This window comes from Lolium perenne, chromosome 5, assembly GCF_019359855.2.
Source record: "Lolium perenne isolate Kyuss_39 chromosome 5, Kyuss_2.0, whole genome shotgun sequence".
NCBI lineage: Eukaryota > Viridiplantae > Streptophyta > Magnoliopsida > Poales > Poaceae > Lolium > Lolium perenne.
This window is the reverse complement of record NC_067248.2, coordinates 11,495,642-11,567,730: the sequence shown is the minus strand read 5'-3', so window position 1 is coordinate 11,567,730 and position 72,089 is coordinate 11,495,642. Positions and strand designations below refer to the sequence as shown.

At 45.8% G+C, this 72,089-nt stretch overlaps 1 protein-coding gene, 1 long non-coding RNA gene and 1 other non-coding gene across 3 annotated transcripts; all 3 read right to left on the bottom strand.

Annotated features, from left to right (window-relative positions):
• Positions 1 to 1,388: 1,388 nt before the first annotated feature.
• Positions 1,389 to 5,004, bottom strand: LOC127298970 (uncharacterized). The gene is given in 3 exon segments (XM_051328835.2): positions 1,389 to 1,705; positions 1,707 to 2,077; positions 2,170 to 5,004. Coding segments are annotated over 3 exon segments (3,231 nt in total). The 5' UTR covers positions 4,952 to 5,004; the 3' UTR covers positions 1,389 to 1,627.
• A 5,504-nt stretch (positions 5,005 to 10,508) lies between these two features.
• On the bottom strand, positions 10,509 to 10,656 carry LOC127304933 (small nucleolar RNA Z247). Its single transcript, XR_007853596.1, has one exon. It is a non-coding gene; the product is annotated as a small nucleolar RNA Z247 (small nucleolar RNA).
• Positions 10,657 to 41,018: 30,362 nt separating this feature from the next.
• LOC127298971 (uncharacterized) lies at positions 41,019 to 42,613 on the bottom strand. The gene is made up of 3 exons (XR_007850231.2): positions 42,124 to 42,613; positions 41,819 to 42,005; positions 41,019 to 41,556 (listed from the first exon to the last, which is right to left on the bottom strand). It is a non-coding gene; the product is annotated as an uncharacterized lncRNA (long non-coding RNA).
• Between the last annotated feature and the right edge of the window lie 29,476 nt (positions 42,614 to 72,089).

Below are 72,089 nucleotides of genomic sequence, written 5' to 3'. Positions count from 1 at the left end.
ACCATGTGAGGTGTGACACCATCGCGGGTTTCTCCTTAATAGTAAAGATAGCTAACGAAACTCGAAACCGATTGTCGGAATGGACTCGTATCATCTACATGCATCTTTTTCATGTACAACTTATGTTGAATCGAAGCATGATTGTGTTGATTAGAAAAGAATGGGTGGAGGAGGTTAAGGGAGAGTGAGCAGAAGCAAAGCACGTGCAAACCTTGCATAGCTAGAGCTGAGAACGGGGCAAACCCTAGGGAAACGACCGATTCGAGTGTACCTCGAGGACCTGACCCAAGGGTGTTTTTGAGTGCTTTAAGAACCGCACTGGCCACAACGCGGAGCCCTACCACACAACCAATCAACCCGTTTTCTTCTCCACCCAGCCTATCCCAAAAGCATGCGACCTACCAAAGGCGTCCTAAATATCGACGTATAACACTAAAGAGACAAACCCTATGCTCCTGCATGCCCGCAGGTTTTCGCGAGGTGGTCGGCCCAGTAGCGCATGGTAACAACGGCGGTTTTTATGGTTTCCACTAGTTTTTTCCTTTGGCGTTTTTTTCTAAGCGGTTTTTATGCGGTTTTTCACGGTTGTTCGCGGGTTACACATTTTTTTATTTTAAAATGTACAAATTTTAAAATTGTTCAGATTCAAAATTTGTTCATTTTTAAATTTGTTCAAATTCGAAATTTGGTAGTTTTTGAAAACTGTTTAATTTTGAAATTTGTTCAAATTTGAAATTTGTTCAGTTTTAGAAAATGTTCAGAAAAGAGGAAACGCGGCCTGGGCAAGCAAACAAATAAATGAGCCAGCCCACCCGGGATCAACTTCAGGCGATGCGTTGCTGGCGCACGCTATGAGGGCGCTATAGAGGCTCTGGAAGAGGGCCACGGAGCAAAGGGCTCCCAACTACGCAGGTACCATCTGATATCTTGTTCGCGCCACCTTGATAGCACATTATCAACTTGATTGATGTTGAACTGCTCATTAACTTGTTCAACAGCATAAGTATTATACTAACATGCTCTGCAACTTACAAAATTTATACTCTGCAATGTCAGTCGGAGAGACACCTCAAGAATTAGTTTTTATAAAACTGGAAGATCAGCCGTTTTGTCATTTAGTTACTCAACTCAAAGAATCTTACTCCCTCCGGTTCAAATAATATATCTATTATTTTTGGGCAATTATTTTGAACCAGAGGGAGTATTCACTTTATGAACACCTATTTTCGGTTAACCCCAAAATGACCTTAAATCAACAGCTCAGTTTTTCACACCGTCTTTAATTCTATAGACAAAGGTGACGCACGCAATACAGTATCTTCTTTGGTAGATAAAACTCGGGATTGTATTTCATTGTGCTAGTGCGCACACTCATCAAAGAGTCTATATATAGTTGCCTATATCATACTTGTACGGCAGTATGGCTTTCCTCTGAGGGGTTAACAAGTCTATGCCATACAGATTGTAATCCTTGATATCTTTGAGTAATACAAATCCATTCGCAAACAAAAAAAAAGAACTGAAACAAACAATATCTAGTGCTACAAGAAGGGTTTTTAGTATCATAGTATGGGCATATTGACAGATTCAGTTATTCGTGTTAACTGATATCTACAGCCTATACTATTCATGCCAGTTCTTCAACTCTAATTGCTAATTGTCGGTGCAGATCGCTGCAGCGTGTTGACTTCTCTTTCTCCATGTCCCACAGCAAGAGAACCGATAAACCTCAGGTTTGCATCTCTTATTGCGTGCATCTCCGCGACTACATCCCGTATCAGCATTCGCTCTCTAGGTTGCTGCTTTGAGCAGGATAAGCCGACCCTAATGACACAGATCAAACATTCCTGAATCCTTCTTCTTGTAGTGTTATCATTGATGTCATTGTGCAGCCATATTGTTGGATCAGCTATCTCCAGGATTCTGTCAGGGAGAGCAGCCTCTGTAAACTTGTGAAGATCTTTTGAATCTCTGAACATATCATCCGTTGGGCTTCTACCTGTTACCATCTCAAGCAGCAATATCCCAAGGCTATAAACATCACCAAGAGTTGAGATTGGAGAACCTTCGCCGTACTCTACAGTTGTGAAAAGTAATATTGATCACCATATAATATTTATGGAACTAGGGCAATGGTATATAAATGAAAAGCACAATAATTTCAGTTACCTGGAGCAACATAGCCAATGGAGCCTCTTATCCCAATTGTGCTATTTGAATTTTGCCAGGTTGTGCTTCCAATTACAGGGAGGATCCTTGATATACCAAAGTCTCCAACTCGGGCACTCATGTCTTCTCCAAGAAGGATGTTGCCTGGCTTGACATCGCAATGAACAATTGGCTGCTGGGAGTGATTATGAAGATATTCCAAAGCATCTACAACTTGGACAGCAATATCTAGCCTTTGAGCTAGGCTCAGAGTATTGTTGAGAGTGCAAATGTTGTCTTTTGGATGAAGCCAACCATCCAAGCTACCGTTGGGCATGAGGTCCAGAACCAATGCCTTGAAGTCTTGGCCTTGGGGATCGATGCTTGAGCAGCACGTGATAATCTTTATGAGATGACGGTGACGTACCCTTCTCAGCGACTCACATTCAGCTTCGAAACTCTTAGAAGATCCTGACTGCTGAAGGTTAAATACTTTTACAGCCACGGGTGTATCGTTATCATGTAAAATGCATTTGTAAACTTCACCATATCTTCCTTTGCCAAGCAAGTTAGATTCTGAAAACCCATCAGTTCCTCTGAACAATGCCTGATAAGAAACTCTTGGAAATTGTTCTTCAGTACTTGTTGGTGGAGCTTGAATCTTTCGCCTTTGTTTGAGATTCCAAATAATAACAGTGACCAAAACAAGGAACAAAATTGCTCCTATTCCTGGTAGAGAAATCAGCAGAGAGTTCGACTTATGTTTTTCGCTACCTTTTAAAGTATGTGTGGAGCAAGGAACCAAGTGAATCTGGGGTACTCCTCCACACAATTGTGTATTTCCAGTAACTGATGCAGCATGCAGGTATTTGAAAACACCCCCTTTTGGCACTTCACCTTGCAAATCATTATAGGATAGATCCAAATCCCACAAAAATGTCAAATTCTGTAACGCGGTGGGGATCCGCCCTGACAAGTTGTTATGTGCTAGATACAGTTGCTGCAGGTGGCCAATACTACCAAGGGCATCAGGAATGTTACCAGAGAACTTGTTCATGGTCAGATTCAGTAACTGGAGCCCTTTCATATTCTTCAGTGATTTAGGTATACTTCCCTCAAACGAGTTATTGTCTAACAAGAGCACATCCAACACTACGCAATTCTGTATACTGTCGGGTACCTTGCCCGACAACTGATTTCCTGATAGAATCAGGTGGTTAAGGTTTGACAAGCTACCAACTTCAGTAGGAAGGGGTCCAGAGAGGGAATTGTATGATAAGTCCAAATACCATGAAAGGGAAGGCAACTCTAAAATCTCCCTCGGAATGGAGCCATTAAGTCGGTGGTTACTTGACAAATCAAGTGCAAAAAGTGTTCCCAACTTGCCTAAGCTTGCTGGAATTGGCCCCTCCAAGTTGTTATAGTATGCATAAAACCTATTCAACTGTGAAAGGTTTCCTAGAGACGACGGTATGACACCAGACAAGCTATTATTGTATATGTATAGCTCAACCAAGTTTTCCAGCTTGCCAATGCTTTCCGGAATTAGCCCAGATATGCTATTGTTTGCTATGTAAAGCATGCTAAGACCTACCAAATTACCAATTACTTCAGGGATACTCCCAGAGATCCTATTTGTATCCAAGATTAACTTCTGGAGAGTTGTTGAGAGGTTCACAACTGAACCTGGTAGCTGTCCACTGAACAAGTTTTCGGAGAGAATCAAGACCGACAACTGGGTGCAGTTTGCCAAAGAAGTGATGAATTCCCATCCCTGTTTGTCATTCGCTTCAAAGCTATTTTCAGCGAGATGTAGACCCTGGAGAGCTTTCAGCCTCCCCAAAGTGGACGGCACATATCCGCCAAGTCTATTGCCAGACAACTCCAGATACTTGACAGATTGCAGCGTCCCCAAAGTGGGAGGGACATACCCGTTAAATCTATTGACACCGAGAAGAACTTCTGTTAACTGAGATAGATTGGATAGCGATGAAGGGATGGTTCCAGTGAACTGGTTAAAACCCAAGCTAAGAACTTGCATAATGGGGAACTTGCTGCCGATGTCATCTGGAATACTTCCATACAACATGTTTGCGCTCAAGTCAATGTACGCCAGCGACGACAAGTTGTAGAGGGAGGGTGGGAGCATACCAGAAAGGTTGTTATAGGGGAGAGAGAAGTACCGTATGCTCTGCATACTGCCGAGCCGTGGTGGGATTGAGCCAACAAGTTGGTTCGTGGAGAACTCGAGGTATCGTAGATCGGATAGGTTGGCCAGTGATGCCGGGATGAGTCCTGTGAATCTGTTGTTCATTAGCGAGATCGCCTTGAGGGACGTCAGCCTTTCGCCGAGCTCGGCTGGGATTTCCCCACCAAGGTTGTTGTTGTCCAGATAAAGGACGGTCATGTTGATGCAGAAGCTCAGGTTTACCGGTAAAGTGCCGGAGAAAGAGTTGTTGGTTAGCTCGAGTATCCGCAGGCGGCGTAGGCGTCCCACGCTCGCCGGAATCTCACCGTGGAGCCTGTTGGTGCTGAGGTTCAACGTCCGCAGGAACGTGAGGTTCCCGATGGCCGGGGAAAGCGCTCCGGTGAGCGCGCTGCCGTACAGGCTCAGCGCCACCACTCGCGCTGGATGCCGGTGGCTGCACGTCACGCCCTCCCAGCTGCAGAAGTGGGCGCTGCTGTTCCAGGAGGCCACCGCATCGTGGTTGAGCTGGGCTTTGAAAGCAAGCAGCGCCGCATCGTCGCCAGCGCTCACCGTGGAGATGACGAGGGCGGCGACAAGCGACAATAGCAAGCTCATGATCCCCGTTGCTATGCGTATTTTTTCGACAAAGAGTATCTTACTGTTTCTTGGGTTAGTTGCGCAGAAGCAATGGCTTGCTTGATGCTTGGCCATGCACGTTGCTCGATAGTGAGGTCTTATAGCTAGCGCCTAGCGGTACGCCGGTACTAGTTTAGCCAGCCAACACACCTATCTATGTCTACACGCGAAAATACGCAGGAATCAGGAGTACCTGATAACTTGCCGGGCCTAAAAACCGTATTTCCAGACCTCCAAAAATTGCAAATAAATTTTTTGTACGTAGAGGATGTCTTTTTTTCATACCCAAATTCAAAAGTATGTAGCTTAGATAAAAATGATAAGTTTCGAATGAACAGTCTTCCTGTAACTTAGATGTTGGACAACTATATGTAACTTAAGGCTAGAGTAAATTATATCGGGTTCAGGAGTACTCATGTCCAGAAAATTCCCTTTACTCCTACACGATCTATTTTCTTAAATCGTCAATATTTTAGTGGACCACTTGTGCGTAAAGCTATCAATGGAATGGAGTGTGACGTCGCCCGTCCAGGCAAGAAATGTCGGGTGACTGCTCGGTAGGCCGGCCGGTTGACTTGACCGGTCACAATGCGGTCCGCTCACGTTTGGAAACACCTTAGTGGTGCGGAAATACATCTGAACTATCAGTGCTTCTTCAGTCCCTCGTTTGCACCTGATACGTTCATGGTGCCTTCTTTTCTGAAAGGTCTCCTTTTCGTTTTAGTGGAACATCATGTTTGTTTGTTGCGAGGAATTCTACGATGCTTGGGAGGTACCATCAGGTACCGGTACCTTCTGGTACCACTTCAAAGATCCACCGTTGATTGCTACGAGATGGTGTGTCGCAAGGGATTGCAATGACAAAAGTGAAAACTTCACGGAAGAGTGCTATTGCTGTGTCTCACTGCCAGACATGCCGTGTTTTTTTTTTTTTTTTTTTTTTTTTGAGAACAGTACAACGCAGACATGCCGTGTTGGCGTACCAAGAATCCCAAGAAAGACTGCCAGGAACATTGCCCAATCTGCAACCCTAACTGCCCGTCTGAATCAGCATCAGCAGTGGAATCACATGAATAAGAGAATGCTTAATAATCATGTTTGTTGCTACAATATAAAGTTAGTTCAGTGATATTCGAATGAAATAAGATGCTGATGCACACAATATCTTTTCCACTAGCTTATCTCTATGTAAGTTCCAATAAAAATAACACGAGTTTGGCCCAAAATATTTGTTGGTATGAAGTTAAATTGATCGTATGTTTCGATGGTAGCCAAATTTATCCTACTGATTTATTTTTATTGTTGTTAATTCCAATGTCTTCTTTTTGCAGACTCAACTTTCTTTTATCAATAAATATATTACACTGCTGCATATTATTCGCATGTGCACCGGCCGCTATCTGCAAGCATAAACCCCAATTTTCCTGGGATCTGGCTCGATTAGCAGTGGACGCACCGCCAGTTCTAGCAGAATAGTATAATAAAACTATGGAATCGTCGATACCCCAATAGGGGCGACCGGTGTGACTTTATATAGAAGGAAACATACAATACAGGACATTACCGTGTACCTCTCGTACACCAGCCGTATTCCTCATAGACACGGAATAGGTAGCTAGAGATTGTATACAATACGTTTAACACTCCCCCTCAATCATAACTTATCTAAGTTAAGATTGCGTCTAAATATCTCTAGCTTTCTAGTAGAAAGTGATTTAGTAAATCCATCTGCTAGCTGATCTCCTGAAGGTATAAACCTAATGTCCAAAAGTTTCTTAGCTACTCTCGCACGAAAAAAGTGATAGTCCACCTCTATATGTTTAGTCCTTGCATGAAAGACTGGATTAGCAGAGAGATATGTAGCTCCAATATTGTCACACCATAAACACGCAGCTCTTGGCTGTGGTACTCCCAATTCTTGCAATAAAGTTTGCACCCAAATTACTTCTGCAGTGGCATTTTCTAGTGCTTTATATTCAGCTTCAGTACTAGAGAGAGAGAGACAGTTGCTTGCTTTCGCGCACACCATGAGATTAGATTTGATCCCAAAAACACAGCAAAGCCACCTGCAGACCTTCTATCATCAGGGCATCCTGCCCAATCAGCATCAGAGAATGCATTGACAAGAATAGAATCAGATTTACTAATACGCAGACCAAGTGAGATAGTTCCTCTCAAATATCTTAGAATTCTCTTGACCGCTGTCCAATGAACTATAGTGGGAGCATGTAAGAACTGGCAGACCTTATTAACAGAAAAAGCTATGTCAGGTCTAGTCAAGGTAATATACTGCAGGGCACCCACAATACTCTGTATCGAGTAGAATCTTCCATACTCAAAGCATCTCCATCAGAATAGACAACTTCTCCGAAATTGACAGAGGAGTATCAACTTATTTGCATAACTTCATATTAACACGGCCAAGTAAATCATGTGCATATTTTTCCTGAGACAAGATAATACCATCTGAGACCTTTCTCACCTCAATTCCCAAGAAATAGTGCAATTCTCCAAGATCCTTCAAAGCAAAGGACAAACCAAGATCATGTAACAGAGCATCCACAGCTTGATCAGATGAGCTGACTACAACAATATCATCAACATATATAAGCATAAAGATAGATACTCCCCCTTTGTTGTAGAAGAACAACGAGGTATCAGCCTTGGATGCCCGAAATCCAAGAGCATTAAGCTTGGAACTTAAGCGCGCATACCAGGCACGAGGAGCCTGTTTCAAACCATAAAGCGCTTTATCAAGCTTACATACATGATCCAGACATGTGTGATCCTCATAACCAGGAGGTTGTCGCATATAGACCTCTTCTTCCAGAACACCATGTAAGAACGCGTTCTTCACGTCAAGTTGTCGGAGCTTCCAAATATGAGAGATAGCCAAGGCAAGAACCAAACGAATCGTAGCCACCTTGACGACAGGACTAAAGGTATCCTCATAATCAATACCGTACCTTTGCTTAAATCCTTTAGCAACCAAACGTGCCTTGTATCGATCAATAGTGCCATCAGCTTTCCGTTTCACCTTGTAGACCCTCTTACAATCAATAACATTGCGTCCACGAGTAGCAGGAACAAGATGCCAAGTATTATTGTGCATAAGAGCAGAAAATTCATCATCCATTGCCATTTTCCAATTAGGATCAGCAAGAGCTTCTTGAAGATTATCAGTTCCCCAGTAGCACAAAAATTAGCAAAACGAATTTTGTCATACCGAATACGCCCATCCGTAATGATCTTTGGTTGAACAATACCATGTTGCAGCCTTGTACGTGGCCCTTCAGCAGAAGCTACAGGAGGTGGCTGCACAAGAAATCCCGGACCTGTACCAGCAGAGGCAGCACCGTCAGCAGTATCAGAAAAATCAGCCACAGATGATCCGGGCGACTCTATGTGCGAGGAACTAGCCGCAGAAGATCCATCGGACGGGTCGCTTTCTGGGTGCGAAGCAGGAGTGCGCTGCCCAGGCGCCGGGCCCAGCGAATCTGCGGAGGGCGCGGACGAAACAGGCGTCGCCACGCCACCAGATAGCGACGAAGACGTGTTCCGCACAGCAGCCGAGGGAGCCCGATCCGAAGATGACGCAGCAGGCGATCCCGAGGCAGATTCACCAGATCCCGAAGAGGATTGTGTCGCTGTCTAGGAAACATCTCCAGAATTAGCACTATTTTCAATAAAATCAGCAGATTCCTGCACATCATGCTCAGCAAAATTGTCATCAGTAGGATTAGCATCAACATCAGTTCATAATTTGTGACCCCCAAGCATAGGTAGGTAAAGGTTTGGTGACAAAAGAGAGATTTCATCACGTAGTTGCTCACCGGCATTAGGATGAAGGTGTGCAAATGGGACAGACTCATCAAACACAACATCCCGAGAAATATACACACGTCCAGTGGAGATATCAAGACACTTGTAACCCTTGTGACGGTCACTATACCCAAGAAAGACACATTGTTTTGAGCGAAACTCGAGCTTACGAGAATTGTACGGACGAAGATTAGGCCAAACCTCACAACCAAAAATGCGAAGGAAAGAGTAGTCAGGTTTGGAGTGGAAAAACGCTCAAAAGGAGACTGGGAGTTGATAACCTTACTAGGAAGGCGATTAATCAAATAAACCGCCGTAGAGAAAGTCTCATCCCAATATTTGAGAGGCATGGAAGCGTAGGCAAGAAGAGACAACCCAACCTCAACAATGTGCCTATGTATACGTTCCGCGGATCCATTTTGTTGATGAGCATGAGGACAAGAAACATGATGAGAGATCCCCACTTTTTTGAAAAAAAGAGTTAAGTTTGTGATATTCTCCACCCCAATCAGTTTGAAGAGCAAGAATTTTCTTATCAAAGAGTCGTTCGACATGATGCTGAAAGTCATGAAACTTCTGAAACACATCAGATTTATTTTTCAACAGATATATCCATGTAAATTTGCTATAATCATCAATAAAACTGACATAATATTTATAACGACCAACGGACGCAAGGGTAGGTCCCCATACATCAGAAAAGACAAGTTGTAAAGGAACAGTGGAAACACTGAAAGACTTAGGATAAGGTAACTGATGACTTTTAGCTTTTTGACAAGCATCACAAACAGACTCTTTACTAGACTCCCTAAACTGAATATTATTATCACGAAGAATTTGTTGCACTACTACTGGCGAAGGATATCCTAGACGCCGGTGCCAATGCAAAGAGGACTGCACACCAAAAGCTTGTTTCTCGGATGGAGAGGATGACGATGAAGAAGGGAGCGGATATAGACCACCAACACATCTACCTTGAAGAAGGATTTCACTCGTGTCCTGATCCTTAAGAAAAAATGATTAGGCCAATATTCAGCAAAAGCATGGTTATCTTTGGTAAGATGGTGAGTAGAAAGGAGGCTTTTGGTGGCTTGAGGAACATGCAAAATATTATTGAGGCGAAGATTATGATTGGGGGTACGAAATAATGAATGACCAATGTGATGTATATCCATACCTTGACCATTTGCATTGTGAATTTGGTCTGAACCTTGATAGCGATCTCTCACAGTTAGCTTATCCAGTTCTCCTGTAATATGATCCGTAGCCCCCGTGTCGCTGTACCAATTGGTATCTACGCCATAAGAATTCACCACCACTCCAGCAGACCATTATGGTCCTTGAAAGTTTTTGTTGAAGCGTTTCCAACATCGGAACACCGGATGTCCATCTCTGCCACATATCTGGCAGACAACATCTGATCCTGCACCGCGACGTCCACCCCCTCCTTGGCGTTGTTGATGCTGCTGATAGTTCCCGCTGCTGCCTTGAGAGTAGTAGTTTCCGCCGCCGCCATTGTTGTGTTGTGGGGCATTGCCTCGGCCACCACCATTGTAGCCTCCATGTCCGCCGCTTTGCTGGTAGTTGCCACCACCACGACCACCTCGATATCCACCACGATTCCCGTAGCTATCACCACGTTGAGCAGCATTGACAGAAGAGTCTTGACCAAACACTCCATGGTCACTGTCGGAGTTCCGACCTTCAATACGAGATTCGTAAGAAACAAACTGGGCATAGAGATCACTGATGCTAACATGCTTTTCTGCCTTAATCATCGCTGTAATTGCTGCCACAAAACCGTCATAGCTATCATCAAGACCTGCCAGAATATAGGAGATGATGTCTTCATCATCGAGTTTCTTCCCTGCATTAGCCATCTCATCTGCAAGGGATTTGATTCGGCCGAAGTAGGCCTGCCATGTTCTGTACTCCTTCCGGGTTTGATTCAGCTGGTACGGAGATGAACAATATAGGCTTTGGACACGGAGGAGAACATCTCTGTGACTGTCATCCTGATGTGGACATAAATACCTCAGATACGAACAATTACACTACACGCGGATATATTTATCAGGAGATTTCTAGTAGTAACTTTAAAATATATTATTTAATTATTACAAACAGCGCTACTACATATCGGTGTTTAATATGCAGAATAACTACTGATCTCTACAAACCAAGGGTAAAGCTGCGTCACGAGTATGTATATATTACATCCATCGAAGATGTTGCTACCATGCATGCCCGCTCAAGGAGTTGGATCTCAGCCATGCATGCAAATATGTTCAGGCCACGTCCATGCCAATATACCCATGCGAGAGTTTCTTGTACATACATCCAGCTGAAGTCAACCGTACAAGTTAGTTCCAAATTGGATATGGCCAGGGACACCAGGCGGCCCAACGATACAAGGCCGAACCAGGCGCACATACAAGACTTGCAACGCAGAGATTTCCAAAGCAGTGTCGCCTCGTCTACTCCGTTGTCTGCCATCAATAAATAGATAATCTCATCTAGGGTTTTACTTGGATTTTGATTAGACTTAAAAATAGCCATTGCTGCAACTCTCGTGTACTTCTTTTGAGGCCAACGTCCAGAACAAGACCGACTATTCAGAATCCTACCTTTTCAATAAAGGTTTCATCTATATCCGCAATATTCTGATTGCAATATTAGTTCTTACTTGTTCTCGATTTCAGGTAGGAATTAAGACCCTCGCTGGTCAGGCTGATCGTGCTTCCGCAAGATCAGTAACACCCGGAGATTGTCCTAGCGTTTGCATTGGCGCACGAACTTTGCACGTGTAGTCGGATCGTCAAGCACGAACTCCACCAACAAATCGATTTATCCACATCTCATCGAAAGATCGGCCACCTTTGCCCTATCACATCCAGACCTCCCTTGCGCTGCGCAGGCCCGCCACCTGCACCAGGACCTCCCTGGTCATGTTCCTGAGCAGATACCCGAGGACAGATTGATCTTGCGCGATCCACCGGGTGTACTCTGGATTTCTGATTTTCACCTCCTTCCCATCGTTGTCCTTGGTAGCGATGTCCTTTTCTGGTTCCTCCTCTGAACCATCAAGATAACCGGCGAGTTGAGCACCCCTGATCGCCGGCATGAACTGAGCTTTCCAGATCATGAAGTTCTCCGTCGTCAATTTTTCTGAGACAGACTCGCCGAGAGATCCTCCAGCGGGCGCCATTGAAGACAACGAAGACGGAGCGAAGCTCATAGCAATCTCAATGTGATCTACGGAAGAAGTCGCTCTAATACCATATAATAAAACTATGGAATCGTCGATACCCCAATAGGGCCGACCGGTGTGACTTTATAAAGAAGAAAACATACAATACAGGAGATTACCGTGTACCTCTCGTACACCAGCCGTATTCCTCATAGACACGGAATAGGTAGCTAGAGATTGTGTACAATACGTTTAACAGATAGGGGATCCGGCTAAACCCACGAATGAACCCTTTGCTCCGGCGGTGCAAGAAACCCATCCGTTTTACTCCATGTGAAAGTAGTAATAACTCGCGCCTTAAGAAAGGGAACAGATGATCCAATCGATCGTTAGCACTGGGTTAAGTAAGACTAGTAAAAATGCCCGTGCGTTGCACCAGGATAGAAAAACATCAACTTTTGGGATATGATTCAAAACTAACTAACTGTTCTTAGTCTTATTACTTTGTATATCTCGTGTTACACAAGATACTGTGTAGTGTTCTAAATAATTGTACCAATATAAACAAGGTCGGAAAGTAGTACATCTAATTATAAAACAACATGTAATTTAGTTTTCCAATAAATAAAATATGCATTTCCATCAAAAGTATATAAGCTCATTTATCATACCAAAATGTTAGATATTGGTAGTGGTTGAACCGGAAAAATTACAAATAGTATAACAAATCATTCATCTCGTACTTTAGTACCAAAGATACAAAATAAAAGGACCATATGAGTGCAATGGGTACAACTCCAGAATTAACGATTAGCTTAACATTTTAATTCAATTCATAGACAGGGAACTTCTGGTACTTCAAAGGTCTTTTGCTTCAATCTCGTCAACATCCTGGATTCGAGCATATGATGAGCAGCTTAATAAACAATATTGGTTCTTCCTGCAAATTATTGGCGCGAGATTTTGTGATAGTTGAGCTCGCTACGCGCAGCCCATCGTCCACATCTTCCCGGTCGTCTTCCCGCTCGTTCGTTGTAATAGGTTAAATCATCTGAATAATATAGCATAAATCAGGATTTTCTTCTATCTTTCTCCCTTTGCATATCATCTCGCTCCACCAAGACACATGGTCTGTTCGCATTTTTTATCCTCTCCAAATTTATACCATCGCAAGCAATTCAGTGGAACAAAAACGAATAAGAAACTAAATATCCTTACCTAGAGTATTTCGATGATGGATGGAAACATGTCGTCTTCGTCGGATATGTTGGTAGTGGAATAGTCGCGGGCCACTGGACAACCCCTCGTTGTTGTAATGATTTTTCTTCATCGGATATGTCGGTGGTGGAACAGTTGCAGGCCACTGGACAACCCCTCCTTGCTGTAATAATTATCATAGGTACATAGCTAGCACTCTTTGTGCTGACAACTTGACATCATGTATACTTCATGCTAAAAAAATTATAAGACTAAATTTCTTAGCAGATGGTGAAATTGACAAATTATCAAATTACCTGCATCTATCGTAAAGGTTATTCATTTCTGCTAGTTAAAAGATACAACAATGACACAATGTTAATTTATTCAAGTATGAGCAGTAGGCATTATACTCACAACTACAATCTGTAGTATCTATGATAGTGGCATAGACAGTGCCTGCATATGCATTTTTGCTGATCTAAAGAGGAGTATCGGCACCTAATTGGTTGATCTCTGCAATTACATGAAGAAACTTGTGCGCGTGCTTGTATAGTTGCGATGCTTGGAAACTGACCCACAAGATAATCACGTGGCGTGGCGTGTTGATTGCTTCGTGTTTGCTCTCATATAATGTGAAAAAGCACAGCTAGAATTATCCAGTTTTCACTTTTCAGACTTAATAAATAAATTTCAAAGAACATATCGAAACAATGGTGCTCTGGGTTCGTGTGTGCGGTTTGTCTACTGGGATGTCGCGTCAGTTTTCGCTACAGACAGCTAGAGCTGATCATTAATTCATGCACTCTGCCAACATGTTTTCTCGAGAGGACATTATTTAGAAGCTATCTGGCTGCTGACCTGTGCATCAACAACATGTAGAAGCGGTAGTAGAACTCGTGTCCTCTGAAACTCAAGGAGGCGTCCCGTAGGAACACCCAGCTTTTGACGGAGAAGCAAACTACAGTACTTTCTTTTGATCCCCTATCCCTGATGCACTCCTGAAACCTGATGTAATTGATCATGTTGGTCACCACGACCATCCTCGGTCGCTCCCTCGGCAGTCATGCGAGGCGCAGAGCACCTCCTCTTCTTCTGAAGTAGCCGCCTCCTCTTGCCCCTCTATGACGGAGCCGGCCACCGGCTTCCGGTATTGTAGACTCTCACGCCGACGCCATGGGCGGCGAGAGCATCATCACGTGTAGTTTTGCAGGGAATTCGGACCGATCCATTGAGCTCCTTGATCGATTGAGCTGTTCAATAGACTGCTTCTTGCGATTGTAGATTGTTCCCCCCAAAGAGTTCGTAAATACCCGAGCGGGCGCGCGCGGTAACGCCGCTCCCAGGCTGCTGCGGGCTATCGTGCTCGCCGTGGATCGATCGGCCTATGTTGATCTGGGTGCAGTGGTGGCCTCCCGATGTGTGTATATAGGGAATCAGGGGTAGCACCAATTGGTATCCTTCACGAACACGAGTGGATTGGGTGAACGGGCACGGTCGGGAGACGAAGGAGCTCTAGCGTACGTACGAAAGCAAAAAAAAATTAACGAAGCGTACGGTGGCAGCTCCTGTAATATGATGCTCGGTGGGAGGGTAAAAAGGTAAAATTCCGGACGGACCAACAAGAAACCTTAGCTCCTTTATTATTAGGTATAGATATGTTTCAGACACAGTAAGGTGCCTTGGTCCATTTGTTGCTCGTGAGCTGCTAAGTACCAGTCTGGCTGGACAAATGATATTGACGCAGAATCCTATTAATAAGCTTCATGTAGTGTTGGGAGGTCGAGGTCAGGTATTACGGGACCTTTCTAGCGAGGATAAAAAAGATACAACCTGCTGGAGGATGTGTGCAGTCAATTTATCAAATGAATTTTGTGTTGGAGCTGTTGCTTAGCAATGAAATGTTTGAACACTTGCAAGGTAAATATGCAAGATAAAGCAGAGAAGGCTGCTAATACAAGTTTTCAAAACAAGTTAACAAGCGCACAAACAAACGGGTGTTACATTCCATGTTTCACATTTCAAATCGTGTCATCAACACTGGACCCTACGTAGAAATCTAAAATTAACACAATGAGACCACCACATTTTCATTCCAAATCTATGGTCTCTTCTGCTGCACTATGCAGAGGAGAGGCCAGTAGTCCGACGGAAAAAATGACCGTTACGCTGGGCACGGGCGACGCGGTGGGCGACGCGGGCGGTGCCCCAGTAACGCCGCTGCCGGCGATCGTCCAGGCACACAGCAAGGGTGGAGTGTCACCGGAGCGTCCTCTCGGCGGACGTTTCTGGCTGCTGGAGTCGGAGGATGAAGACGGTGAAGAGAGGGAGGAGATATCGCCGCTCGGTGACATCGGGTCATTGCGGTATCTCTGGCGATCACCGGAAGCGGAGAAGGACAGAGATCTAAGGGAATCTCCTCAGGAGCTGGCGAGGAGAGCAACCAAGCGTATCAACCAACAACAACAACAGCGAAGAGCCGCCATGGAGTTCATGGTGGCCGAAGGTGAGTCGGTCTCTCCGATCAAGACGCCATTGGACATGTCTATCTTCAAGAGTAAACCGCTGATTTGTCCCGTTCTTGAGCCGTTTGTGTTCGTTGATGACGGTCAGGAAGGCTGAACTGTCGTTCGTCGGCGGCGTTAGTCGCCGGCGTCCGGCAAGAAACTGTTTGATCCGAAAATTTCGGGGGTTTCAAAATATCGAGGCATGGGCCCGATGAACCTAAGGCCTCGTTCCGATTTAGTTTGTCGGGGTGGCCCAGGGTTGCCGATCCACCGCAGGCCTACACACTCGTTCGCTGATCGATCTGCTGGGACCGATCGGCCTATCCAGGTAAAGGTCAGAGGCGCCGTCGCTAGGCGAGCCTTTCGTCATTTGCTAGGGTTTGCATGGAAGAAAATCGCGACAGGGGAGCAGGTCGTACAGCGGCAGGAGCTCAACTCGCCGATGAACGGCGATCGTGGTAATGGTGGATTCCACCCTGGTAGGGGTGGCTTCAACCATGGCCGTGGGGGTTTTCAAGCTCGAGGAGGCTTTGGCAATGAACGATCTGGCTCTGCGGCGAGGGGACTCCTTGGACAAGGTGGCGGTCGAGGAGGGCCAGGCTTCGCTGGAGGCCGCGGGTATGAAGGTAATACCAATGTCCCCTTTGGTCAGAATTATGCGCAAGGTGAATCCAGTGGGACTGTCGGCATGGGTAACTTTGCAAATTCTAGAGATGATTGGGGGACAGAGAGGGTTACAATTCCAATTTTTACAACAATTCTAGAGCCGGCTATGGGAATACTCAGCAGAGATGGGTCAGTCAAAATAATGTTGGAAGGGGAGGTAGTTTTCAGCAACGTTATCGTGGTAATGGAGATGGTGCAGCGAATAGAGGTACTATAGATGTTGATTTGCTTCATCAAACCGTTCAGGCTGTCGTTGCAGCGGTGACAACGGCTCAGAAGGTCCCCGAAGTGAACAATGCATCAACCTCTGTTGGGACACTTGCTTCTCATGGTCAGGTAATGCCGGTGACAGAGCCTACTGGGGCTTTGCAACAACGAACTGTGACCAACAAAGATGCAGTGGAGCCTCAAGTGGTTCAAGCTCCTGCAAAGGAGAATGAAGGACCAGAACCATCTAAGAAGAAGAAAGAGGACAAGGATGCTTGTTTTCGTTGCAAGAAACTTAGGCACCATATTGATGATTGTACCACACCTTTCTATGATATTTGTGAGTCAATTCATCATATTTCTTCAGCATGTCATCTTTTGCAAGCTCCAAACCCTACAGTCATTACGCATGGGTATGCCAATGAGGCTCTGATGTCTACGCACGCTTCTATTCCTGTAGACAGTGTTGGGCCTCCAAGAGCAGAGGTTTGTAGAACAGCAGCAAGTTTCCCTTAAGTGAATCACCCAAGGTTTATCGAACTCAGGGAGGTAGAGGTCAAAGATATCCCTCTCAAGCAACCCTGCAATTACGATACAAGAAGTCTCTTGTGTCCCCAACACACCTAATACACTTGTCAGATGTATATGTGCACTAGTTCGGCGAAGAGATAGTGAAATACAAGTATAATGGATGATTGTAAGTAGTAATTACAATCTGAAATAAAGATGGCAGCAAGCAAGCATGTAACAGAACTTGTTGGAAACGGTGTTTCAATGCTTAGAAACAAGGCCTAGGGATCATACTTTCACTAGTGCACACTCTCAACATTGATCATATAACTGAATAAATAAATGCTACTTTCTACACTCTCTTGTTGGATAACAAACACCATTCGTTGTGTAGGGCTACAAAAGCACACCTCAACCCGGAGTAAACAAGCTCCACAACATCCGAAGTTCATATTAGAGTAACCTCTAGAGTGCATAATAGACCGTTGCAATTTAGACCGAGTACTAACATAGCATACACATGAAAGGGGGAATATTTCGCATCAATACTATCATAGTAATAGTTAACTTCATAATCTACAAGAGATTACAATCATAACCTACGCCAAGTACTACATGATGCACACACTGTCAACATTACATCATGGAGGAGGAATAGACTACTTTAATAACATCACTAGAGTAGCACATAGATTAATAGTGCAAAGCTCATGATAACATAAAGATCACACCATGGGAGAGAGAGAGATGAACCACATAGCTACCGGTAGAGCCCTCAGCCTCGGGGGAGAACTACTCCCTCCTCATCATGGGAGACAGCAACGGCGATGAAGATGGCGGTGGTGTCGATGGAGATGACTCCGGGGGCAATTCCCCGTCCCGGCGGCGTGCCGGAACAGAGACTTCTGTCCCCCGAAACAGAGTTTCGCGATGGCGGCGGCGTCCCTGGAGTCTTTCTGGAGTTTTGTCAATTGTTGTAGGGTTTTCACATCACGAGAGATTATATAGGCGAAGAGGCGGCGCAAGGGGGTGCCTGGGGGGCCCACCCCATAGGGCGGCGCGCCCCCCCTCCTAGGCCACGCCCCAGTGTGGTGTGGGAGCCTTGGGCCTCCTCTCCGGCTCCCCTTCGGTGTTCTGGTCCGTCTCGGTGAAATAAGATGTTTGACTTTTGTTTCGTCGAATTCCGAGAATATTGCCCGAACAGCCTTTCTGGAACCAAAACAGCAGAAAACAGGAACTGGCACCTCGGCATCTTGTTAATAGGTTAGTTCCGGAAAATGCATAAAATCATTATAAAGTGTGAGCAAAACATGTAGGTATTGTCATAAAACTAGCATGGAACATCAGAAATTATAGATACGTTGGAGACGTATCAGGCTCTTATGTTCTTTGAGATGCCATGTGGGGCTTTCAAAGCCAAGGTGGAGAATCCTAAGCTTGCCAAAGTGACTGTGGAGGGAGAGGTAATGACCATACCGGAGATAATTGAACAGTTGAAGATAATTGTACCGTACGAGAAATTTTGATGGGAAGTGTTTCATTATAGAGATAATATCTATAGAGTGAAACTACCAAGCAAGCAAGAAGTTCAGAGGCTCAAGAATTTTGGTTCTTACATATGCCCACAGAGGGAAACTATTTTGTTCTTTGATCTTTGGTCTTCGGTGGAGGAGCCACCATATATGTTGCCGAAAGTGTGGGTATGTGTCTCTGGGGTGCCTTCTGACATGAAATCTGATTATTTGTCTCTATGGGGAATTGGGTCTCTTTTTGGAAAAACATTAGATGTGGACATGCCGTTTACTCGAAAGAATAAGCTACCTAGGATCATGATTGGGTGCTTGGATCGCCACCTTATTCCTGTGGATAGTGATGTTTTCATTAGGAGAGGTTTCTATAAACTTCATTTTGAGGTGGAGGGAGCTCATGTATCTCAAGAGATTAATATGGTTGCGGTAAATAATAGCAAGGATGGGGGAGGAGATCCAAATAATGGTGCAGGCAATGTTGATGGTGGGAATGAGATGGATATGGATGCTAAAGGGTCGGAGGAAGTTGCAACTTCCAACAATAATGGGCAAGATGAAAATAATACAAAAGATGGTGTTGAAGGGATGCAAGAGCAATGCCAACAATTTAAGGATATTCTTATTGGGACACTGAAGTTGCAGCTATCCCCTACAGGTAGTGCTTCTTTTATTCCAAATTTGGGTGAAAAAAAATCGAGTTTATAAGCCTATATTACATGTTGAAAATGTGCCACTAAACAACAAGAATTTCCCTGATTCCCATGCAGATTCGCTATCAGCTGGATCCTCCTCGGGATTGCTGGAGGTTGGATCACGTGCCAGGCAGAGCAGCTGCGGTGCGCCTGCCAGCGTCAAGAGGCAGCTCTACCTATCCGTTGCGCCCATGTGGAGGTCTAACGCGGACGTGGGCGTTGTGCCGGGAGCTGGCGCGCTGCCATTCGTCCAGGGTCAGCAGAGACCCACGGATAGACTGACGTCCGTCAGCGTCGATAGCATGCAGGGGACACCGCTGCTAGCCAATGGGCTGCAGGGGACACCGCGGGCGGTCGGGACTGCGCGGGACCAGCGTAGCAGGGCCGCGGGATCGTCTGCGGGCGTTCAGAACACCACCAAGCAGCCGGTTTCCACTTCGTCGCCACAGAAGATCCAGACAGGGCATGTTGTTGAGCCTGCTGCTGCCAATGGAGACCGTGCTCATCATTCGGTCAATGATGATCCAATGATTGGGCTGGTTTTTTCCTGCCTGGCGGGATCCTCTCTGAATGTGAATGATGTTTCCTGATGATCTGTTTTTAAACAATAACTCTTTTGACATTGATCAGTTTATGCCAAGGTTTTCTTCTCATTTTGCATCTCATGGGAGTGATATTAATGATGCAGGACCTTCTTCGTACTCAGCTTTAGTTGGCTCTTTGGAGAAAAATGTGGATGGTACTATGGGGAATGCCGTGTTGGATAAGATGGGGAATGCCGTGTGGGAGAATAAAGGGGTGAAGAATACAGTTGATCTCCAGGATAGGATGAGGAATGCCTCACCTATGAAGACTATTGGTGAGTCATTTACCTCTTTTAAACCTAATACTGCTATTCCCACTTTATCGATGTCTGTAGTTGAGAATGATAATGTGCCTCTTTATCCTCTCTACAGAGGAGGTTATTGCTTTTGGAGGGATCCCACAGCCCACCGCTGGAGTGAGGTCGAGTACACGGCTGGGTGGCCAGCCTGATGCCGACATGCCTCAGTTGGAGAAGGCGATGAAGAATGCACAGTCGCGGGATGAGAGTTTCACTACAGGTCAGTTGGCGATCCCCATGTACTCTATTGTTAATATTCCAGATTCTGAGATAGTTAAGAGAGCGAATCGGATAGGTGTATCCTTAGGAACCTCAGCAGGAGAGGTAGACAAATCTATTAAACAGATTAAAATGGTGGAAGAGGATCGAATTTTAACAATTTTGAAAAAGAAAGAAACCGAGAATGAGAATAAAGAGGAAGGTCTGGAGACTCTTGTTTTGTCAAAAGTTTCAACCCTTTGTGAGGATTTGATGGAGGATGAGGATACTTCTTTGGATTTTGAGGATCACTTGGATCATATTAAACCAGTAGTCAAGGTTAAGAAGACTAGACAAAGAAAAGTGTATGATACTAATAATATTCGCAAAAGCACCAGGAAAAGAATTAAAAAAACAATTTTCATAATGCAGAATTTAAAAGGAATTAATTGAAATATGGGGGGTTTTGGTGATACTGCTAAACATTTGTTTGTCATAGAGGCGATTCGGGAACATAAATTAGACTTCATAGCCTTGTTGGAGACTGGAAGATCTAATTTCTCGATTCCTTTTTTTGAATCAATTAGCTGCGGGTTATAATTTCTCTTGGTTTTGTTTACCACCACATGGTCGCTCGGGGGGTATTCTAGTGGGAATAAACTCCGATACGCTCCATGTGTTAAAAGTAAGCACGGGAGATTTCTGCGTTAAGCTTCACATTAAATGTAAGAGAGATGGTTTTGAATGGATTCTGGTGCCGGTATATGGGGCGGCCCAAGACTCGCACAAAGCAGAATTCTTGTCAGAATTAGTGAGAACTTGTGAAACTGAAACATAACCTATGTTGGTAGGAGGTGATTTCAATATTATTCGCAAGAGGGAGGAGAAAAATAATGATAATTTCAAAGCGCGTTGGCCCGTTGTTTTTAATGCAATCATTGAACATTTGAACTTGCGGGAAATTGCTCTAACTGGGAGACAATTTACATGGGCAAGTAGGAGAGAAGAACCTACATATGAGAAGCTTGATAGAGTACTAGCATCAATATCGTGGGGACAAAAATTTCCATTGGTCACGGTAAGAGCTTTAACTAGAGCTGATTCTGATCATACTCCAATACTGATTGATTCAGGGGTGAAAGCACATCTGGGTAATCAGGCAAAATTCTCCTTTGAGCTACATTGGTTGCGACGACAAGAAGGTTTTTTTGACTTGATAGTAAAGGAGTGGAATTCAGTTGTAGGTGGAGCCGGTCCGATGGAGGTTTGGTTGAATAAGTTAAGGCATATAAGAAGATTCCTTAAGGGATGGGCAAAAAATCAAAGTGGAAAGTATAAGAAAGAAAAAGAAAGATTATTAAATATCATTGATCATCTTGAGTTGAAAGCGGAAACAAATATTTTGAATACAGATGAAAGAGCGGAATTAAAAAAGGCAAATGATAGCCTGAACATATTAAGAAGAGAAGAGGATTCTAAATGGACCCAAAGAGCGAAAGTGAAACATATTCAGGAAGGGGGGAATAATACGAGGTATTTCCACTTAATAGCCAATGGTAAACATCGAAAAAAGAAAATTTTCCAATTAGAGCAACAAGAGGGGACAATTGTTGGGGAAGATAATTTAAAGGTTTACATTACTGAATTTTATAAGAAATAGTTTGGGGCACCGACACGAACCAATATTTCTCTAGTTGAAGAGGACATCCATGATATTACGCAAATTTCATCAATTGAGAATGACATCTTGACGGCCCCCTGATACGTCTCCGACGTATCGATAATTTCTTATGTTCCATGCCACATTATTGATGATATCTACATGTTTTATACACATTATATGTCATATTTATGCATTTTGCGGAACTAACCTATTGACGAGATGCCGAAGGGCCAGTTCCTGTTTTCTGCTGTTTTTGGTTTCAGAAATCCTAGTAAGGAAATATTCTCGGAATCGGACGAAATCAATGCCCAGCATCCTATTTTTCCACGAAGCTTCCAGAACACCCGAGAGCCACCAGAGGGGAGCCCTGGTGGGCCCAGATGATAGGGCGGCGCGGCCAGGGCCTGGCCCGCGCCCCCCTATAGTGTCGGCGCCCCTTCGACCTTCTGACGCCGCCTTTTCGCCTATATAAAGCCCCTCGACCTAAAACCTCGATACGAAAAAGCCACGGTACAAGAAACCTTCCAGAGCCGCCGCCATCGCGAAGCCAAGATCTGGGGGACAGGAGTCTCTGTTCCGGTACGCCGCCGGGACGGGGAAGTGCCCCCGAAAGGCTTCTCCATCAACACCACCGCCATCTTCATCAACGCTGCTGTCTCCCATGAGGAGGGAGTAGTTCTCCATCGAGGCTCGGGGCTGTACCGGTAGCTATGTGGTTCATCTCTCTCCTATGTGCTTCAATACAATAATCTCATGAGCTGCCTTACATGATTGAGAATCATATGATGATGCTTGTAATCTAGATGTCATTATGCTAGTCAAGTGGGTTTTACTTATGTGATCTCCGGAGACTCCTTGTCCCACGTGTGTAAAGGTGACAGTGTGTGCACCGTGTGGGTCTCTTAGGCTATATTTCACAGAATACTTATTCACTGTTATGAATGGCATAGTGAAGTGCTTATTTATATCTCTTTATGATTGCAATATGTTTTGTATCACAATTTATCTATGTGCTACTCTAGTGATGTTATTAAAGTAGTTTTATTCCTCCTGCACGGTGTAATGGTGACAGTGTGTGCATCCGTGTTAGTACTTGGCGTAGGCTATGATTATGATCTCTTGTAGATTATGAAGTTAACTATTGCTATGATGGTATTGATGTGATCTATTCCTCCTACATAGTGTGAAGGTGACAGTGTGCATGCTATGTTAGTACTTGGTTTAGTCGTATTGATCTTTCATGCACTCTAAGGTTATTTAAATATGAACATTGAATTGCGGAGCTTGTTAACTCCGGCATTGAGGGTTCGTGTAATCCTACGCAGTGGTGTTCATCATCCAACAAGAGAGTGTAGAGTATGCATTTATCTATTCTGTTATGTGATCAATGTTGAGAGTGTCCACTAGTGAAAGTGTAATCCCTAGGCCTTGTTCCTAAATACTGCTATCGCTGCTTGTTTCATCGTTTTCTTTGCGTTACTACTGCTTATTCATACCACCTGTATTTCACTATCTCTTCGCCGAACTAGTGCACCTATTAGGTGTGTTGGGGACACAAGAGACTTCTTGCTTTGTGGTTGCAGGGTTGCATGAGAGGGATATCTTTGACCTCTTCCTCCCTGAGATCGATAAACCTTGGGTGATCCACTTAAGGGAAACTTGCTGCTGTTCTACAAACCTCTGCTCTTGGAGGCCCAACACTGTCTACAGGAAAAGGAGGGGGCGTAGACATCAAGCTATTTTCTGGCGCCGTTGCCGGGGAGGAAAGGTAAAAGGTACTCACACTCCGGATCTCGGCTACTAAGCTATTTTCGCCGTTGTAAGTACTCGAAGCTATTTCCTTTAGATCCTGCAATTGCATCTTATTGTTTCTTGTTTACACTAGTTAGGCATAATGGACAACAATGAGCTTCTTATTCTATTTCCTGATTTAAGACATGGATGGTTTGATGCGAAAATTAAAAAACCTATGGAACATATTAGTATGAACGCTTTGAACACCATTGTTGCTAATGATATGGAAAATTCTAAGCTTGGGGAAGCTGGCTTTGATGAGCATGATATTTTTAGTCCCCCAAGCATTGAGGAGAAAATTTACTTTGATGATACTTTGCCTCCTATTTATGATGATTATAATGATATTGGTCTTTTAGTACACTTTGTTATGGAGGATAAATTTGATTATGATTACAATATGCCTCCTATATTTGATGATGAGAATAATAATGATAGCTACTTTGTTGAATTTGCTCCCACTATTACTAATAAAATTGATTATGCTTATGTGGAGAGTAATAATTTTATGCATGAGACTCATGATAAGAATGCTTTATGTGATGGTTATATTGTTGAGTTTTCTCATGACACTACTGAAAGTTATTATGAGAGAGGAAAATATGGTGGTAGAAATTTTCATGTTACTAAAACACCTCTCTATATGCTTAAAATCTTGAAGTTGAGCTTGTCTAGTTTTTCTATGCTTGTTGCATTATGCTTCTTGAATTTGTTTATTTACAAGATTCCTTTGCATAGGAAGCATGTTAGACTTAAATATGTTTTGAATTTGCCTCTTGATGCTCTCTTTTGCTTCAAATATTATTTCTTGCGAGTGCATCATTAAAACTGCTGAGCCCATCTTAATGGCTATAAAGAAAGAACTTCTTGGGAGATAACCCATGTGTTATTTTGCTACAGTACTTTGTTTTTATTTTGTGTCTTGGAAGTTGTTTACTACTGTAGCAACCTCTCCTTATCTTAGTTTTGTGTTTTGTTGTGCCAAGTTAAGTCGTTGATAGTAAGGTTCATACTAGATTTGGATTACTGCGCAGAAACAGATTTCTTTGCTGTCACGAATCTGGGCAAAATTCTCTGTAGGTAACTCAGAAAATTATGCCAATTTATGTGAGTGATCCTCAGATATGTACGCAACTTTCATTCAATTTGAGCATTTTCATTTGAGCAAGTCTGGTGCCCTTTTAAAATTCGTCTTTACGGACTGTTCTGTTTTGACAGATTCTGCCTTTTATTTCGCATTGCCTCTTTTGCTATGTGGGATGGATTTCTTTGTTCCATTAACTTCCAGTAGCTTTGGGCAATGTCCAGAAGTGTTAAGAATGATTGTGTCACCTCTGAACATGTGAGTTTTTGATTATGCACTAACCCTCTAATGAGTTGTTCTAAGTTTGGTGTGGAGGAAGTTTTCAAGGGTCAAGAGAGGAGGATGATATACTACGATCAAGAAGAGTGAAAAGTCTAAGCTTGGGGATGCCCCGGTGGTTCACCCCTGCATATTTTAAGAAGACTCAAGCGTCTAAGCTTGGGGATGCCCAAGGCATCCCCTTCTTCATCGACAACATTATCAGGTTCCTCCCCTGAAACTATATTTTTATTCGGTCACATCTTATGTACTTTGCTTGGAGCGTCTGTGTGCTTTTGTTTTTTGTTTTGTTTGAATAAAATGGATCCTAGCATTCTTTGTGTGGGAGAGAGACACGCTCCGCTGTTGCATATGGACAAGTATGTCCTTAGTTTCTACTCATAGTATTCATGGTGAAGTTTCTTCTTCGTTAAATTGTTATATGGTTGGAATTGGAAAATGATACATGTAGTAATTGCTATAAATGTCTTGGGTAATGTGATACTTGGCAATTGTTGTGCTCATATTTAAGCTCTTGCATCATATGCTTTGCACCTATTAGTGAAGAATACATAGAGCATGCTAAAATTTGGTTTGCATAATTGGTCTCTCTAAGGTCTAGATAATTTCTAGTATTGAGTTTTGAACAACAAGGAAGACGGTGTAGAGTCTTATAATGTTTACAATATGTCTTTTATGTGAGTTTTGCTGCACCGGTTCATCCTTGTGTTTGTTTCAAATAACCTTGCTAGCCTAAACCTTGTATCGAGAGGGAATACTTCTCATGCATCCAAAATCCTTGAGCCAACCACTATGCCATTTGTGTCCACCATACCTACCTACTACATGGTATTTCTCCGCCATTCCAAAGTAAATTACTTGAGTGCTACCTTTAAATTTCCATCATTCGCCTTTGCAATATATAGCTCATGGGACAAAATAGCTTAAAAACTATTGTGGTACTGAATATGTACTTATGCACTTTATCTCTTATTAAGTTGCTTGTTGTGCGATAACCATGTTTCTGGGGACGCCATCAACTATTCTTTGTTGAATATCATGTGAGTTTCTATGCATGTCCGTCTTGTCTGAAGTAAGAGAGATCTACCACCTTAATGGTTGGAGCATACATATTGTTAGAGAAGAACAATGGGCCGCTAACTAAAGCCATGATTCATGGTGGAAGTTTCAGTTTTGGACATATATCCTCAATCTCATATGAGAATAATAATTGTTGCCACATGCTTATGCATTAAAGAGGAGTCCATTATCTGTTGTCTATGTTGTCCCGGTATGGATGTCTAAGTTGAGAATAATCAATAGCGAGAAATCCGATGCGAGCTTTCTCCTTAGACCTTTGTACAGGCGGCATAGAGGTACCCCATTGTGACACTTGGTTAAAACATGTGCATTGCGATGATCCGGTAGTCCAAGCTAATTAGGACAAGGTGCGGGCACTATTAGTACACTATGCATGAGGCTTGCAACTTGTAAGATATAATTTACATGACACATATGCTTTATTACTACCGTTGACAAAATTGTTTCTTGTTTTCAAAATCAAAGCTCTAGCACAAATATAGCAATCGATGCTTTCCTCTTTGAAGGACCTTTCATTTACTTTTATGTTGAGTCAGTTCACCTATTTCTCTCCACCTCAAGAAGCAAACACTTGTGTGAACTGTGCATTGATTCCTACATACCACTACAAGAAAAGTTCTGATAGACAACGTCTCAAAATCGTCCGCTAAGGGGTATTTTTCGTCGCCTATGGGCCTAACCCGACGATATGGGTTCTGTTGTGGAAACTGCGTCAGGCAAAGTCCAACGACGTTTTTTTCGGTCCGTCGCGCTTGGGCGCCCTTCCACCACGGAAAATCGGACCGTTGCGCAAGTGTTTCCGGGAGCCCGTTGACTGCTGACGTCATGCAAACTGACACGTGGCGTACGCTCGTTAATCGCGATTAACGGCGTTAACCGGCTGAAACCCCGTGGTAGATGGTAGGCCCACACGAGGCCTGCCACGTCTTAAGCGGGCCGGGCCAGCTGACATAGTTTGACCGGTCAACTATATAGCTGGGCTGGTCCATTAGTTACGTGGGCCGGGCCTAACCTCTAAGGTTGACTGGTCAAAACTTAAATGGGCCGGCCCATTTAACATGTGGGGTCCACCTTACAGCAACTGGGCCGGCCCAAGAAGCAAGTGGGCCGGGCCAAAACACAGGTGGGTCCCACTTTCCTGTTAAAGGGCCGGTCCATTTAGTGTGTGGGGTCCACCATATAGCAAGTGGGCCGGGCCAAAAACACAGGTGGGTCCCACTTTCCAGTTAAAGGGTCGGCCCATTTAGTATGTGGGGTCCACCATATAGCAAGTGGGCCGGCCCAACAAGATAGTGGGCCGGGCCAAAAACACATGTGGGTCCCACTTTCCTGTTAAAGGGCCGGCCCATTTGGTGTGTGGGGTCCACCATATAGCAAGTGGGCTGGCCCAACAAGATAGTGGGCCGGGCCAAAAGCACAGGTGGGTCCCACCTTCCTGTTAAAAGGCCGGCCCATTTAGAATGTGGGGTCCACCATATGGAAAGTGGGCCGGCCCAACAAGATAGTGGGCCGGGCCAAAAACACAGGTGGGTCCCACTTTCCAGTTAAAAGGCCGGCCCATTTAGTATGTGGGGTCCACCATATAGCAAGTGGGCCGGCCCAACAAGATAGTGGGCCTGGCCGAAAACACAGGTGGGTCCCACCTTCCTGTTAAAGGGCCAGCCCATTTACCATGTGGGACCACCATATAGCAAATAGGCTGGCCCAACAAGATAGTGTGCCGGCCCAATAAGCATGTGGATCCCACTATCGTGTAACCGGGCCGGCCTACTAAAGAAGTGGGCTGGCCCAAAATGAAAGTGGGTCCCACACTACTGTAAGTGGGCCGGCCCAATCTGTTGTAGTGCCCTACTTGTTTGACTAGTCAACTTGCATTAAATTTCATGAGCCTAAAATCTGATATCAATGATACACACAATTACATACACAAATAAAACAAGTAGGAAAATTACAAGGCAATTAATGTGCCTAAATAAAAAATTACATAGAATCATTGAGGACTTCTATTAGCATCATCAATAACACGTTGACATTTGGCAATCGCCTTGATTGAATCTTGTGTACTCTTTGTCAACATATCACTCTGAGATCTTAAAGCAGCAATACCATGTCTTTTATAAAGTACTGACCTTGAGATATTCTTGTTTGATGAAAGCAATGGTCTAGGTTGACGGCTATGAGAAGATGCATCGAAGAAATATCGAGAACTTTTTGTGGGCCTCACTTCTAATGAAGATTGCTTCATCACAACCGCATTACGATAATAATGCAAAAAGAGTTAAACGATGAACTATGCAAACATTTATTATGCAATGTAGATATAAGATAATAACAAGTTGCATAAATAAGACAATGTATGGAACTTGTACTAAGCACAAACTTACATCATAATGTTGCACAGGGTCGCTACAGATCCTTTTTTGGCGACTATCTTCTAATGATGACTGCTTCATTAAAACTGCATTCGTAACATTGCAAACATAGTTACAACAATTAACTATTCAAACATGTATTACGCAATGTAGAGATCGAGATAACAACATGTAGCAGAAATAAGCACAAGATAAGATAAGATGCATGTACTAAGCACATCTTGGCTCATTGCAGGTCCTTCTCTTGCGTGCACTAGTCGTGGTCAACATGCCTGTCATTTTAGGTTCAGCCATCAAGTGAAATGCTAATCCTCCTGCTCCATTGTCCTTAATCTGTGTTTAGATATCACATTTAAGACCAAGTCAGCTGGTTTCAAATAACAAAAAACTTGAGCTGCCAAATGAATAAGCCAATATTTACCAGATATCGATTAAAACCAACTAGATGTTGCTTTGCATGAGATACGAATTTCAGACATTCAGATCTACAGTAGGGTAATGCCAAGGGTTTCCACATAAAGTAAACTGGCATTAAGAATGACCAAATGTCAGGTTCAAATCACCTTCGCAGTTTCTCCAAGACAAGCATATCAAATAGGCAGAAACATAGTAAAGCATGAATGGCATTGCTATGGTAGGGTTCCAAGTGTTAATCTCTTGCATAAGGAACAATGCATATAGGTTATAGATAATAACGGAAGTAAACTGCCAAAATTACCAACCAAGAACTCAGATTCCAACGATCCCTAGCCACACCTCTGTTAATGTTGCAAGTTCTAATAAGTGGTTCGCATGATCAATCCCTAGGAAAAATAACATTGACAAGTCAGTCTACGATAATACAAAGACCAGACATGCACGCAGCAATAACTATATAAGCTAAAGACGAGGTATAAGAGCAAGCAGATTGGAAATGCACATAGCATGATTATAAAAGCACTGTGAGAATAGCAGACACGAGAAAACAGCTAGCGACTAGCGGTGAGCTAATGACGTGGTATAAGAACAAGCAGATTGGAAATGCCCATAGCATGACTATAAAAGCGATGCGACAATAGCATGCGATACAAAAACAGTTGGCAGCAAATGAATGGGTATAAGGCTATAAATATGTGGATGCACACAGTGTCGGTAGAATGAACAGGATGGTAGCGACCGGATAATGCTTTTGTCTTGTACAATATTTAAACAAACTTCATGCGAAGCAACACATCAAGAAAGTTAACGGCATATGAGATCTGCAAATAACTACACAAAACATGGCTAAAGAAACACCGCGATCTAACGGGCCAGCGTACTAACCAAGCTGCGGCGGGGTGGACGGGGGCGGCAACTTGCATTCCAGCGGCGGCGAACGCGGGAGACGATGAATCGACCCTGTTTCGGTAGAAGCGGGCGTTAGTGAAGCAGATCTGGTTGGCTGGCAAGGGATTCGGTGAAGTTGATACAGCCGCTGCGCCGAGGTAGTCGGTGGCGAGGTCGGCGGTGAAGCAGATCCGTCGGTGGCGAGGTCGGCGGTGAAGCAGATCCGTCGGTGGTGAGGTCGGCGGTGAAGCAGATCCGTCGGTGACGAGGGCGTCTTGGGTGCGGATCAGGTGGGTGGACAGCCAACACGATCAAGGCTACGCTGTGGAGGAGTATGCCGGCGGCGGCAGATCTAGTACTTGAGAGAGTCAGAGGTTTGGCGTGTGAGAGTATTTTTGAGCTAATGGGGCGAATGGTTGGTGGGTGGGTGTGGGCATGTGGGGAGGGTTCGGGATCTAGGCAAGATATTTCATTGTTACCGAATGAGCCCTCCATGGTCGGTGGGTTGTAGCTTAAGGACCAGGGTTAAAAGGGTAAAACTGGTCACGGGATTTTCGAATGGATGCGGCGGGATGATTTGGCGCGCGGCCGAAATTTTCAGTTTCAAGCTACGAGCAGAACGACAAAAATAATGTTCTTCCCCAGGGAGCTCTCATTTCTTCCTCTTCTCTTTCTCTCTCGAGTCTCTCCCACTCCCCCGGCTCCTCTCCCCCTTCTCTCCGGCGGCCTCGCCGGCCGGAGACGAGGCCGACTTCTCTCTGTATATTGTACACCCTCCGAACTAAATTAATTGATTCAACTTTCCTTAGACGTGTATGTATCTAGAGTAAAAACATGTGTGGATACATCCATATTTAGATAAGCAAAGTTGAGTCAGCTAATTTGGATCCGAGGGAGTTAGTGTTGTTGTAAGCTTAGATCCAGTGTTTCCCATGAGCAGAATGGCGCAATGGAGTCGGGGATCTCGTCATCGGCTTCAGATCTGGCCTATGGTGAATCTGGCGGATCTTGCCGGCCAAACCCTGATCTGGTGCCATCAATGTGATGGCGCTAACGGTGAGGCTTGCTTTGGTCGGTGCTTCAGATCTGGCCAATGGGGAAGTCAAGCTGCTAAATTTCACAAGCTCGGGGCATACGACGGCGTCATCCGTCTTGCCCGTGCACATCTTGGCCTTTCAGCGGCCCTTCTCAGAGCCAATATGCCGTTGCTGAGGCCCTTCTTCTCCTTCGTCCTGGCGACTACCGGCGACACCGTCCCAAGTGGTGCGTCCCCGGCGACGGAGTTGCTGGAAAGGATGCGGAGCAGAGATCTGATGTGCGGTCGAGAAGGACTCGATTGATTTTCTTCTATATGTTTTGGGGTCCTTTTTGTAAAGTTGCAGGTTCTATTAGTTATTGTCTAGTACTTTTGGTCCTCTATGTAATTTTTTGGACTAGTTTCCATTGGCACTGATAAACTTGAATTTTGACAAGTTCACAGGGAAAAAATTCCTTTGCACATATGGCCTATCATGTATAAACATTCTTGAGATTTAAACTATATGTAATGTGCCATGCATTAACCCTAAACCATATATATGTAACTAACCCTAGCTGATCAAACCCTACTTAATTAAAACAAATAACCCTAAACGATACGCATGCACTTTATGCGCAAAGGCGCGGGTGCCTCTAATAATGTGTGTGCGCACTCGATCGATGATCCCTAAACCTTATACAACCCTGAAACCCTAATCCCTAATCCCTAAACCCTAAACACCCTAAACACAAAACCCTATACCCTAAACCCTAACCCTAACCGTAAACCCTAATTAAACCCTATATATAGGCCAACGACACTTAATTGTGCATCAAGCAGGCCAGGGGTGCCTCGCGGTCCTCTAATTAAATTAAATGTGCCATGCATTAACCCTAAACCATATATATGTAACTAACCATAGCTAATCAACCCTACTTAATGAAAACACATAACCCTAAAGTATACTAGCTATAACCCGATCTAATAAAAACATGCTCTATATATAGCAGCTAGCTAGCAAACCTTAGATTAACACCAATTAATATATACATGGCCTATATCGATCATGTTGTATAACATATCCCTGAGATTCATTAATTAATTATATAATATCGTGATAAATTAATTAACTCTAATTTTGACAAGTTCTCTCGAATGAAAACACATTTGATTAAGTTGCCTCATAATATATATATAATTAGTGTGCATGCATGGCCTACCATGCATTCGTGCATATATTTTAATGTATATTTGAACATATTCTTGGGGATTTCAATCTCTCTCTCTCGATCATCTATATATCGTTGGTGGCCAAAAAACACACATATATATGCATGCAATTTATGCGTAAAGGCGCGGGTGCCTCTAATAATGTGTGTGCGCACTCGATCGATGATCCCTAAACCTTAAACAACCCTAAAACCTTAAATCTCTAATCCGTAATCCCTAAACCTAAACACCCTAAACACTAAACCCTAAACCCTAGACCCTAAACCCTAACCCTAACCCTAACCCTAACCCTAAACCCTAGCTAACCCTAAACCCTAATTAAACCCTATGTATAGGCCAACGACACTTAATTGTGCATCGAGCAGGCCACGGGTGCCTCGCGGTCCTCTAATTAAATTAAATTAAATGTGCCATGCATTAACCCTAAACCATATATATGTAACTAACCCTAGCTAATCAACCCTACTTAATTAAAACACATAACCCTAAACTATACTAGCTAGCTATAACCCGATCTAATAAAAACATGCTCTATATATAGCAGCTAGCTAGCAAACCGTAGATTAACACCAATTAAAATATACATGGCCTATATCGATCATGTTGTATAACATATCCCTGAGATTCATTAATTAATTATATAATTATCGTGATAAATTAATTAACTTGAATTTTGACAAGTTCTCTCGAATGAAAACACATTTGATTAAGTTGCCTCATAATATATATATAATTAGTGTGCATGCATGGCCTACAATGCATTCGTGCATATATTTTAATGTATATTTGAACATATTCTTGGGGATTTCAATCTCTCTCTCGATCATCTATATATCGTTGGTGGCCCAAAAAACACACATATATACGCATGCACTTTATGCGTAAAGGTGCGGGTGCCTCGATCTAATAATGTGTGTGCGCACTCGATCGATGATCCCTAAACCTTAAACAACCCTAAAACCCTAAATCCCTAATCCCTAATCCCTAAACCCTAAACACCCTAAACACTAAACCCTAGACCCTAGACCCTAAACCCTAACCCTAACCCTAACCATCTGCCCTAGCTAACCCTAAACCCTAATTAAACCCTATGTATAGGCCAACGACACTTAATTGTGCATCGAGCAGCCCAGGGGTGCCTCGCGGTCCTCTAATTAAATTAATTAAATGCGCCATGCATTAACCCTAAACCATATATATGTAACTAACCCTAGCTAATCAACCCTACTTAATTAAAACACATAACCCTAAACTATACTAGATATAACCCGATCTAATAAAAACATGCTCTATATATAGCAGCTAGCTAGCAAACCGTAGATTAACACCAATTAAAATATACATGGCCTATATCGATCATGTTGTATAACATATCCCTGAGATTCATTAATTAATTATATAATTATCGTGATCAATTAATTAACTTGAATTTTGACAAGTTCTCTCGAATGAAAACACATTTGGTTAAGTTGCCTCATAATATATATATATATATATAATTAGTGTGCATGCATGGCCTACAATGCATTCGTGCATATATTTTAATGTATATTTGAACATATATATTCTTGGGGATTTCAATCTCGATCTCTCTCTCTCTCGATCATCTATATATCGTTGGTGGCCCAAAAAACACACATATATACGCATGCACTTTATGCGTAAAGGCGCGCGCGGGTGCCTCTAATAATGTGTGTGCGCACTCGATCGATGATCCCTAAACCTTAAACAACCCCTAAAACCTTAAATCCCTAATCCCTAATAATCCCTAATCCCTAAACCCTAAACACCCTAAACACTAAACCCTAAACCCTAAACCCTAAACCCTAACCCTAACCCTAACCCTAACCCTAACCCTAACCCTAACCCTAACCCTAAACCCTAGCTAACCCTAAACCCTAAACCCTAGACCCTAAACCCTAGACCCTAAACCCTAACCCTAACCCTAACCCTAACCCTAACCCTAAACCCTAGCTAACCCTAAAACCCTAATTAAACCCTATGTATAGGCCAACGACACTTAATTGTACGTGCATCGAGCAGGCCAGGGGGTGCCTCGCGGTCCTCTAATTAAATTAAATGTGCCATGCATTAACCCTAAACCATATATATGTAACTAACCCTAGCTAGCTAATCAACCCTACTTAATTAAAACACATAACCCTAAACTATACTAGCTAGCTATAACCCGATCTAATAAAAACATGCTCTATATGTAGCAGCTAGCTAGCAAACCGTAGATTAACACCAATTAAAATATACATGGCCTATATCGATCATGTTGTATAACATATCCCTGAGATTCATTAATTAATTATATAATTATCGTGATAATATAATTAACTAGAATTTTGACAAGTTCTCTCGAATGAAAACACATTTGATTAAGTTGCCTCATAATATATATATAATTAGTGTGCATGCATGGCCTACAATGCATTCGTGCATATATTTTAATGTATATTTGAACATATTCTTGGGGATTTCAATCTCTCTCTCGATCATCTATATATCGTTGGTGGCCCAAAAAACACACATATATACGCATGCACTTTATGCGTAAAGGCGCGGGTGCCTCGATCTAATAATGTGTGTGCACTCGATCGATGATCCCTAAACCTTAAACAACCCTAAAACCCTAAATCCCTAATCCCTAATCCCTAAACCCTAAACACCCTAAACACTAAACCCTAGACCCTAGACCCTAAACCCTAACCCTAACCCTAACCATCTGCCCTAGCTAACCCTAAACCCTAATTAAACCCTATGTATAGGCCAACGACACTTAATTGTGCATCGAGCAGCCCAGGGGTGCCTCGCGGTCCTCTAATTAAATTAATTAAATGCGCCATGCATTAACCCTAAACCATATATATGTAACTAACCCTAGCTAATCAACCCTACTTAATTAAAACACATAACCCTAAACTATACTAGATATAACCCGATCTAATAAAAACATGCTCTATATATAGCAGCTAGCTAGCAAACCGTAGATTAACACCAATTAAAATATACATGGCCTATATCGATCATGTTGTATAACATATCCCTGAGATTCATTAATTAATTATATAATTATCGTGATAAATTAATTAACTTGAATTTTGACAAGTTCTCTCGAATGAAAACACATTTGGTTAAGTTGCCTCATAATATATATATATATAATTAGTGTGCATGCATGGCCTACAATGCATTCGTGCATATATTTTAATGTATATTTGAACATATATATTCTTGGGGATTTCAATCTCGATCTCTCTCTCTCTCGATCATCTATATATCGTTGGTGGCCCAAAAAACACACATATATACGCATGCACTTTATGCGTAAAGGCGCGCGCGGGTGCCTCTAATAATGTGTGTGCGCACTCGATCGATGATCCCTAAACCTTAAACAACCCCTAAAACCTTAAATCCCTAATCCCTAATAATCCCTAATCCCTAAACCCTAAACACCCTAAACACTAAACCCTAAACCCTAAACCCTAAACCCTAACCCTAACCCTAACCCTAACCCTAACCCTAACCCTAACCCTAACCCTAACCCTAAACCCTAGCTAACCCTAAACCCTAAACCCTAGACCCTAAACCCTAAACCCTAGACCCTAAACCCTAACCCTAACCCTAACCCTAACCCTAACCCTAAACCCTAGCTAACCCTAAAACCCTAATTAAACCCTATGTATAGGCCAACGACACTTAATTGTACGTGCATCGAGCAGGCCAGGGGGTGCCTCGCGGTCCTCTAATTAAATTAAATGTGCCATGCATTAACCCTAAACCATATATATGTAACTAACCCTAGCTAGCTAATCAACCCTACTTAATTAAAACACATAACCCTAAACTATACTAGCTAGCTATAACCCGATCTAATAAAAACATGCTCTATATGTAGCAGCTAGCTAGCAAACCGTAGATTAACACCAATTAAAATATACATGGCCTATATCGATCATGTTGTATAACATATCCCTGAGATTCATTAATTAATTATATAATTATCGTGATAATATAATTAACTAGAATTTTGACAAGTTCTCTCGAATGAAAACACATTTGATTAAGTTGCCTCATAATATATATATAATTAGTGTGCATGCATGGCCTACAATGCATTCGTGCATATATTTTAATGTATATTTGAACATATTCTTGGGGATTTCAATCTCTCTCTCGATCATCTATATATCGTTGGTGGCCCAAAAAACACACATATATACGCATGCACTTTATGCGTAAAGGCGCGGGTGCCTCGATCTAATAATGTGTGTGCGCACTCGATCTATGATCCCTAAACCTTAAATAACCCTAAAACCCTAAATCCCTAATCCCTAATCCCTAAACCCTAAACACCCTAAACACTAAACCCTAGACCCTAGACCCTAAACCCTAACCCTAACCCTAACCCTAACCATCTGCCCTAGCTAACCCTAAACCCTAATTAAACCCTATGTATAGGCCAACGACACTTAATTGTGCATCGAGCAGCCCAGGGGTGCCTCGCGGTCCTCTAATTAAATTAATTAAATGCGCCATGCATTAACCCTAAACCATATATATGTAACTAACCCTAGCTAATCAACCCTACTTAATTAAAACACATAACCCTAAACTATACTAGATATAACCCGATCTAATAAAAACATGCTCTATATATAGCAGCTAGCTAGCAAACCGTAGATTAACACCAATTAAAATATACATGGCCTATATCGATCATGTTGTATAACATATCCCTGAGATTCATTAATTAATTATATAATTATCGTGATAAATTAATTAACTTGAATTTTGACAAGTTCTCTCGAATGAAAACACATTTGATTAAGTTGCCTCATAATATATATATATAATTAGTGTGCATGCATGGCCTACAATGCATTCGTGCATATATTTTAATGTATATTTGAACATATATATTCTTGGGGATTTCAATCTCGATCTCTCTCTCTCGATCATCTATATATCGTTGGTGGCCCAAAAAACACACATATATACGCATGCACTTTATGCGTAAAGGCGCGCGCGGGTGCCTCTAATAATGTGTGTGCGCACTCGATCGATGATCCCTAAACCTTAAACAACCCCTAAAACCTTAAATCCCTAATCCCTAATAATCCCTAATCCCTAAACCCTAAACACCCTAAACACTAAACCCTAAACCCTAAACCCTAACCCTAACCCTAACCCTAACCCTAACCCTAACCCTAAACCCTAGCTAACCCTAAACCCTAAACCCTAGACCCTAAACCCTAGACCCTAGACCCTAAACCCTAACCCTAACCCTAACCCTAACCCTAAACCCTAGCTAACCCTAAAACCCTAATTAAACCCTATGTATAGGCCAACGACACTTAATTGTACGTGCATCGAGCGAGCCGGGGGTGCCTCGCGGTCCTCTAATTAAATTAAATGTGCCATGCATTAACCCTAAACCATATATATGTAACTAACCCTAGCTAGCTAATCAACCCTACTTAATTAAAACACATAACCCTAAACTATACTAGCTAGCTATAACCTGATCTAATAAAAACATGCTCTATATGTAGCAGCTAGCTAGCAAACCGTAGATTAACACCAATTAAAATATACATGGCCTATATCGATCATGTTGTATAACATATCCCTGAGATTCATTAATTAATTATATAATTATCGTGATAAATTAATTAACTTGAATTTTGACAAGTTCTCTCGAATGAAAACACATTTGATTAAGTTGCCTCATAATATATATATAATTAGTGTGCATGCATGGTCTACAATGCATTCGTGCATATACTTTAATGTATATTTGAACATATATATTCTTGGGGATTTCAGTCTCGATCTCTCTCTCTCGATCATCTATATATCGTTGGTGGCCCAAAAAACACACATATATACGCATGCACTTTATGCGTAAAGGCGCGGGTGCCTCTAATAATGTGTGTGCGCACTCGATCGATGATCCCTAAACCTTAAACAACCCCTAAAACCTTAAATCCCTAATCCCTAATAATCCCTAATCCCTAAATCCTAAACACCCTAAACACTAAACCCTAAACCCTAGACCCTAAACCCTAACCCTAACCCTAACCCTAAACCCTAGATAACCCTAAACCCTAAACCCTAGACCCTAAACCACCCTAGACCCTAAACCCTAACCCTAACCCTAACCCTAACCCTAACCCTAAACCCTAGCTAACCCTAAACCCTAATTAAACCCTATGTATAGGCCAACGACACTTAATTGTGCATCGAGCAGGCCAGGGGGTGCCTCGTGGTCCTCTAATTAAATTAAATGTGCCATGCATTAACCCTAAACCATATATATGTAACTAACCCTAGCTAATCAACCCTACTTAATTAAAACACATAACCCTAAACTGTACTAGCTAGCTATAACCCGATCTAATAAAAACATGCTCTATATATAGCAGCTAGCTAGCAAACCGTAGATTAACACCAATTAAAATAAACATGACCTATATCAATTTTAATATATATTTGAACATATTCTAGGGGATTTCAATCTCTCTCTCTCGATCATCTATATATCGTTGTTGGTGGCAAAAAACACACACGTACATATATACGCATGCACTTTATGCGCAAAGGCGCGGGGTGCCTCTAATAATGTGTGTGCGCACTCGATCGATGATCCCTAAACCTTAAACAACCCTAAAACTCCCCTAAACCCTAAACACCCTAAACACTAAACCCTAGACCCTAAACACCCTAAACACTAAACCCTAAACCCTAGACCCTAAACACCGTAAACACTAAACCCTAAACCCTAAACCCTAAACACCCTAAACACTAATTAAACCCTAAACCCTAGACCCTAAACACCCTAAACTAAACCCTAGACCCTAGCTAAACACCCTAAACACTAAACCCTAAACCCTAAACCCTAGCTAACCCTAAACCCTAATTAAACCCTATATATAGGCCAACGACACTTAATTGTGCTTCAAGCAGGCCAGGGGTGCCTAGCTCGCGGTCCTCTAGTTAAATTAAATGTGCCATGCATTAATCCTAAACCATATATATAACTAATCCCTAGCTAATCAAACCCTAGTTCATTAAAACACATAACCCTAAACTATACTAGCTAGCTAGCTATAACCCGATCTAATAAAAACATGCTCGATCTATATATAGCAGCTAGCTAGCAAATTAAACGGTAGATTAACACCAATTAATATATACGACATGGCCTATATCGATCATATGTTGTATAACATCTCCCTGAGATTCATTAATTAATTATATAATTATCGATGATAAATTAATTAACTTGAATTTTGACAAGTTCTCTCGAATGAAAACACATTTGATTAAGTTTCCTCATAATATATATATAATTAGTGTGCATGCATGGCCTACCATGCATGCATTCGTGCATATATTTTAATATACTAGCAAAAGTGCCCGTGCTTTGCCACGGGTATAAAAAGAAAAGTGAGAAATAATTACCACTCAAAAACTTCACAAAGCAAAATATTATTGAAAGTAGTCGACCTAGCCATTCTTAAAGAAAAAATAAATTCTCAAATATGCTCGACCCTCCTGGATCACACATGATTTACAATCGTTCTTGTCAAGTTATAGGTTAAACATAGTCTTTAATTTAAATATATTTTTATTAAATCATTTGAATAAGCCAGCTGTTACAGTCGAGAACCCATAAATTACACTTGCATATTCACATTAAATGTAGTATGTGCTATACGCTTGGAACGTACATTTGACCTATCACCGAATTACTTAGATTGGTTATTCTACTATCCCATGTCAGAGTTCTACCCGAGACATTTATTGGAACATATGACATGCATGATACATGAAACATGGAGGGAAAAAACTGGAGATTAGGTGAGAGTGCTTCCTGTATTGTTTTACCATCTCCAATCTCCAAAGCATGTGTTGCTACATGGTAGTCGCCAGCTCTTCTCTCGGTTATGCTGAGGAGACTCGGCGTACGTTGTCCGGCGGACGCCGCGCGGCACTTGCATGATGAGGACGATCCGTTGTTGAGCAGGCTGATCTGCAACCTTGTGCTTGCTTCTTGACCTGCAAGCTGCAGCGCACCAATCCCGCTTGTGCCCAGAAATCTTAGGAGGTGATCAGCCTGCCTGAGAACGACAAAGCAGCCGCCACCATGGCCGCAATTTGCAGAGTCTAAAAATTACTTGACAAGAGATACACTAACAAGTCAGAGGTAAAATATGTATCAACACGGGTGTCAGATCCATCTCAACTTTCCCTTTATATATAAAGCCAGGCCTATGGTTTTATGTTTTAAAAACATGCGATTAGCATGTTTGATATAGTGAATTCATTTTAATTATCCATAGGTTGCCATTAGCAAAGAGTGCACACATGCTTCAAATTTGGCTTAATTATAGGAAATATGATTTACTGAAATTTTGGGTGAAACCGAATAATTGTTTTTGGTGCAATTTGAACTCTAGAAAAATAATATTCGAACTAAAAATTCTATCATCTGAAAAGCTAAACTAACATTCTTTCGGGTGCAATTAGGAATTTAGAAAATAAATATTCCAACTTCAAATTCTCAATCAAAGGTAATTTGTTAGCGCATTTCTCTTAATATTTTTTTATCTGATGAAACACAAATCCTCCTTAACGTGTACTGAATTCTATAAAACACCATATATAGTACAGTAGCAGTTTTATTCAGTGAACGCAGCAGCTGCAAAATTGATTGTTGATCCTATAAAAATTTACTTTCCCACCGAAGCAATCAGCAGCAAAGCATCTCTTCTTTCTGTCATTTTATCACAACCGAAGCAATCAGCAGAAACGAATCAGCAATATATATACAACGCAAACCAAGACCAAACTTCAGTTAACAGCATCAGTTAAATTCAGTATAGAAGCAAAATCCATCGACCCGGGCCACTTCATTTTTCTTCCTCTGACCGCGACTTCCCCCCGCGTCTCCCTCGCCGGCTGCTGGCCCCTTGCTCGGGCACCTCCAGGAGCTCGCCCGGCGGCAGTCCGGCACCTGTCGGGCCACCTCCCAGACGCTCGCTAGCACCACCTTGCCCGCTTCTTTCTCGCCTGGGCTACCTCCCCCTGTTCCCTCCTCGTCTCCCTTGATAGCTAGCGCCACCTCCCCGCTTCTTCCTCGCATCCCTTGATCGCCAGCGCCACCTCGCCCGCTTCTTCATTGCCGCCCCAACCAGCAGGCCATCAGCAGCAGCAGCAGAACGCCGCCCCCCACCCACCAGGAGCACAGTGCCAGCCAGGGGAGAAGGCCGGCGCGTCACGCCGTCACCTCCCCCTTGATCATGCTCATCCAGTGCGTCGCCGTCCCAGGGGCACCTCCAGGTTCCTAGCAGCAGCAGATCCACAAGGCATGGTTATTCCTGACCTGAATTTCAGTCCAACTGAAGATCATAATTCAGCAATCAGAAAATTCAGATAAAGTAGCAATAGAAAATTCAGAAACAGAGGATGTTTCTCGGTCATTTTGACACTATGGAGTAGCTTCAGTGGAGTATAAAATATCAAATTGCAGTAGCTTCAGTGGAATATAAAATGTCAAATTGGAGTAGCTAAATGGACTGCTGTACTCAAATTGGAGTAGCACAAACCTGAACTCGCACAATAGCCTTATACATGAGCAAGGCGTCCCTATCAGCATAGCAGAACTCCTTTGCGGCTGTTTTGGATGGTAAACAAGCATCCTACACAGATTATTAACAGCAGAAACGTATGTACTCCAAGATTGTTCTTCAGTGGCGCAATCTACATAGTCGCCGGTGCGTCCTAGAATATCAACTGGCCAAGTATAAAGCAATTTAGCATTCAGGTAAAGTAAGATCATTCATAACAATAACCATCTTTATGAGGGTACTGTGATGTTGCGAGGTGCGGAGCGGAGGATGCGGATACGCACCTTCAACTTCTGGAAGGGGGCACGGAAGGAGGCCCAGAGGATGATCACCAGCTGGCCGGTGTAGACCCCCAGCAAGGAGGCCTCGAGGATGAGCAGCTCGATGCTCCTCGCGACGTCCAGCTCCGAGCTCGAGCCCTTTCTCTTCCTGGAGCGTACGTAGTGCATCACAGAGATTGGAGCACCACACGAGAAGATCCGGCCGCGCCGCCCTAGATCAGGCCGCCAGAGAGGGAAAAATCCCATCTTGAACCGGAGGAGGAAGAGGGCTAAGCGAGCGACGCCGCATCCCAGAATAGGGAGACGTCTCCCGCGGAGGATGGACGGGCGGCGTTACAACCGGGTCGGCGCGCACGGCGACCCCCACGCCACGAATTGAGCGGGGAAGGCAGCCCCTCCTTCTCCTTCTCGATCGGTGCCGGCCGGAGAATCACGGAGTTTCGATCTCGGAAGGAGATCGGATAAGCAAGCAAAAACTGCAGGCTAATAAGTAACTTTTGTAGGGGCCAAACTGCAAAAAAACCACGAAATTGCAAAACGATCACGACGTACCACGGTCGCATCCCAATTTAATAGTAAAGATATTTGAACATATTCTTGGGGATTTCAATCTCTCTCTCTCTCGATCATCTATATATCGTTGTTGGCCAAAAAACACACACATATACACATGCACTTTATGCGCAAAGGCGCGTGTGCCTCTAATAATGTGTGTGTGCGCACTCGATCGATGATCCATAAACCTTAAACCCTAATTAAATAAACCCTAATCCCTAATCCCTAAACCCCTAAACACCATAAACATTAAACCCTAGACCCTAGACCCTAAACCCTAACCTCCTAACCCTAAACCCTAAACCCTAATTAAACCCTATATATAGGCCAATGACACTTAATTGTGCATCAAGCAGGCCAGGGGTGCCTTAGCTCGCGGTCCTCTAATTAAATTAAATGTGCCATGCATATATATATATATGTGTTTAATTTGGGGATTTCTATCGCTCTCTCGTATGTAGATCTCTCTCTACCTCTCTCTCTCTGTCTCTCTCTCTCTCTCGTTAATTGGTGGCCAACAACACACACATGCACTTTGTGCGCAAAGGCATGCGCCTCTAATAATGTGTGCGCAGTCGATCAATCTAGTTTTGATTAATCATAGCACACAAATAAAGAAGTTGTATTTGAATCCACACAACCTAATCTAAAACACATAACCCCTAACATGGCCTAATTAATTAACCCCTTCTCTCTACCTAATTAGTGAAAATTGCACAAAATCAAAAGGGGTCCCTCACTAATTGTGCATATCTGCTAGATTGTGATAAACTTTTGCCCCATATATATTTGGTGGATGGGTGCATCTTGGCATGTAAAACAATTAGTGTTTGCAAATGGCGTTGTCAAAATTTATGTACAAATGATTTCTTTCCATCCAAAGTGCATAAAATGGGAGTTTTAATGAAGAAAGTACAAATAAAACAGCTCAACATGCTTCCACACCCCGATTTCCACACGAAGTAGAGCATATTTAAAGGATAATTCCAGAGTTTTACTATTTTTCAAGCAACTTTGCTAATTTTCCCCCACTCACATGACTTTATGTCGATTTAACAAAAATATGGCGAATTTAAACTACATGGGCGGGATAGTTTGAATTGTGCGCGCGGCAAAGGGAACCGCCTATTCCTCAACCTTGTGCACGGCAAATTACACACGCAACTCCATTAAACGCCACCTACCGACCTTAATTATCACCCCGGCGGCCCGGCCGCATGACCCCCCACCCACCCCTACACAACTTATCCCCGTCCGTGCGAAGAGCTTACCCTCCCCGTCCCGTCTGTGCGAAGAAGAAGCTTCCTCCCCGTCGTTCTTCTCGAGACGCACCGGCGGTCAAGTTGATCCACGGTAGGGCTGCTATCTCTAGCTCAATCATGTATCGGGCAAGACGGCCTAACGATTTATATTTTCTTGATGCTGCTAAAAAAATTCGTCAGTATGCTCGAACTAATTGGCACTTTATAGTTTTCCGCTCGATTTGTCATCGATCAATTTGTTCATTTGCGTGGGCATATAGAGTCAGTTCTGCACTCGATCCGTTAATTTGCTGAAATGCCATGGCAGAGTTTTGTACACGATCTGTTTGTTAAAATGTCGATGGACATTTTTTGTTTTGTACTCGACATGATTGCTGAAATGCATAATCATGTTGTATAGTTTTGTACTCGATGGATATACATTTCCTACTTCGCCTTAAATTAATCACCAACCACTGTATCTCATAATTAAACAGATGGACAGAACTTGGATACTGCATGGACACTTATGTTCCCCTTCATATATAAATGGTGTTCAACCCTTTATGGGGTTTATTAGAGCTCGTGAAGGTCACAACCTGGACGTGTATTGCCCGCGCTGCACATGTATGAATGGTGAGAAGAGGCCTCACCCTGTAGTGGCAGATCATTTACACATTTTTGGGATGGACCGCACATATGTTAGGTGGGTTTAGCATGGTGAACCATATAATGATCCTTTAGCAGGAGAAGCAGATCTTGCTCACACTGTATGTGTGCTGGCATATGTAGTTAATTATTTATATTGATGCTGCCGCTGTTTCAATCAATAGTTTGCCCGACTAAGAATGTGTTGCGGTCAAAACCCACCGGCGAGCAGCGACGGGCAACACAGTAGAGCCGGGAACAACTTAGGGCTGCGGCTGGCCCTGGTCCCTCCGAGCGACGGCCCGCAAAGCCTCTGGTACACACGTCCGATGCTGGTGCAAGGGCGTGCCACCTGACCTATACCTGGTCAGGAAGGTGATGGAGATGCCTCGCTTAGTTTCCTGCATGGCATACACGTAAACATTAAATACGAGCCTCGATCGGCTCTCAGGTTATCCTGTGAATCGGCTCAAGGAGCCGATCCACCCATGATTCGTACGAGGTGCACGAATATATGGTGGTCCTGCTTGATCAAGATAAAGCTAAAGCGATCTACGACGATTTAGGGTTTTCACCGCATAATCGGATCATCCTACTCACGATTGGGCCTCGCGGCCACGCACGGTGATCGTAAGCCGATCCTAGACAAGGCCTAAAAACCAACACAAGGTTGATCCCCGGAACATCCTGTCTAGGACTAGCAAACGACACCCTACGTGCCGCTGGATCCTCCAACCCTTTGTAAGGCCTAACTATTGCAGATATTAAACTAATCCTTGAAGAACAAGGAGCAACCGTAACGGATCGGATCTACTAAATAATGATCAAGCGGGGTGCCGCCCCTACACCTAAGATAGGTGTAAGGGCGGCCAGATATGCAAGGGTTGCACTACGATAGCATATAACACGAAGAACAATGCTAACCCTAACATATCTAAGATAACTACGTTGCTCGCCATCAAAAAGGCTTCAGTACGAGCAACGCATGAACAACGTAATAAGCTTGTGCTGCCTAGATCGCAAGATGCGATCTAGGCAGCATGATGCTTACCGGTAGAAACCCTCGAGACGAAGGAGTTGGCGATGCGCCGAGATTGATTTGTGGTTGAACGTTGGTTGTTGTTTATTCCATAAACCCTAGATACATATTTATAGTCCAGGGGACTTTCTAACGTGGGAATAATCCCCACCGTGCACGAGACAAACTCTACCTAAACGACACGTATCCTACTATATTACAGATACACGGGCCAACTAGCCCAAACCTTGCATAACAGGCCGATTCACGTACTTCTTCCATGTATATTCTTTAAATCCATCTTGATCGCAGCCCACCTCTGACTTGGTCAACTTCTGGTGATAACACATGCCCCCCTGGTTTTGGAATTGATAATTCCAAAATCACTCTGCTTTTCCTTCGTCGGGTCATGTCGTGGCAGAACCGTCGCAGTATCCTTCATCATGATGCCTTGCCTTCTCAACTTCTCCGCGTGACCTGGCAGTTTTTATTTTTTATTTTTTTTAGGCACCACTTCCTCGGAAACTGCTGTGGCATTGAATTTCCACTATATCTCCTTTTATTTAACCGCTCCGAACAGTTTGCTTCCGCATCTCCTTCGCATTAGCACTCCAAAAGCCCTCCTGCGCCACCATGTCTTCTTCCTCCTCTGCCCCATCGGATCTTTCCACCCAGTCCTCCTCTTCCCGCGAGCCGACGCCAGAGCCGAACCCGGCGGAGGTCCACGCAGCCAACACCCGCCGCGCCATCGAGGCCGTGGAGGAGCCCAGCCATGACTTCTCCGTCTGGTCTGAGGACGACAAGTCCTTGACCGACGGGGAAAGCGACCTCCGCTTCCTCGCCGACGGGGAAACGGAGGAGGAGAGCGATGACGATCGCTTCTCCTGCGACGACTTCACCTCTCCCGAGGAGGAGGAGGAGGAGGAGGAGGAGGAGGAGGAGGACGATGACACCTCCTCCGATGAGCCGCCGGCCAAACGGTTCTGCCCCTGGCCGGGGAACCTCAGCGACTTCGACAGCGACGACGACGATGCTGACGAGGAGGATGAGGACAATGAGGGCCCGGCCGGCGGCCATTGGAGCAGCGACGACGAGCCTGCCGGTAGTAGCACCGACAGCGGCGACGATGGCGACGACGAGGGCAGCGACGGCCCGTAGATAGGACCTTTAGCATAGGATCAGTAGTAGTAGATGGGGCAATGTATCCCCTAGTACTTCCTTTTGAGACCAATCAGCTCTTTATGTAAGAAATCTTGCTTATCAATGAAGAACTTCTCCCAATTTAATTTTGCCGATTTCCTTTGAGCTTAATTTAGCCGATTTCCTCTCATACTGATTTTGCCGATTTGTCCCCTTAGCCAATGCGTAATGAGCCGATAGCAACGCATCGGTCCTTTAAAATCCATCCTTCAATTCTTCAACTGATGATCTTGAGATCTGGTGGATAATGTAGAGTCTTCAGGAAAGCCTTTGAATTCTTCCGACCAGACCCAATGGTCTTCTTCAAACACTCATCACATTGTGAAGAAGGTTGCAACGAAGGATCAGCCGATGGTACCCCAATCGGCTCCTTAACAGAGCATCTACCAGGCCTGCTGCCCCCCGAGCCTTACTCAAGGCGAGAACGTCGGTGAGGATGCACCAAAGCCGATCACCTTTCTTCCCTCGAAAGCCGATATATCTCTTCTGATAGTACTGCTGAACTAGCACCAAAGGCTGAAAATCCTCGACAAGAAGGTTCAGGCACCAGAATCGGCTCAAGGCAGCTGAGGAAACTCTCATTGTTTTACTCCCTCGAGGAAGCAGAAGGCCCCACAGCTGAACTGGACTTGGTGAAGATCCGTGCTTTGAACACGTAGCCAGTAAATCCTGCGTAGTTATACTAGAGTCGATGGCTGTGCATCGGCTTTGTCTCTTAGTTCTAAAGTCGATGTCCTTGCATCGGCTGTATATCGTGATGCTGAAATTTTTTTTACTAGCCGATTTTTTCTAATCGGCCCCCAATGTTTCACTGCACACATGTTCATCTGCACATGTTCATCTGATTAGGTGCCCCCCGAGCCGAATCTGTCAGGTAACAGCGGATATCGGCTCTGTAGTTTAGCCAAGGCATTGTATTTGCACGTCAGCTCCGGTAGGACCAATGTTGATTCTTCTTAACTCATCAGCCGACGTAAAACCGCTGCCAAGTAAATTGATGTTGAGCACAAGCAGAACATGTGGTGAGGATAATTTTGGCCGATTGCTGGAATCGGCCTCCATATTGATTGAAGCGCTCAATGAAGGCTCTGTAATGTTCCTTCATAGATCCTTGGAGCCGATCCCAAGGATCGGCCTCTCCACGTTTGCTCATCGGTTGGTTCTCGCTACACGGTCAGACCAGTGGATAAGACCAGCCTAACCCTGCCCTTCGTCACGTCGATGCGCTCGCAGTCGTCCAAATTGATACCTGAAAGGGGCTCTTGGCCTGCTGCTTCCCACGCGTTCATGCCAGTCGTTGAAATTTTGGCTGAGTCATCGGCCTGGACGACCTCTACCTCATCTCCATCCCACTGTATTATGCATTGGTGCATCGTGGAGGGAATGCAACAGTTGGCGTGGATCCAATCTCTTCCTAACAGAACAGCATAGGTGCTCTTGCTATCGACGATGAAGAACGTCGTAGGGATAGTTTTCCTTCCTACGGTCAGATCCACGTTCAGAACACCTTGTGCGTCAGACGCTTGGCCGTTGAAATCGCTCAAAGTCACGTTGGTCTTGATTAGATCCGAGCTAGAGCGTCCCAACCGACGTAGCATAGAGTATGGCATAATGTTGACTGCCGCTCCGGTGTCCACCAGCATCTTATTGACAGGCCTCCCATCGATATAACCTCGCAAGTACAGGGCCTTCAGATGTCTGTAGCTTCTTTCTCGTGGCTTCTCAAAGATAACCGGCCGTGGGCCGCAGTCAAGTTGTGCCACAGGTGCCTCGTCTAATCCTGGAGCACTGAACTCCGAAGGAAGGATGAACACCATGTTTGTGCCAGCCGATGTTTCATCATCGGCTTTCCTTTGCTTGGGGCGCCACACCATCTTTTGTGGTCGACCCTCCTCATCCAGGGTTCGCTGAATTTTAGCGGCCAGATCAGGCCGCGCCTTTCTTAGCGTGTGCAGGTATAACCTTTCGGCTTCCTCCAAGCCGCGCAATCGCTGAACCCTACGCTTTTGGGAACGGCTGAGTCCGTCAGGGCACCACCTTGGTCGGTGGTACCTGTCTTCTTCTTCTTCTCCCTCGTCTTCCGAATCCTCGAGATCTTCCAACCGAGGGGACTCAGCGCGTTTGCTTTGTGGTGGGAGAGGCCCTAGACGTTTGAACACGGACACGTTGGCTGCTTCCTTCTTCTTCTGGTTACATTCTGGGCAATTGCCGATTGTAGGCAATCGGCTCATTCCTGAATCCCAGCAGTGTCTGAAGAAGGGACAGTCCCAGTGCCTATCCTCGTCGTCTCGCTCCCTTGACTTTCCCTTGGCACGGCGCTCGTACTCCTCCTCATCGCGATCATGCCGACGATGTCTTCTGGCTTCTCTGGCCAGACGATCTCTTTCATCATCATCGCTGGATCGTCGGCGTTGGTCATACTGACTCACATACTTGTTGAGGAGGTGATCAGAGAGAGGTCGCTGATATCTTATGTTCTTCACTTCTCCCTCTGTGACGTAGCGCTTGCCATCATGACGGAGCCGATCGCGTGGAGCGGCCTCCTCTGTGTCCTTGCTACGAGAGCAGCTGCCCTCGTCTCCATCCTTGCCAGAGTGGTGCCCAGGTCCTACCATGTTGATACTGAACGAGGATCCTGGCTGGCAACCTTCAGGGTAAGTGCACTCCACCATGTTAACGGCGGGGAAGGGGTGGGTGTCGACCTTCATGGCGTACTGGTTGAAAATCAGACGCCCTTGTTCTATCGCCATTTGGATCTGTTGACGCCACACCCTGCAGTCGTTGGTGGCATCAGAGAGCGAGTTATGCCATTTGCAGTATGGCTTTCCGTTTAGCTCCTGTACCGTGGGGAATTTGAGACCTTCGGGTATCTTCAACTGCTTCTCCTTGAGCAGGAGGTCGAAGATTTGCTCAGTTTTGGTCACGTCAAAATCAAACCCTCTGGGCGGACCTGGTGGCTTAACCCATTTGCAGGACACGGGGGTTGCCCCCCGAGTCCATTCAGCCACTGCTACCTCTTGATCTCCCGCAGAGCCTTCGTCTTCATCTGCCTCGACCAGGACTACTGCACGCTTGAATTTGTCCTGGTACAAGTCTGGATGGCGCTGTTCATATGCTGACAGTTTCTGAACCATGTGCGCCAGTGAAGGGTAGTCTGCTTGGGAGGCCATGTCCTTGAGTGGCGATGCAAGGCCCACCACTGCCAACTCGACTGCTTCCTTTTCAGTTACACGAGCCGAATAACATCGGTTCCTTAGATTTCTGAAGTGCTGGATGTATTCTGCCACGGTTTCTCCACGCTTCTGACGTATCTGTGCTAGATCGGCAAGGCCAGACTCGGAAGCTTCTGAGTGAAACTGCATGTGGAACTGTTCTTCCAACTGCTTCCAAGTCCGGATCGAATCCGGTGGCAACGAAGTGTACCACCCGAAAGCCGATCCCGTGAGGGACTGTGCGAAGAACCTCACGCGTAGTGGATCCGACGCTGAGGCCGTTCCTAGCTGTGCCAAATATCGGCTCACATGCTCGATGGAGCTGGAACCATCTGATCCACTGAATTTAGAGAAGTCAGGGAGCCGATATTTGGGTGGTAGCGGGACCAATTCGTATTCGTCGGGATACGGCTTGGAATAGCCGATTGTCCTCCTTTTCAGCACCATGCCGAACTGGTCTCTCAGGATCGTGCTGATTTGATCCGCAGTGCTGGCCGCAGGAGTCGAACTCTGAAGATTCGCCGGGGTGGCGTACTTAGCCAGCCATGCTTGCTTTTCCAGCTCTGAGCCAACTGCAGGAGCTGGGCTCTGGAGGTTCGTCGGAGTGGCGTACTTAGTTAGCCACGTCTGCTTCTCAAGATCTGTCGCCGACGTTCCTCCCGTTTTCCCAGAAGTCCCTGATGCAGCGGCCTGGTTTGTGAGCGCCCAGTTACCGCAGTCTGGCACGTATGTGCACATGTACCCGTGAGGGATCTCCTTAGGCGCCTCATGCAAGAACTGGCAGTCACTAGGGTCACCACCGATCTTGTAGACGACGAATGCCGGTGAATTCGGCACTTCTGGTGCTGCCAACGCAAATGGCAGCGGTGGACGGGACTGGAGTGGCATCTCCCCTTGGTGTGTCCCGAGAGCTGGTCCTGACGGAGAGTACTGGTGCCTCATGATCTCCTGGATCACACGGAGAGCGACACGCTCCAAAGTGTTCACCAGGTTCTCAGAGTGGCGGTGCAGCGAGTGAGCCACCAGGTAGTTGATCTCCTGACGTAGGGACCTGGTGCGTTCTTCTGACGGGGCAGAGAGGTCTATCCCATCGAGTGCACCATCAGGCGAGAACCCCTTCCACCTGATGCCATGTGAACGGGTTCTGTGAAAAGAGCCGATGAGGTCGGCTTCGAGGATTGCTTTGACCTCGTCATACTTCTTCTTGAGCTCGTCGGTTAGATCCTCGTACGTGACTGGGGTGCCGTCCGCCATCTCAGATGTAGATGGCGATGTGGTTGATGACGAAGCTTGTCCCACCGGGCGTGCCAGAATGTGTTGCAGTCAAAACCCACCGGCGAGCAGCGACGGGCAACACAGTAGAGCCGGGAACAACTTAGGGCTGCGGCTGGCCCTGGTCCCTCCGAGCGACGGCCCGCAAAGCCTCTGGTACACACGTCCGATGCTGGTGCAAGGGCGTGCCACCTGACCTATACCTGGTCAGGAAGGTGATGGAGATGCCTCGCTTAGTTTCCTGCATGGCATACACGTAAACATTAAATACGAGCCTCGATCGGCTCTCAGGTTATCCTGTGAATCGGCTCAAGGAGCCGATCCACCCATGATTCGTACGAGGTGCACGAATATATGGTGGTCCTGCTTGATCAAGATAAAGCTAAAGCGATCTACGACGATTTAGGGTTTTCACCGCATAATCGGATCATCCTACTCACGATTGGGCCTCGCGGCCACGCACGGTAATCGTAAGCCGATCCTAGACAAGGCCTAAAAACCAACACGAGGTTGATCCCCGGAACATCCTGTCTAGGACTAGCAAACGACACCCTACGTGCCGCTGGATCCTCCAACCCTTTGTAAGGCCTAACTATTGCAGATATTAAACTAATCCTTGAAGAACAAGGAGCAACCGTAACGGATCGGATCTACTAAATAATGATCAAGCGGGGTGCCGCCCCTACACCTAAGATAGGTGTAAGGGCGGCCAGATATGCAAGGGTTGCACTACGATAGCATATGATACGAAGAACAATGCTAACCCTAACACATCTAAGATAACTACGTTGCTCGCCATCAAAAAGGCTTCAGTACGAGCAACACATGAACAACGAGAATAAGCTTGTGCTGCCTAGATCGCAAGATGCGATCTAGGCAGCATGATGCTTACCGGTAGAAACCCTCGAGACGAAGGAGTTGGCGATGCGCCGAGATTGATTTGTGGTTGAACGTTGGTTGTTGTTTATTCCATAAACCCTAGATACATACTTATAGTCCAGGGGACTTTCTAACGTGGGAATAATCCCCACCGTGCACGAGACAAACTTTACCTAAACGGCACGTATCCTACTATATTACAGATACACGGGCCAACTAGCCCAAACCTTGCATAACAGGCCGATTCACGTACTTCTTCCATGTATATTCTTCAAATCCATCTTGATCGCGGCCCACCTCTGACTCGGTCAAATTCTGGTGATAACACAATAGTTGGCGATGATGCTTACCGTGCACCTAACCGTGCACGGGTCAAACTCCAGGGGAGCACCTAACCGTGCACCTAACCGTGCATGGGTCAAACTCTATCCTCTAATCTAAGATGCGATCTACTATATTACAGATACAAGGGCAAACCAGCCCAAACTTTGCATATAAGGCCGATTCACGTATTTCTTCCGTATATAATGTTCAAGCCCATCTTGATCGCGGCCCACCTTTGACTCGGTCAAATTCTGGTGATAACACATGCCCCCCTGGTTTTGGTAATGATAATTCCAAAATCACTCTGCTTTTTCTTCGTTGGGTCATGTCGTGGCAGAACCGTCGCAGTATCCTTCATCATGATGCCTTGCCTTCTCAACTTCTCCGCGTGACCTGGCAGTTTTTTTTTTTTTTTTTTTTTTAGGCACCACTTCCTCGGAAACTGCTGTGGCATTGAATTTCCACTATATCCCCTTTTATTTAACCGCTCCGCACAGTTTACTTCCGCATCCCCTTCGCATTAGCACTCCAAAAACCCTCCTGCGCCACCATGTCTTCTTCCTCCTCTGCTCCATCGGATCTTTCCACCCAGTCCTCTTCTTCTCGCGAGCCGACGCCGGAGCCGAACCCGGCAGAGGTCCACGCAGCCAATACCCGCCGCGCCATCGAGGCCGGGGAGGAGTCTAGCCATGACTTCTCCATCTGGTCGGAGGACGACAAGTCCCTGGCTGACAGGGAAAGCGACCTCCGCTTCCTCGCCGATGGGGAAACGGAGGAGGAGAGCGATGACGATCGCTTCTCCTGCGATGACTTCACCTCTCCCGAGGAGGAGGAGGAGGAGAAGGAGGAGGAGGAGGAGGAGGAGGACAACACCCCCTCCGACGAGCCGCCGGCCAAGCGCTTCTGCCCCTGGCCGGGGAACCTCAGCGACTTCGACAGCGACGACGACGATGCTGACGAGGAGGACGAGGACAATGAAGGCCCGGTCGGCGGCCGCTGGAGCAGCGACGACGAGCCTGCCGGGAGTAGCGCCGACAGCGGCGACGACGGCGACGACGAGGGCAGCGACGGCCCATAGATTAGGACCATTAGCATAGGATCAGTAGTAGTAGATGGGGCAATATACCCCCTAGTACTTCCTTTTGAGGGCAATCAGCTCTTTATGTAAGAAATCTTGCTTATCAATGAAGAACTTCCCCCAATTCGATTTTGCCGATTTCCTTTGAGCTTAATTTAGCCGATTTTCCTCTCATACTGATTTTGCCAATTTGTCCGCTTAGCCAATGCGTGATGAGCCGATAGCAACGCATCGGTCCTTTAAAATTCATCCTTCAATTCTTCAACTGATGATCTTGAGATCTGGCGGATAATGTAGAGTCTTCAGGAAAGCCTTTGAATTCTTCCAACCAGACCCAACGGTCTTCTTCAAATACTCATCATTTTGTGAAGAAGGTTGCGACGAAGGATCAGCCGATGGTACCCCAATCGGCTCCTAAACAGGGCATCTACCAGGACTGCTGCCCCCCGAGCCTTACTCAAGGCGAGAATGTCGGTGAGGATGCGCCAAAGCCGATCACCTTGGACTGAACAGTACTGCTGAACTAGCACCAAGGACTGAAAATCCTCGACAAGAAGGTTCAGGCACCAGAATCGACTCAAGGCAGCTGAGGAAACTCTCGTTGTTTTACTCCCTCGAGGAAGCAGAAGGCCCCACAGCTGAACTGGACTTGATGAAGATCCGTGCTTTGAACACGTAGCCAGTAAATCCTGCGTAGTTATACTAGAGTCGATGGCTGTGCATCGGCTTTGTCTCATGATAATATATGTCATGAAAAAAAAAAATTTTACTGGCCGATTTTTCCTAATCGGCCCCCAATGTTTTACTGCACACATGTTCATCTGCACATGTTCATCACATGTTCATCTGATTAGGTGCCCCCCGAGCCGAATCTGACAGGTAACTGCAGATATCGGCTCTGTAGTTTAGCCAAGGCATTGTATTTGCACGTCGGCTCCGGTAGGACCAATGTTGATTCTTCTTAACTCATCAGTCGACGTAAAACCGCTGCCAAGTGAGTTGATGTTGTGTACAAGCAGAACATGTGGTGAGGATAATTTTGGCCGATTGCTGGAATCGGCCTCCATATTGATTGAAGCACTCAATGAAGGCTCTGTAATGTTCCTTCATAGATCCTTGGGGCCGATCCCAAGGATCGGCCTCTCCACGTTTGCTCATTGGTTTGTTCTCGCTACACGGTCAGGCCAGTGGATAAGACCAGCCTAACCCTACCCTTCGTCATGTCAATGCGCTCGCTGTCGTCCACCTTGAGTGCATCGTTTAATCCTGGAGCACTAAACTCCGTTGGAAGGATGAGCACCACGTTTGTGCCAGCCGATGTTTCATCATCGGCTTTCCTTTGCTTGGGGCGCCACACCATCTTTTGTGGTCGACCCTCCTCATCTAGGGTTCGCTGGATCTTCACGGCCAGATCAGGCCGCGCCTTCCTTAGCGTGTGCAGATATAACCTTTCGGCTTCCTCCAAGCCGTGCAATCGCTGAACCCTACGCTTTTGGGAATGGCTGAGTCCGTCAGGGCACCACCTTGGTCGGTGGTACCTGTCTTCTTCTTCTTCTCCCTCGTCTTCCGAATCCTCGAGATCTTCCAACCGAGGGGACTCAGCGCGTTTGCTTTGTGGTGGGAGAGGCCCTAGACGTTTGAACACGGACACGTTGGCTGCGTCCTTCTTCTTCTGGTTACATTCTGGGCAATTGCCGATTGTAGGCAATCGGCTCATTCCTGAATCCCAGCAGTGTCTGAAGAAGGGACAGTCCCAGTGCCTATCCTCGTCGTCTCGCTCCCTTGACTTTTCCTGGGTACGGCGCTCGTACTCCTCATCGCGATCATGCCGACGATGTCTTCTGGCTTCTCTGGCCAGACGATCTCTTTCATCATCATCGCTGGATCGTCGGCGTTGGTCATACTGACTCACATACTTGTTGAGGAGGTTATCAGAGAGAGGTCGCTGATATCTTATGTTCTTCACTTCTCCCTCTGTGACGTAGCGCTTGCCATCGTGACGGAGCCGATCGCGTGGAGCGGCCTCCTCTGTGTCCTTGCTACGAGAGTAGCTGCCCTCGTCTCCATCCTTGCCAGAGTGGTGCCCAGGTCCTACCATGTTGATACTGAACGAGGATCCTGGCTGGCAACCTTCAGGGTAAGTGCACTCCACCATGTTAACGGCGGGGAAGGGGTGGGTGTCGACCTTCATGGCGTACTGGTTGAAAGTCAGATGCCCTTGTTCTATCGCCATTTGGATCTGTTGACGCCACACCCTGCAGTCGTTGGTGGCATGGGAGAGCGAGTTATGCCATTTGCAGTATGGCTTTCCGTTCAGCTCCTGTACCGTGGGGAATTTGAGACCTTCGGGTATCTTCAACTGCTTCTCCTTGAGAAGGAGGTCGAAGATTTGCTCAGTTTTGGCCACGTCAAAATCAAACCCTCTGGGCGGACCTGGTGGCTTAACCCATTTGCAGGACACGGGGGTTACCCCCCGAGTCCATTCAGCTACTGCTACCTCTTGATCTCCCGCAGAGCCTTCGTCTTCATCTGCCTCGACCAGGACTACTGCACGCTTGAATTTGTCCTGGTACAAGTCTGGATGGCGCTGTTCATATGCTGACAGTTTCTGAACCATGTGCGCCAGTGAAGGGTAGTCTGCTTGGGAGGCCATGTCCTTGAGTGGCGATGCAAGGCCCACCACTGCCAACTCGACTGCTTCCTTTTCAGTTACACGAGCCGAATAACATCGGTTCCTTAGATTTCTGAAGCGCTGGATGTATTCTGCCATGGTTTCTCCACGCTTCTGACGTATCTGTGCTAGATCGGCAAGGCCAGACTCGGAAGCTTCTGAGTGAAACTGCATGTGGAACTGTTCTTCCAACTGCTTCCAAGTCCGGATCGAATCCGGTGGCAACGAAGTGTACCACCCGAAAGCCGATCCCGTGAGGGACTGTGCGAAGAACCTCACGCGTAGTGGATCCGACGCTGAGGCCGTTCCTAGCTGTGCCAAATATCGGCTCACATGCTCGATGGAGCTGGAACCATCTGATCCACTGAATTTAGAGAAGTCAGGGAGCCGATATTTGGGTGGTAGCGGGACCAATTCGTATTCGTCGGGATACGGCTTGGAATAGCCGATTGTCCTCCTTTTCGACACCATGCCGAACTGGTCTCTCAGGATCGTGCTGATTTGATCCGCAGTGCTGGCCGCAGGAGTCGAACTCTGAAGATTCGCCGGGGTGGCGTACTTAGCCAGCCATGCTTGCTTTTCCAGCTCTGAGCCAACTGCAGGAGCTGGGCTCTGGAGGTTCGTCGGAGTGGCGTACTTAGTTAGGCACGTCTGCTTCTCAAGATCTGTCGCCGACGTTCCTCCCGTTTTCCCAGAAGTCCCTGATGCAGCGGCCTGGTTTGTGAGCGCCCGATTCGCATGATCGGCACGCATGTGCACATGTACCCGTGAGGGATCTCCTTAGAGCGCCTCATGCAGAGCGGCAGTCACTAGGGTCACCACCGATCTTGTAGACGACGAATGCCGGTGAATTCGGCACTTCTGGTGCTGCCAACGCAAATGGCAGCGGTGGACGGGACTGGAGTGGCATCTCCCCTTGGTGTGTCCCGAGAGCTGGTCCTGACGGAGAGTACTGGTGCCTCATGATCTCCTGGATCACACGGAGAGCGACACGCACCAAAGTGTTCACCAGGTTCTCAGAGTGGCGGTGCAGCGAGTGAGCCACCAGGTAGTTGATCTCCTGACGTAGGGACCTGGTGCGTTCTTCTGACGGGGCAGAGAGGTCTATCCCATCGAGTGCACCATCAGGCGAGAACCCCTTCCACCTGATGCCATGTGAATGGGTTCTGTGAAAAGAGCCGATGAGGTCGGCTTCGAGGATTGCTTTGACCTCGTCATACTTCTTCTTGAGCTCGTCGGTCAGATCCTCGTACGTGACTGGGGTGCCGTCCGCCATCTCAGATGTAGATGGCGATGTGGTTGATGACGAAGCTTATCCCACCAGGCGTGCCAGAATGTGTTGCGGTCAAAACCCACCGGCGAGCAGCGACGGGCAACATAGTAGAGCCGGGAACAACTTAGGGCTGCGGCTGGCCCTGGTCCCTCCGAGCGACGGCCCGCAAAGCCTCTGGTACACATGTCCGATGCTGGTGCAAGGGCGTGCCACCTGACCTATACCTGGTCAGGAAGGTGATGGAGATGCCTCGCTTAGTTTCCTGCATGGCATACACGTAAACATTAAATACGAGCCTCGATCGGCTCTCAGGTTATCCTGTGAATCGGCTCAAGGAGCCGATCCACCCATGATTCGTACGAGGTGCACGAATATATGGTGGTCCTGCTTGATCAAGATAAAGCTAAAGCGATCTACGACGATTTAGGGTTTTCACCGCATAATCGGATCATCCTACTCACGATTGGGCCTCGCGGCCATGCACGGTGATCGTAAGCCGATCCTAGACAAGGCCTAAAAACCAACACGAGGTTGATCCCCGGAACATCCTGTCTAGGACTAGCAAACGACACCCTACGTGCCGCTAGATCCTCCAACCCTTTGTAAGGCCTAACTATTGCAGATATTAAACTAATCCCTAAAGAACAAGGAGCAACCGTAACGGATCGGATCTACTAAATAATGATCAAGCGGGGTGCCGCCCCTACACCTAAGATAGGTGTAAGGGCGGCCAGATATGCAAGGGTTGCACTACGATAGCATATGATACGAAGAACAATGCTAACCCTAACATATCTAAGATAACTACGTTGCTCGCCATCAAAAAGGCTTCAGTACGAGCAACGCATGAACAACGTAATAAGCTTGTGCTGCCTAGATCGCAAGATGCGATCTAGGCAGCATGATGCTTACCGGTAGAAACCCTCGAGACGAAGGAGTTGGCGATGCGCCGAGATTGATTTGTGGTTGAACGTTGGTTGTTGTTTATTCCATAAACCCTAGATACATATTTATAGTCCAGGGGACTTTCTAATTCAGGCGTGCACCTAACCGTGCACGGGTCAAACTCTATCCTCTAATCTAAGATGCGATCTACTATATTACAGATACAAGGGCAAACTAGCCCAAACTTTGCATATAAGGCCGATTCACGTATTTCTTCCGTATATAATCTTCAAGCCCATCTTGATCGCGGCCCACCTTTGACTCGGTCAAATTCTGGTGATAACACACCAGAATTTGACCGAGTCAGAGGTGGGCCGCGATCAAGATGGATTTGAAGAATATACATGGAAGAAGTACGTGAATCGGCCTGTTATGCAAGGTTTGGGCTAGTTGGCCCGTGTATCTGTAATATAGTAGGAGACGTGCCGTTTAGGTAAAGTTTGTCTCGTGCACGGTGGGGATTATTCCCACGTTAGAAAGTCCCCTGGACTATAAGTATGTATCTAGGGTTTATGGAATAAACAACAACCAACGTTCAACCACAAATCAATCTCGGCGCATCGCCAACTCCTTCGTCTCGAGGGTTTCTACCGGTAAGCATCATGCTGCCTAGATCGCATCTTGCGATCTAGGCAGCACAAGCTTATTCTCGTTGTTCATGCGTTGCTCGTACTGAAGCCTTTTTGATGGCGAGCAACGTAGTTATCTTAGATGTGTTAGGGTTAGCATTGTTCTTCGTATCATATGCTATCGTAGTGCAACCCTTGCATATCTGGCCGCCCTTACACCTATCTTAGGTGTAGGTGCGGCACCCCGCTTGATCATTATTTAGTAGATCCGATCCGTTACGGTTGCTCCTTGTTCTTCAAGGATTAGTTTAATATCTGCAATAGTTAGGCTTACAAAGGGTTGGAGGATCCAGCGGCACGTAGGGTGTCGTTTGCTAGTCCTAGACAGGATGTTCCGGGGATCAACCTCGTGTTGGTTTTTAGGCCTTGTCTAGGATCGGCTTACGATCACCGTGCGTGGCCGCGAGGCCCAATCGTGAGTAGGATGATCCGATTATGCGGTGAAAACCCTAAATCGTCGTAGATCGCTTTAGCTTTATCTTGATCAAGCAGGACCACCATATATTCGTGCACCTCGTACGAATCATGGGTGGATCGGCTCCTTGAGCCGATTCACAGGATAACCTGAGAGCCGATCGAGGCTCGTATTTAATGTTTACGTGTATGCCATGCAGGAAACTAAGCGAGGCATCTCCATCACCTTCCTGACCAGGTATAGGTCAGGTAGCACGCCCTTGCACCAGCATCGGACGTGTGTACCAGAGGCTTTGCGGGCCGTCGCTCGGAGGGACCAGGGCCAGCCGCAGCCCTAAGTTGTTCCCGGCCTATCACCGTGTTGCCCGTCGCTGCTCGCCGGTGGGTTTTGACTGCAACACATTCTGGCACGCCCGGTGGGACAAGCTTCGTCATCAACCACATCGCCATCTACATTTGAGATGGCGGACGGCACCCCAGTCACGTACGAGGATCTGACCGACGAGCTCAAGAAGAAGTATGACGAGGTCAAAGCAATCCTCGAAGCCGACCTCATCGGCTCTTTTCACAGAACCCGTTCACATGGCATCAGGTGGAAGGGGTTCTCGCCTGATGGTGCACTCGATGGGATAGACCTCTCTGCCCGTCGAAGAACGCACCAGGTCCCTACATCAGAGATCAACTACCTCGGTGGCTCACTCGCCGCACCGCCACTCGAGAACCTCGGTGAACACTTTGGAGCGTGTCGCTCTCCGTGTGATCCAGGAGATCATGAGGCAAGTACTCTCCGTCAGGACCAGCTCTCGGGACACACCAAGGAGATGCCACTCCAGTCCCGTCCCACCGCCGCCATTTGCGTTGGCAGCACCTAAGTGCCGAATTCACCGGCATTCGTCGTCTACAAGATCGGTGGTGACCCTAGTGACCGCCAGTTCTTGCATGAGGCGCTCTAAGGAGATCCCTCACGGGTACATGTGCACATACGTGCCGCATCGCGTAATCGGGCGCTCACAAACCAGGCCGCATCGTGGACTTCGAGAAAACGGGAGGAACGTCGGCGGCGTATCTTGAGAAGCGACGTGGCTAACTGGCACGCCACCCGACGAACCTCCGCAGCCCAGCTCCTGCAGTTGGCTCAGAGCTGGAAAAGCAAGCATGGCTGGCTAAGTATGCCACCCCGGCGAATCTTCAGAGTTCGACTCCTGCGGCCAGCACTGCGGATCAAATCAGCACGATCCTGAGAGACCAGTTCGGCATGGTGCCGAAAAGGAGGACAATCGGCTATTCCAAGCCGTATCCCGACGAATACGAATTGGTCCCGCTACCACCCAAATATCGGCTCCCTGACTTCTCTAAATTCAGTGGATCAGATGGTTCCAGCTCCATCGAGCATGTGAGCCGATATTTGGCACAGCTAGGAACGGCCTCAGCATCGGATCCACTACGCGTGAGGTTCTTCGCACAGTCCCTCACGGGATCGGCTTTCGGGTGGTACACTTCGTTGCCACCGGATTCGATCCGGACTTGGAAGCAGTTGGAAGAACAGTTCCACATGCAGTTTCACTCAGAAGCTTCCGAGTCTGGCCTTGCCGATCTAGCACAGATACGTCAGAAGCGTGGAGAAACCGTGGCAGAATACATCCAGTGCTTCAGAAATCTAAGGAACCGATGTTATTCGGCTCTCGTAATCGAAAAGGAAGCGCTCGAGTTGGCGTGGTGGGCCTTGCATCGCCACTCAAGGACATGGCCTCCAAGCAGACTACCCTTCACTGGCGCACATGGTTCGTAAACTCACAAGATATGAACAGCGCCATCCAGACTTGGCTGTGGACAAATTCAAGCGTGCAGTAGTCCTGCTCGAGGCAGATGAAGACGAAGGCTCTGCGGGAGATCAAGAGGTAGCAGTGGCTGAATGGACTCGGGGGGCAACCCCCGTGTCCTGCAAATGGGTTAAGCCACCAGGTTCGCCCAGAGGGTTTGATTTTGACGTGACCAAAACTGAGCAAATCTTCGACCTCCTGCTCAAGGAGAAGCAGTTGAAGATACCCGAAGGTCTCAAATTCCCCACGGTACAGGAGCTGAACGGAAAGCCATACTGCAAATGGCATAACTCGCTCTCCCATGCCACCAACGACTGCAGGGTGTGGCGTCAATAGATCCAAATGGCGATAGAACAAGGGCGTCTGATTTTCAACCAGTACGCCATGAAGGTCGACACCCACCCCTTCTCCGCCGTTAACATGGTGGAGTGCACTTACCCTGAAGGTTGCCAGCCAGGATCCTCGTTCAGTATCAACATGGTAGGACCTGGGCACCACTCTGGCAAGGATGGAGACGAGGGCAGCTGCTCTCGTAGCAAGGACACAGAGGAGGCCGCTCCACGCGATCGGCTCCGTCACGATGGCAAGCGCTACGTCACAGAGGGAGAAGTGAAGAACATAAGATATCAGCGACCTCTCTCTCGATCACCTCCTCAACAAGTATGTGAGTCAGTATGACCAACGCCGACGATCCAGCGATGATGATGAAAGAGATCGTCTGGCCAGAGAAGCCAGAAGACATCGTCGGCATGATCGCGATGAGGAGGAGTACGAGCGCCGTACCAAGGGAAAGTCAAGGGAGCGAGACGACGAGGATAGGCACTGGGACTGTCCCTTCTTCAAACACTGCTGGGATTCAGGAATGAGCCGATTGCCTACAATCGGCAATTGCCCAGAATGTAACCAGAAGAAGAAGGACACAGCCAACGTGTCCGTGTTCAAACGTCTAGGGCCTCTCCCACCACAAAGCAAACGCGCTGAGTCCCCTCGGTTGGAAGATCTCGAGGATTCGGAAGACGAGGGAGAAGAAGAAGAAGACAGGTACCACCGACCAAGGTGGTGCCCTGACGGACTCAGCCGTTCCCAAAAGCGTAGGGTTCAGCGATTGCGCGGCTTGGAAGAAGCCGAAAGGTTATACCTGCACACGCTAAGAAAGGCGCGGCCTGATCTGGCCGCTAAAATTCAGCGAACCCTGGATGAGGAGGGTCGACCACAAAAGATGGTGTGGCGCCCCAAGCAAAGGAAAGCCGATGATGAAACATCGGCTGGCACAAACATGGTGTTCATCCTTCCTTCGGAGTTCAGTGCTCCAGGATTAGACGAGGCACCTGTGGCACAACTTGACTGCGGCCCACGGCCGGTTATCTTTGAGAAGCCACGAGAAAGAAGCTACAGACATCTGAAGGCCCTGTACTTGCGAGGTTATATCGATGGGAGGCCTGTCAATAAGATGCTGGTGGACACCGGAGCGGCAGTCAACATTATGCCATACTCTATGCTACGTCGGTTGGGACGCTCTAGCTCGGATCTAATCAAGACCAACGTGACTTTGAGCGATTTCAACGGCCAAGCGTCTGACGCACAAGGTGTTCTGAACGTGGATCTGACCGTAGGAAGGAAAACTATCCCTACGACGTTCATCATCGTCGATAGCAAGAGCACCTATGCTGTTCTGTTAGGAAGAGATTGGATCCACGCCAACTGTTGCATTCCCTCCACGATGCACCAATGCATAATACAGTGGGATGGAGATGAGGTAGAGGTCGTCCAGGCCGATGACTCAGCCAAAATTTCAACGGCTAGCATGAACGCGTGGGAAGCAGGAGGCCAAGAGCCCCTTTCAGGTATCAATTTGGACGACTGCGAGCGCATCGACGTGACGAAGGGCAGGGTTAGGCTGGTCTTATCCACTGGTCTGACCGTGTAGCGAGAACCAACCGATGAGCAAACGTGGAGAGGCCGATCCTTGGGATCGGCTCCAAGGATCTATGAAGGAACATTATAGAGCCTTCATTGAGCGCTTCAATCAATATGGAGGCCGATTCCAGCAATCGGCCAAAATTATCCTCACCACATGTTCTGCTTGTGCTCAACATCAATTTACTTGGCAGCGGTTTTACGTCGGCTGATGAGTTAAGAAGAATCAACATTGGTCCTACCGGAGCTGACGTGCAAATACAATGCCTTGGCTAAACTACAGAGCCGATATCCGCAGTTACCTGACAGATTCGGCTCGGGGGGCACCTAATCAGATGAACATGTGCAGATGAACATGTGTGCAGTGAAACATTGGGGGCCGATTACAAAAAATCGGCCAGTAAAAAAAAATTTAGCATCACGATATACAGCCGATGCAAGGACATCGACTTTAGAACTAAGAGACAAAGCCGATGCACAGCCATCGACTCTAGTATAACTACGCAGGATTTACTGGCTACGTGTTCAAAGCACGGATCTTCACCAAGTCCAGTTCAGCTGTGGGGCCTTCTGCTTCCTCGAGGGAGTAAAACAATGAGAGTTTCCTCAGCTGCCTTGAGCCGATTCTGGTGCCTGAACCTTCTTGTCGAGGATTTTCAGCCTTTGGTGCTAGTTCAGCAGTACTATCAGAAGAGATATATCGGCTTTCGAGGGAAGAAAGGTGATCGGCTTTGGTGCATCCTCACCGATGTTCTCGCCTTGAGTAAGGCTCGGGGGGCAGCAGGCCTGGTAGATGCTCTATTAAGGAGCCGATTGGGGTACCATCGGCTGATCCTTCGTTGCAACCTTCTTCACAAAGTGATGAGTGTTTGAAGAAGACCATTGGGTCTGGTCGGAAGAATTCAAAGGCTTTCCTGAAGACTCTACATTATCCACCAGATCTCAAGATCATCAGTTGAAGAATTGAAGGATGGATTTTAAAGACCGATGCGTTGCTATCGGCTCATTACGCATTGGCTAAGGGGACAAATCGACAAAATCAGTATGAGAGGAAATCGGCTAAATTAAGCTCAAAGGAAATCGGCAAAATCAAATTGGGAGAAGTTCTTCATTGATAAGCAAGATTTCTTACATAAAGAGCTGATTGCTCTCAAAAGGAAGTACTAGGGGATACATTGCCCCATCTACTACTACTGATCCTATGCTAAAGGTCCTATCTACGGGCCGTCGCTGCCCTCGTCGTCGCCGTCGTCGCCGCTGTCGGCGCTACTCCCGGCAGGCTCGTCGTCGCTGCTCCAATGGCCGCCGACTGGGCCCTCATTGTCCTCATCCTCCTCGTCAGCGTCGTCGTCGTCGCTGTCGAAGTCACTGAGGTTCCCCGGCCAGGGGCAGAACCGTTTGGTCGGCGGCTCATCGGAGGAGGTGTCGTCCTCCTCCTCCTCCTCCTCCTCCTCCTCCTCGGGAGAGGTGAAGTCGTCGCAGGAGAAGCGATCGTCATCGCTCTCCTCCTCCGTTTCCCCGTCGGCGAGGAAGCGGAGGTCGCTTTCCCCGTCGGTCAAGGACTTGTCGTCCTCAGACCAGACGGAGAAGTCATGGCTGGGCTCCTCCCCGGCCTCGATGGCGCGGCGGGCGTTGGCTGCGTGGACCTCCGCCGGGTTCGGCTCCGGCGTCGGCTCGCGGGAAGAGGAGGACTGGGTGGAAAGATCCGATGGGGCAGAGGAGGAAGAAGACATGGTGGCGCAGGAGGGCTTTTGGAGTGCTAATGCGAAGGAGATGCGGAAGCAAACTGTTCGGAGCGGTTAAATAAAAGGGGATATAGTGGAAATTCAATGCCACAGCAGTTTCCGAGGAAGTGGTGCCTAAAAAAAAAAAAAAAAAAAAAAACTGCCAGGTCACGCGGAGAAGTTGAGAAGGCAAGGCATCATGATGAAGGATACTGCGACGGTTCTGCCACGACATGACCCGACGAAGGAAAAGCAGAGTGATTTTGGAATTATCAATTCCAAAACCATGGGGGCATGTGTTATCACCAGAATTTGACCGAGTCAGAGGTGGGCCGCGATCAAGATGGATTTGAAGAATATACATGGAAGAAGTACGTGAATCGGCCTGTTATGCAAGGTTTGGGCTAGTTGGCCCGTGTATCTGTAATATAGTAGGATACGTGTCGTTTAGGTAAAGTTTGTCTCGTGCACGGTGGGGATTATTCCCACGTTAGAAAGTCCCCTGGACTATAAGTATGTATCTAGGGTTTATGGAATAAACAACAACCAACGTTCAACCACAAATCAATCTCGGCGCATCGCCAACTCCTTCGTCTCGAGGGTTTCTACCGGTAAGCATCATGCTGCCTAGATCGCATCTTGCGATCTAGGCAGCACAAGCTTATTCTCGTTGTTCATGCGTTGCTCGTACTGAAGCCTTTTTGATGGCGAGCAACGTAGTTATCTTAGATGTGTTAGGGTTAGCATTGTTCTTCGTATCATATGCTATCGTAGTGCAACCCTTGCATATCTGGCCGCCCTTACACCTATCTTAGGTGTAGGGGCGGCACCCCGCTTGATCATTATTTAGTAGATCCGATCCGTTACGGTTGCTCCTTGTTCTTCAAGGATTAGTTTAATATCTGCAATAGTTAGGCCTTACAAAGGGTTGGAGGATCCAGCGGCACGTAGGGTGTCGTTTGCTAGTCCTAGACAGGATGTTCCGGGGATCAACCTCGTGTTGGTTTTTAGGCCTTGTCTAGGATCGGCTTACGATCACCGTGCGTGGCCGCGAGGCCCAATCGTGAGTAGGATGATCCGATTATGCGGCGAAAACCCTAAATCGTCGTAGATCGCTTTAGCTTTATCTTGATCAAGCAGGACCACCATATATTCGTGCACCTCGTACGAATCATGGGTGGATTGGCTCCTTGAGCCGATTCACAGGATAACCTGAGAGCCGATCGAGGCTCGTATTTAATGTTTACGTGTATGCCATGCAGGAAACTAAGCGAGGCATCTCCATCACCTTCCTGACCAGGTATAGGTCAGGTGGCACGCCCTTGCACCAGCATCGGACGTGTGTACCAGAGGCTTTGCGGGCCGTCGCTCGGAGGGACCAGGGCCAGCCGCAGCCCTAAGTTGTTCCCGGCTCTACTGTGTTGCCCGTCGCTGCTCGCCGGTGGGTTTTGACTGCAACAGAACCATATAATGATCCTTTAGCAGGAGAAGCAGATCTTGCTCACACTGTATGTGTGCTGGCATATGTAGTTAATTATTTATATTGATGCTGCCGCTGTTTCAATCAATAGTTTGCATTGCTGTGCAAGGTTCTGTACTCAAATTTAACTTGTTGCAGATGGATGGACGGGAAGGAGAGAAAAAGCACTTGCTTCAGGAAACGGGTTTCAGCTCTGGGACATGTGCTGTGCCAGATGAGAAGGTAAATATGTAAAACGGCATTTGTTCAGGTTGCATCCCTTAGATGTTTGTCTAATCGGTTGATGTACTAATTTCGGAAGCATAGAGTTGAAGAGGTCTCTCAGTTTGATGGGAGATTTGAAGATGAATCTCAGTTTGATGCACCTGTGGATGGTACTGATGACGAGCCTTTCATAGACGAAGGTCCTGCACCTGAGATTATCCAGCCTACAGAAGGAGGCCGTGGACCGAGTACACAGCTTTGCGTTGAAGTGGATGCACGCCCGGAGATCATCAGGGGCGTCCGGGTAGTCTCAAGACCACCCAGCCCTGATGCACCTGTGGATGGTACTGATGACGAGCCTCTCATAGACGAAGGTCCTGCACCTGAGATTATCCAGCCTACAGAAGGAGGCCGTGGACCGAGTACACAGCTTTGCGTTGAAGAGGATGCACACCCGGAGATCATCAGGGGCGTCCCGTTAGTCTCAGGACCACCCAGCCCTGATGCAAAATGTTGAGCTACTTTATGATTCGTACTCTTATGTTCTGGTGCTGTAGTATGTTATGATTTGTACGCCTTTGGCGCTAGATTAAGCATTCAGTGGATGATCGCGTTGCAAAATTCGACACCCACACAATCAGTTCATCGTATGAGTAGTAGCACAATTAATTCTACAGCGATTCCTGCCAGCGCATTAGTTGGTAGCATGAAACACTTTCAGGTACTCCCCTCTGATTCATATTAATTGACTCAATTCTATCTAGATATGGATGTATCTAGATGCATTTGTTAACTAGACTAACAAACTTGAGTCAGTTAATATGAATTCGTGTAAACCGCCCAGTCCTCGAGCAGCTAGTTTATTGACTCTGGACTCCAAGCCTCTCGCGGCAAGCCATCGACGAAGCGTTGACCAGATCTTGGCCCGCAATTTTTTGTGTGTGGCGAATAGCAAAGCTTTGACCAGTTCCTCTTGGGATGCAGCACGCCGGTGAGCTTGCACGGTTGCCATGAGCACTTTCCGGCGGAACTTCCTCTTCAGCGCCCTCAAGCCGCTGCTGCGAGACAGCACGCAGTGCCTCGAGGTGGACGGAATTCTGGATCTCAGGGCGGGGGTCCGCATCGTCCGGGAACGATCTCCAGCGGGTTAACGAGGACATGCATGGCGGCCAGGGGATTTGTTTTTTTTTGGTTTGAGCTTGGGATTTGGGGTTTTTTCGGATAGGGGAGGAGGAACCGAGGAAGAGGAAGGAACAGCCGCGTGCTTGGCGCGTGGCGGTGTGCTTGAATTTCGAATTTTTGTGAAATGTTTCATTTCCCCGCTACAATTCGGGGGTTTCTTGACGCGCCAATGCGTCCCGCCGGGCAGCTTCAAGTGAATTTGGGGTGCCACGCTATGGGCCCTAGTTTCAGTGAGACATGTAATGACTAGTCACATCAGTAAGTTCACTGTGTAATAAAATATGTTACCCCTCCCCTTTATGTAGCACCCCTTCTCTCCCGATCGAGTGCCGATTGCCGACGGATGCAAGCCGCTAGCTCGATCCCCTCCTTTCGCCTCCACCGTCCAGGCATCCAGCTTGGAGGGGCAAGCTGCATCTAGACCAAGCGGATTAGGTAGGACTAGTAATGTTCTTTCCTTTCTCGAGATCGGTTCTTTTTTCCTCTCCTCGATATCTTGCGCATCTCTTTCCTATTCTGGGCGAAGGGGTGTCTTTCGGGTCACCCTCGAGCTGGGAGTGATTGATGGGGGTGGGGGGCGGGGGCTACCTTTGCTTGGATTGGGGTGTTCTTCCTTTATTTGTCGACATTTGCAACCTTTGTAGTTTCTGCTGATCCTCACTGTATCTTTTGTCAGCTTGTACAGGAAAGGTAAGACCTCGGCGGTGGGGGCAATGGAGCGTAAGGCCACCACGCATGTGGGCAGTTGGCTGAGCCTGAGCTGCGTCCCCAGCCCCGCGAAGCAGGTACTCCGTTTGCTTATCCACTCTTTACCTTTTAAGTGTCTCTCTGCATCCTCAATCTGTTCATGTTCTGGAATATGCTTAAAGTAGCACATGTCTTCAGGTGTTTGTGCGTAAAGCCTCTGTGACACCATGCTCTATATTCTCTGTATCAGGTTGGTACCTCCAGGTTCCGTGCTGAGGCTATGGGGAACGAGAATAGCGCCCCACCTGCTGCAGGAGCATCACCCGATCTGCAGCACAAGAAGCGAAATGCCACTGCCGAGCTGGGCAGGGACCGCCCAGGGGTAATTTTTTTTAACCAACTTACCATGATGTAGTCTGAATCTGATACTCCCTCAGATCCAAATTAATTGACTCAACTATCTGTAGATACGGATGTATCTAGATGTGTTTTAGCTCTAGATACTACTGCCTCCATCCCAAAGCTTTGGGCTTATATTATTTTTAGAAAGTCAAACTATACCATGTTTGACTAAGCTTTTACCAAAAATCAGTAACATGCAAAATACAAAATTAATATCATTAAATAGATAATAAAATATATTTTCCTACGGTATCTACACAGCATTATATTTGTTGATAGAATGTTCTAAAATTTTGGTCAAACTTTGCTTGTTTTGATTTCTCAAAAATAAATAAGGCTTAAGCTTTTGGATGGTGGTAGTACATTCATATCTAGACAAAGCTGAGTTAACTAGTTTTTTGTCTGTCCATAGCTAGTGTTCACGCTGCAAAAGGCTAAGAGCATCCACTATATGCATCAGTCTATCTCATACAGTAATTCAATATCACTGCTGAGGTCTGCCTTTTGTTTTGCTATTCATATGCAGACTGAAACTTTAGGGCCTTTACTCAAAAGGAAGATCAAAACTGCGGCTGATCAGGCTGCCAGTATGTTGATGCCGCCCCCATCTTCTAAATGTGTCAACACCCGGATTTTTAAGTCCAGATACCTATTATGCCATTCATCGCAATCCCAGGAATATTGTTTTTGCGAGACATAATAGATTGATATCACAACACATCATTCATTACATACCATAATCGTCTTACAAATAAAGGATCACATGATCCAGTCTCATTACAATAATAGAAGTTCTATTTATTCATTACACAACACATAGCGGAAGCGAAAGTAGCGTAGTAGTAGTCCATCTATTCCACAGGCAACTATTGACGTCAGGAGTGATCCTAGTTGTCGTAGACGTCCTGCTGTCCTTCTTCCAGGTTCCGGTACTCGTCTTCATAGTCTGGCCATTTGAATAGCCAGGGACACAGCCATGAGTACTTTAAAGTACTCGCAAACTAATACTAAGGTAAACACTATCAACCATAGTAAGGGGGTTCTAAGCTCTAGTTTCATTTGCATAAAGCCAGTTTTATTTCGTAAACACTTTATTAATCAAAAACCTTTATTTGCTCAACTAACTCAAGTGGGAACATTAGTGTCATTCCCACAACTCAGTTGTGATTCAAAGTCAAAGTCACCTTTCAATTCAAGTCACAAGTCACCATTCATATTTTTAGAAAAGTTCTGATGACGGAACAGTATGGCCTTTCCAACTATCCATAACCGCGGACGCGGCTATTCGAATAGGTTAAACTCTGCAGAGGTTGTACACTTGTGCCACAACAATTGCAATAGTTCGTCAGGGGTAACTGGCCCTGATTTATCGTACGCAGTACGCGAACTACCAATCCTAACCTTTCATTTACATACCCTAGTATAGGCACCTCTCCCCATGAGCTTGGCCTCCCAGTGAAGACAGACAGATACCACTGGGAATCGCACAGGCTTGGGCCGGACATTCACCTCATTTCACGTCATTTCACATCATTCCTTTTGTTGTAGAGGCAGCCTCCGGCATAACCCCGATGACGCTTGTTTTAGAGGGAACCCATACTAAGACACATAAATTTCCAGCTAAGCCTTACCCAGATTCAGGTATTGTGGGGGTACTTGTAAAATTGGAATGGTATCGCATCCGAACCCAACCATCAGTTTTGGTAAAATTCACCAAGTCATTCACAAGTCGTATTCACCTTCAAAATCTTTCAATAGAATGACTCATCATTCCAAGGTTTTCAAAGTCATTTCATTTCACAAGTTCCCAACTAGAGTAGTCACTTTTAGGGTTTAGCACTAGCATCTAAGTATGAGGGGTGCTAAGTAAATTGCTTTGCTTCTAGGCTAACCTTGATACTTTTGTACTAATCCACTACTAACCAAGTGAAACATAAATCAAGAAATACTTTGATAAAACAGAAGTAAGTAAAGCTTGTAAAGTAAAACTGGGAAAGAGGATCATGAACATAAAATAAATGGGGGATGCCTTGCTCATGGTGAGCTTTGCACTTTGCAAGAGTATTATCTTGCAACAATATAACTTGCATTAGTCTAGCTTGCATGGGTAATAGCTTGCAAGAATATTAGCTTGCCTTGGTTGGGGAATTGGTCAAAGTGGTCTTCTTCTTCCTCGTTGTAGAAGACCTCCTCCTCCTGATGGTCTCCGGTACTAGCGTCTAAAATACGAGTACGGAGTACACAATCATCATACCAAACTTACATACTAAACTAAGCACACACAAGATTTACACAACTTAAACTAGCATCACACACTACTATTAAGTGGGTGGATGTGTTCCTTTCTTATTTTAAGAAAAATAATTTCCTCTCATACTAACTTAGGTGTTACTTTCAATTACTTAGAGAAATAATTTCCTCTCATTATCTTATTAAGATTTAATTTCTCTTATGAACAATATATGACCTAGGTTGAGCAAAGTCAACCTCTTCATACTTATCATTTGAGAAAATGATTTAAATGAGGTTTCATACCTCATGCAATTTAATACTAACATGGTAGTGATTTAATGTCACCAAATAACTCAACATGAGATTATATAGACCATGGTTACTACCTCATGTTGAATTACTTGAGAACAAGATTTAAATGAGAGGAATACCTCTCATATGATTTAACACATAGTTGTAACTAATTTAAAAACTACTATTAAGGTGATTTAATATTCTCAAGAAGAATCCTATGGGGTCATGAAGACTAAGGTCATTACCTCACATTGAATCACTTGGAATAAATATTTAAATGAGATGCTATACCTCATATAATTTAAGTACTATTTTTGAAATGGTTTAAATGGGCTAGTTATTGGCTACATAGCCAATATTTGCTTCTAGTCCATGATCATACACAGTACCTATGTCATATTTTTACATAAACAATTAGAGTTTGTGAAATGTGAATTAGGAGAGTGGAATCACCTCAAAATTCAAAAGGGTTGATTTTTAATAATTATTCTAAGGCAGAAAAGTCCCTGTCTTGTTTATTTTTCTACTTTAATTCTACAACAGATCTAGCTTTCAAACTAGTGGCATTATGTAGAGAAAACTCCAAGCTTTCCAAATATATAAAATTTGTAAAATTTGGCCAAGTAGATTTGTCCCTATTGATTTTTGAAGTTGACAGCAGATTGCAA